A 72,089-nucleotide genomic window follows, 5' to 3' on the forward strand; every position below is an offset into this window, starting at 1 on the left:
GGAAATCATTCAAGAGCGTCGAAGAGGTGGTTAAGAGAACGAAGAACCTTTGACTCCAGGCACATCTTTTCGATTCCACCATTCTTCCTGCACTAACATATGCCTCAGAGACCTGGGCCCTACGCAAGCAGGATGAGAATGCTATTAGGGTATCCCAAGGAGGAATCGAAAGAGCTATGCTGGGAATATCACGTCTCTCTCAAGTTAGAGAAGAAATCCAGAGTTCTGACCTTCGTCAACAGTCAAAAATCAGGGATGCTGTCTCATTTGCCAAGGCATCAAAAATCAGATGGGCTGGTCATGTAATGTGATTCAGAGAGGACCTTTGGACTAGAGCTGTTACAGACTGGATTGCACGGGGCGTCAGAAGACCTCGTGGCCGCCCACCAACTAGATGGTCAGATTTCTTCATCAAATCTCTGAGTGAACGTTTTGAGGCTCTTTCTTTTCCTGGAGTGAGCAGGTATCATTGGGCTACACTAGCTCTCGACAGGGACAAATGGAGATGTTACTGGTGCCCTCTCAAGCAAATCGAAGATCAACGAGACTTCAAGTGATACAAGTGAAACAATTAACTGTTCTAGCCATAAAAATTATCAAAATCAACACTATATGCAAGGCATTTGCACAGCCAGCTGTTGTATGGCTCAAACCCTGAACTAGAAGGAAATGGTAGGAGAAAAAAAATTACTCTGAATGCTAGAAATAAATTTTGAAATTAAAGATGCTCTATAAATATAATAAAATTAAGAGGCCAACTCTGTGATATAAAATAGATCTTAAGAAATCGCAGGAAAAGTGATCTTTGTGTGAATCAGTGGACCACGAGGCCTACATCTCCCTGAGCCGTATTGTTAGGACTATGGTCTGACACCCAGAGCACTGTGTTGGTACGACAAATAAATAAATTTAAGGGCTAGAGAGATAGCACAGTGGGTAGGGCATTTGCCTTGCATGCAGCGGACTCGGTTTTGATTCCCAGCATCCCATATGTTCCCCTGAGCACCACCAGTAATGATTCCTGAGTGCAAAGCCAGGAGTAACCCCTGTGCATCATCAAGTGTGACACCCCACAAAAAATTGAATAACAAAAACCAATAAGAGCTATAAGTGGGAATAGGAGATAAAGTCACTGACACTATTATACAAAAAAAAACTCAAAAAAATACTAAATAAGTAATTGTTTTTTCTTAGAGGACTTGTTGACAAAAACTTCATCTGAAAAAGGTTGTTAGTTTACGGCCATGCGAAAATTTTTGAGAGAGATTAAAGAAATCAGAGATAATTTGTAAATTGTTTTTGATAGTAAAAATTTATTCACTTTCATCTAGTCATAAATATTTGTAAGTTACTTTTTATTTATATTTATGCATGTACATAGGTATGACAAATAGATATGGACTAGGCATGAAATAATTTACATAGACATAGTGCCTATCGATATATAGGGAGATTATTATTGATTTATAAAATAATTTGTATTTAGATGTTTTTACATTTTAGTCAGAGAAATTAGTCTATATGGAGAAGAGTGACTTGATCATTGCTGGTATAAAATGTAGACAGATTACAAAGGGACTAAGTACATAAGGCTTGATTTTGCCACATGTTTAACTACTATGCTCTAAATTACTCAAGAGCAGCACATTTTCTGTGTGTTTTTTGCTTATTATTAAGGAGGCACACCAGGAGTTGCCCCAGGCTTACTGCTTGATTTGTTTCTTAAGAATTACTCTCAGCTGTGCTCCTGGGACAACCCTGATCAGCTACATGCAAGGCAAATTCCTTAACCCCTGTGAAATCTTTGTGGCTCCAAGAACAGTAGTCGTTTGAGAAAGTTATTCAAGGCATTTTTCACTTGTTTGTTTCTCAGAGTATAAATAAATGGGTTTAACATGGGAGAGATGGAAGTAATGAATACTGACGCGACCTTATTAGTAGACATTTCATCTTTTGCCGAAGGTTTGATATAGATGAAGATACAGCTGCCATAAGTGATGGAAACCACAATCAAGTGGGAAGAACAGGTAGAAAATGCCTTTTTCTTTTGCTGAGCAGAGGGGAACCCAAGAATCGTGCGAATGATACTTCCATAGGACCAAACCACAAACATGAGAGTCACTAGTAGGATAAATGAACAGGAGAAAAGAACCATCTTCTCTAAGAATTCTGTATCAAAACATGAGATCCTCAGGAGAGGATTAACATCACAGGCAAAGTGGTCTATTTCAGAGTCACAGAATTCCAGTGTCAGTCCATAGCCTAGTGGTGGTATTAAGAGAAGCAGTGTAATTATCCAGCAGCCAGAGAGAAGCTTTTTGCAGACCAGGGGACTCATGATAGTCATGTAATGAAGGGGTTTGCAGATAGCTACATAACGATCATAGGACATAGTTGCCAGAAGAAAGAATTCTACTATAGCAAACAGGTCTGTGAAAAACAACTGAAATGCACAAGCGTTATAGGTAATGGTTCTATCTCCTGTTGCTATACTGTACAAGAATCTTGGGATACAGGCAGATGTGAATGAGATTTCTAAGAAGGAAAAGTTTTGCAGAAAATAGTACATGGCAGTTTTAAGGTGGGTATCCACAAAGGTGAGAAAGATGATGGTCAGGTTTCCAACAGCACTCAACATATAGTTGATAAGTAGAAATATGAAAAGTAGAATCTGCAGTGTCGGGTCATCTGTCAATCCCAGGAGGATGAATGTGGTTATTGCTGTGTGATTTCTCATTCCTGGCTTATGTCTTGATCTATGTGTAAAATAGAATGAGATAAGAGTAGGATAAAAAAAAGAATGGTACTTGCACTGGATTTAAGTTAGACATGTCAATTAATGTGTATATTCTTTGACTTGACTATTTTAAAAAATTTTTTATTAGTGAATCACTGTGAGGTACAGTTACAGACTAAAAAACTTTTGTGCTTGCATTTCAGTCATACAATGGTTGAGTCCCCATCCCTCCATCAGTGCCCATTTTCTACCAGGAATGATCCCAGCATCTCTTCCTCCACCCCCACACCATCCAGTTCTCCCTCCATCCCACCCGCCTCTGTGGCAGGGCATTCCCTTTTGCTCTCTCTCTCTCTCTCTCTCTCTCTCTCTCTCTCTCTCTCTCTCTCTCTCTCTCTCTCTCTCTCTCTCTCTCTCTCTCTCTCTCTCTCTCTCTCCTTTCAGGTGTTGTGGCTTGCAGTAGAGGTATTAAGCAGCCATCATGTTCAGTCTATAGTCTACTTTCAGCCCACATCTCCCATTCCTAATGGGCCCTCCTAGGACCCTTTATTTTGTGGTCCTTTCTCTATCTGAGCTGCCTTTTCTCCCAGCATGCAAGGCCGGCTTCTAAACTGTGGAGTAACCCTCCTGGTACTTATCTCTACTGTTTTTGAGTTTTATGTGCTTTGGGATAGTCACATGACATTCAATGAGTTTAAAACTTTAACTTTCAAAATTGTTAATCGAAATTTAATGAAGACATTCATTTGGGTGATAATAATGTAAATGGGCTGTAGTGATAGCACAGCAGGTAGGCCCTTTGCTACCCAGGTGGCCAACAGGGGTTCAATTCCTCAGTCCCTCTCAGAGAGACCAGCAAGTTACTGAGAGTATCCTGAGCTCTTGGCAGAGCCTGGCAAGCTTCATGGTATTCGATATGGCAAAAAGAGTAACAAGTCTCAAAATGGAGACGCTACTGGTGCTCACTTGAGCAAATCAATGACAAAGGGATGAAAGTGCTATAGTGCTAAGGTAAATAATTATCTGTAAATCTTTACATTTGCATATCTTATCAATAATTACTTTGGGGAAATTGGAGAGATATTCTAGTAGGAAAGGTTCTGCCTTTCCTATAACCAACTCATTGTTGCTCCACAGGGCCCCATGTGGTTCAATGGACCCTGCCTGTGGTGACCGGATGAATTTTAATGTTTTACCTGAAGAAATTTTTGTAGATGACCCATAAACTGACAGTGTTCAATACAAGATACTTATTGATGCTTATCATACAAAATAGAAATATATTTTCTACTACAAATAAGCTATACATACCATACCTTTATATATCATAATCATCTCTTTAGATATTTTCTACAGATCACTGGAATTTTATTTTAACTAACCCATCATTTCATTTCTTGTATATACAAAATAGAGTATGGAATATATGATGCAATGCAGGATAAAACACTGATTATGTGGACAACTGAATATATCATGCTCACTGTTTAATGATCCATTTTTTTTTGTCTTTAAGTAAAACATATTCAGTCTTAAATAAGTGAAGTGTCTTTTCTCTAAGGATTAACAGATGGTCAAATTTCAATGTAAAAAAGCCCAAATTCTCTTGTTTCTTATTTCCAGATTAGTACTCCACAGTCTATAATATAACCTCTAGACAAAACAAAGCAGTAAAGTAATGTTCTGAACAGAACCTCTTAAACCATCAGCTCCAGAAACCATGCTGACCCCTGGATTCCTAGAATGTTTCTAGGGGAGTATCCTATTGTTGTGTTAATAGGTGCTATCTTTATGGTAACAATGAAAGTTAGACACTTTATTTTAGCTTTCCTAAAATTTGACATTTTCCACTATGCTTCATGGTAGTTTATAATTTTTGCTTGCATCACATCCTCATTTAGTTTTATTTTTTGTTTCAATTTTGTTTTTTAATTTCCTTCTTCCTACTTACTTTCATTGTATTTATGACACATTGCCTCTGTTTTCCTTTATATGTTTTTCTTTGTGTTCTTAATAAACATTCACTACACAAAGGAGTTCAATTTTGTGTTTAATTTATGCTCATTCTAACTAATGAAATGTGAGCTCAGAAACTTCATATTTTACTTAAATTCTACATGCTCATTATGAAATACTGCTTTATTTATACCACTAATATTTCTTCTTTCATGCTTTTCTTAATATGCTAAAATGAAAAAACTAATGTCTGTTGCCCTACATTCCTTATAAAGAGAAGCTGCTGTTATCTCTATTAGTGCTGATTTGTTATCTCTAATTTCCATATGCGTATCTTTAACTTTAACTTGGATTTATACCAAAAGTGGTTCCATTTTTGTTCCTCAGACAATGCCTTAATCATTATAATGTGTATTCTAATGCCTTCATCTCCAATACTAGTCCCAGACCATGAGATTTACTTCCTCACTAAATAAAATAAAATATTTTCTAGACAAATACAAATTAATCTACCTGAAATGTGAAGAGTCTCACTTTAAAATAGTTTAAATTGCATATTGAAATAGTCCCTACCTCAGACTGTAAGAAGAAAATCTGGAAGTATTTACAGTCACTTGGAAATAGGAGAGTTCTTTCCGTTTGTATTCCTTGAGAAACTGGAGCACTTTTCCAAGACAGGCAGCACAACCTAGTTAATACCACATTAGAGAATTGAGAATCCTAAATTTTGTATTCAAATAATCTTATATTTCAGACGAGATTGGGCTCATTCAGGATGATATGGCTATAGACTATATTCATACTTCAAAAGAGAGATTATTGGTAACTTGATAGTGGATCTGATGTGGTAACATTATATAACTAAAACACAAACTAGGTATTTGTACTATTGTAATGCAATGTATCAGTATACATATACATGAATTCCAACTTATATTTCATTTATCAAATAAGTATATTCCTTTTCTTGTTGATTTTTGAAATTCTTGAACTTGAACTTGAAGATTTACAGATTTTATACCTGGGAAATTTGCTGGAAAGCTGCTAAAATAATATGCCTGAATAATGTGAAAAATCAGTACAAACTGTTGTGTGCTTATGTTGTGTGTATGTTTCATATAACTGATGGTGACATACATATGCATATTATACTCACTTTTTATTGATTCACTGTCTTGCTGTGGATAAAACACATTCATTTTTCTTTTAATAAGTCATTGACATTATATGGCTGGAACAATATTACAGTGGGTAGGGCGTTTGCCTTGCACGTGGCTGACCCAGGTTCAATTCTGAGCATCCCATATGATCCCCCCGAACACTGCCAGGAATAATTCCTGAGTGTGAAGCCAGGAGTAACCCCTGTGCAGCACCATGTGTGACCCAAAAAGCAAAAAAAAAAAAAAAAAAGAAATAAAAAAAACTGTCTTGACATTATTATCAACTCTATGTAATAGCAGATGGTATTATCTCACTGTATTATTGATATAACCTTCCATATCAATGCTTTTAATCAGTTCTAAATTTTAAAGACAGTTAAAAATTTGAACCTATGTAATTCAGAAAAAGTAACTTTATTTATAAGAAAAACAATTTAAAATATCAACATGAAAAGTTAATATTATCGACATGCAGTATATTTTAGTTAGAATAACAGTAAAAGCCACTCTCTTATTTGGAAAGGTTTTTATCTATATTGTCCTATATAAAATGACATTCTTTACAATAATTACATTAGCACTGCTGTTATGAGCAAACCTTAACAATAAGTGTATAAGCAAGATTCTTTTGTTTTAGTGTAAAAATTTCAACCTACTGAGTGGGTGAAAATATTCCAATAACGTGCTTTTGAAAACAGGCTTGTTTTAAAGATACCAATGAAATTCACAAAACTCAACAAGAAAACAGGTTTTAAATATATGGGGAAATAACTAAATAGACAAAGGAGACATAAAGGCATCTATCAGAAACATAAACTATAGTTTATTATGATTAGTGCTCAGGTAAAATTAAAGCAAAATAATAAAATATAAGCTCATACCTGTGAGAATGGCTGGTACGAAACTATCCAGAAAGAGATGTTTCAGCAGGGAGCTGAAAGGAACCTTCAAACACTATAGAAAGGAATATAAAATAATATAAAATTATTTTAAAATACAATATTACTTGGGATTCTGCGACAGGCTGTTTTCACCAGGGGAGCCCCAGAGGGGGGTGGGTGAGAGCCCTCCCTGCCCCAAGAGACCCAGCCCTGGCAGCTGACCTCCACTACTCAACCGCCACCTTGCTCCAGCCTGCTTTCCACATGCTCTGGCTGAGCCTCATGCATGAGTGAACACTTTCCAGCATGGCTGCAAAAGCCTGTCATCATAAGACACTCCTTACCCATTTTCCATAAAATCATAGAGGGAAATATATGTATATTTAGCATAATATATACATATACATTTATGTATATATACATACATGTGTATATACATATATATGCACAAAGTATATATATACATATATATACATACATATATATATACATATATATATATATATGTATGTGCGCCTCTCGGAGAGTCCAGCAAGGTACCTAGAATATCCCTCCTGCACTGCAGAGCCTGGCAAGCTTCCCGTGGTGTATCCGATATGCCAAAAACAGTAACAATAACAGGTCTCATTCCCCTGACCCTAAAAGACCCTCCAATTCTTGGGAAAGACAAATTAGGAGAGGCTGCCAAAACCTCAAGCCTGGGGTGAATGGAGACATTACTAGCACCCACTTGAGTAAATTGATGAACAAAGGATGACAGTGTTACAGTGAAAATAATACTCTATGTAAGGCAGTATAAGAAGTTTCAGGGTACAGGATACTAAAAATGGATCTATAATATAATACATTGTTTAGTAAAAATTATTAATAGAAGTGTAAAATTCCAAATTTTTATATATATAATGTAAAATCACATATGACGGTGAATAAGTAAAGTATATTTCTGAATGTAATCTATAATGATATGTGAAAAATTCAATAAATACAAAATTAACAAATGAGTATAAATGTAAAATATATTTGCATGAGCAAATGTGTTTCCTTTATTTAAAAAGTACTAAAAAAGTACTAAAGTAAAACATTTTTGAAGATAGTCAATAACAATTACTTTAATGAAATACATTTTAAAATTTTTTTCTCTTTTACAACAATTTCTATGAGTTTTTGTATATGAGATGGTTACAGCTTTCTATATATGACATGCTATCTTTTATATTTTGGTTTTGGGTGTCCAGGGGTTACTCCTGGCTTTGCACTCAGGAATCACTGCCTACATAATTGGAAGACGATATGGGATGCCAGGGGTATCAAACTCAGGTTGGCCACATGCAAGTCAAATGTCCTATCTGCTGTACTTTTGCTCCAGCCCTTCATGTCATTCTGAATGGTGATAAAATTCTCTACAAATTTTTTTATCAAAGAAGTTGGATTTGAATCTTCTCTGTTACGCAAAACAAACAAACAATCCCCCCCTCATGAATCTTGAAATTCATATAATTAGGGAAGTAAAAACCTATTTAGTGAAAATTATACTACATTTCTGAGGAAAATGGAGGACCAATGAAAATGGAAGCACACCCCTTGCTATGGGGTGGGAAGATCAGCATCATTCAAATGACCATCTTCTCGGAGTAATTGACAGATGCAACATGATCTGCATTAAAATTTTTATGTCACACTTTAATGACAGACAAACATATCTAAAATTCAACTGAAATCATAAAACTGCTAAGGTAGCCAAAATAATTCTGAAAAAAAGCATGGGAAGTGTTAAATTTCCAGACTTCCTTTTTAACTGAAAATCTGTGTAATCAAAGTCTTCTGATACTAGAACAAAGACAGACTCTCACAATCAATGAAATAATAGAAAGCCCTGACGTAAACGCCCAAATGTACAGATAGTTGATCTATAGAGAATTTGTGTGTGAGGTGCAGCAAAGAGAGCCTTTTGACAAATTGTGCTGGGGAATTTTATTAACCATAGGTAAATCAATGAAGTTAGACCCCTATTTTATGTTTTACACATGTCATACCAAGATGGAATAAAGCACTTGATCTACTTAAGCATACAACAAACCTGTATGTTTAAAATACATGTAGGAAAGCGTAAGCAGACTCTCCAACATTTTGACTCTCAGAGGAGTCTGTAATGATGCAATGTCATCGACAAAGTAAACAACAGTAGAAATAAATAAATGGGAGTATAGCAAACAAAAAAATCTTCTGCTCTCTACAAAAAATAGAGACCTAAATTAAGAAGACAGCCTGCTGATTCAGAGGAACTCTTTTCCTACCATTCATCAGACAAATGGCTGATTTCTAAAATACATAAAGCATTTTCAAAACTCAACAATAGCCAAAAACTCACAATGGAAATGAGATAAACACATTCCCATGAAATATGATCAATGGACAAAGAAAAATGTTCATCATGTAACTGACTGTCAGGGAAATGCAAATAAAAACAGTGAGATATCACCTAAATCCAGAAAATTTGGTATATATGAAAAGGAACAGAAATATTCAGTGTGTGTGGGATGTGTTGAAAAAGAAATGCTTAGTCACTGTTGGTGGGACTGTTCTGTACTACAAAACTGGAAAATAGTTTGGACACTTGTCAGAACATTACTAACAGAAAGCTAATCCACTCTTGGGAATCTATCCCAAAGCACAAAAACACTAATATGAAAAAATATACATCATTTATTGAACCAATATTTCCAGTAGCCAACATCAGGAAACAACAGTACTCAACACAAATGAGTACCATTCAGTAAACATGTGGTATAGATGCACAATGAAATATTTTCTTTGTGAGAAACATGCTTTGCAGATTGCTGTCACATAGATGGAATTGGAAGATGGTCATGCTAAGTAAGCGGAATAAAAAATGTAAAAGATAAGCTGGTGATTTTACTCATGCACAGAATACAAAGAAACAGAACAGAATTAGAAAATTCCCAATGTAAAATATTTCTGAAATATGTTTGTTAGATCCGTACATGGTTCCTTTATATTAGGTGTCAACTGGGATAGTATTTCCCAATTTTATATTGCTGATTTTACTATAGCTCTAGAATTTCAAACAAGTTGTGAAAATGTATGCCTGAACATTTTTTCAAGCGACAAATTTATTTCCCATGACAGATTCAGTATCTCTGGAAATATTAAAGTTGAATATGATAAAATCCCTATAGACCAAGATTGTTCACTTTTAAAAATCCCTTTCAAGAACACCAAGAAATAATTTTGGATTGATTTTCTTTTAAAATATACTGCAACTAGAGCCCTGTTTAACATTATTTAGAAGTGATGTCCAATCTCACAATTGCATTATAGAAAAGTATGATCAATTTATTTTCTTCTGTTTCATCAGTTTCACAAGTCAACAACAGCTGGGTTTTCAAATTTAAGAGGATTGATTACAACAATACACATAGAATGTCTTGGGATAAAGGTAGTAAAAAATCTCTTTGACTTTGTCTTCTAATTATTCTCTCTGATATTATCTCACCCTCATTGCTTTCAATGTGCTACTTGGAAATTTATGCTACTACATTTACACATTAAACAAAAACCCCTGTGACTGGTGTTTCATTTCCCATATTATTGACACAGCAGGTGAATTTTGGTGACTATAAATGTCCTGTGTTTGTTAGTAATTAAGTGATTAAGGACAAAGGCTGTGCAAATTTTAGTATGTGGCTTTAGGTTTCCCATTTCTTTCAAGCATTATTATGTAGTAAATGATAAGGGAAGATATTTCTAATAGTTAACAGAAAATCAAGTATATCATTTATCCATGCTAAGATAAAAAAATTAACTCTAATACTATCATTAGCTAACTCTACTATAGGTTCTGGATATTTACTCTAGATTACACCCATAAGAATTCCAAATGTGTGTTCTCTCAGTGACTAAATTTTTCTTTTTTTCAACCATCAAGTGAAGAACAGATGATAGTCATTATATTCTATCAGTAAAAGTGAATCTATAATTCATAACTAAGCATTAATGACAGGAGCACTTATTCCACCTCAATAGGAGAATAACCATCAGGTAATCTCAAAATCTTCAGGTTCCCTTGGAATTGAATATTCTGAAGAAAATGAGGAAATTATTAATCCCTCAGGCCTTTATTAGTGTCATTTGAACACAAAGTCACATCCTAGACTCAACATCCCTTATTTCTACTGTCAATCAGTAATAATGGATTTAATAATGTAAATTCATCTTACATATTTTCTTGTTAGTGTGTTTCTGTTAATTTTTACATTGAATTAAAATAGTAAATCCTAATTGTAATATTGTATTTATTTTGGATTTTAATTAAATGATAAGGTGATATAGTCAAATGAATTTTTGAAAGTTAGGTCATGAAACAGGTCATTTATAATTAAGAAATTAATCTGTTACACTGATTAACTCGATTTTGCTTGAAAGCATGCTTGAGAAATATATTTGAACATATTAATGTCACTAATAAAAAACAAATAAAAAGGAAATGCCTCAACTTTAATAATGCATGCAATTTATATACCTATAGAACTTCTCAGTTTATATTCCAATAGTCTAGATCAAAATAACAACAAACATTATGTTTTCTGGAGATATTTGACTTCTATTCCCATTTTTATAAATATGGCCAGGAGTTATTTTACTCAGATCGAGGAATAAGAATGTTAAATATAAATTAACTGGTATTACAAAATACAAGTATACTTACCTTAAGTGTGGAATTAATAAAGCCTTTAGCAAAGTACATGTCCTGATAATTCCAATATATTCATAAGTGCCCCTCCATGTTACAACACTGTTTTTTCATTAACGAGCTCTCATAATTTTCAGTTAGTACTATCATAAAAAATAACTTGAGTGATTGAGAAGAGCCTATTTCACTTTCAATCTAGGAAATAGTTTCTGATACCTCAATATTGAAACAGCATGTTTCTATAAAAATCTGGCAAGTTTAAGATGAGTTTTTTTAAAATACAGAAATTGATACAATCTGATAACTAAATAAAGATAGAATGTATGTGAGTATGTGTGTGTGTTTGTGTATGTGTGTGTGTGAATGTGTGTTGGGCTGGGGAAGGATGGAAGGAGGAGGACACAGCTGGCAGTTCTTAGGGTTGACTCCTAGCTCTGTGCTCAGAGATCAGTCCTGCCAAGGCTGGGCTGGAGATCCTAATCAGGTGGGGCACATACAAGATATTCCACTACCTGCTGTACTATCACTCTAGTCCAAAGACAGCATTTTAAAGAATGAAGATAAAGATTATTTTACCAGTCTCTTATGGTATGTAAGTCCCTCTGTGGATAACTGAATGGTCCTTTGAGACCAAACTTCACATTAATGAAATTAGCAGAACTAAAATTTGGTGAAGAATAACAAAGGTACTGCTGGGAACCATATCCTTGGGGACAAGAAATAATAAGTTTCCTAGATACCAAGAATTTAACTGTTGACAGTTGAAAAGCCATAATTCTGGAATCTTTTAAACACATACCAAAGTATAAACAAAGTATATCTCAATTTTAGTATAATAAATGCATACCGATGAGTGCTACCTAATGATATCATGAAGACAGAATGACCACTTTTCTTTTTGATAAATACATATGTGATGGTGTGGTAGAGATAATAAAGCAGGAAAGAGATTGCACTTTTTGTGGTTGACCTGGGCTTAGTCACCAGCATTGCCTGTGGGCCACATGAGTCCTACCAGGAGTAAACCCTGATCACGGAGCCAGGAGTAAGCCCTATGCACTATTAGGTCACTGTCATTGTCATCCCGTTGTTCATCGATTTGTTCGAGTGGGCACCAGCAATGTCTCTCACTGCGAGACTTATTGTTACTGTTTTTGGCATATCCAATACGCCACGGGTAGCTTGCCAGGCTCTGCTGTGCAGGCGCGGTACTCTCGATGGCTTGCCGGGCTCTCGGAGAGGGGCGGAGGAATTGAACATGGGTCAGCCACGTGAAAGGTGAACACCCTACCGCTGTGCTATCGCTCCAGCCCACACTATTAGGTAAGACTCTAAAATTATATATATGTGTGTGTGTGTGTGTGTGTGTGTTTATGTGTGTGTATAAATTACATACACACATATATGTATATATATATATATATTAGACCAAAAGCTTTCATGCCTGAGAGTTAGTACCACACTCAGATATTTATCTTGTACAGAGCAGATCAGTTTTATCCTGGATACCACATGAGGTTCCCAAGGCCCCATCAGGAGAAACTCCTTAGCATAGAGCCAAAATGATTCCCTGAGCACAGTCAGATGTGACTTAAAATAAAACAAAATCTAGAAGAAAACAACTTTCTGTATAATATAGTCTACACACTAATTAAAGGGACGCAATTATTTAGAGCAATTGGATAGATACATATTGAGAAAATTGCACAAATCTTAGAAAGAGTCAATAAAATTCCTATTTTTTTTTCTTTTTTAGGTTAAGAGCATTATTTATAAGTGCTGTGATTGGGTAACACTCAGTCATCCAGGACTAGATTAAATTCAAGGACTGGTAATTCAATGCAAAAACCTACGGATGCAGTACTGTTAGAACTCTGTGCTGTTAAGGATTTACCTATCATCCCCTGGTCCTTAAGAACTTCTTGGAAATACTGTGTGAATCTTGTGGTGCCTGTGATTCAATTAAGATCTGCAGCAGGCTCCTTAACATGGCATAATCTTGACAGGCATTATGCCTGTTTTCTTTTGTGCTTTAGTCATGGTTTCAGTAATGTATTTAGAACAACTTTTGATGGTGTTGAAATACAAATTTACTGAAGCTTCAATCCAACAAATTCCCTAAGACCCTCGAATAATATCCTGGTATCACTTCTTTTTAATTATTTTTGTTGATGTTGCGGCCGTGTGACATCTTTTAGCCTAATTCTCCCTGTGAGAGAACCTGGCAAACTACTGAGAGTTTCTTGACAACATGGGAGAGCCTTGCAAACTCCCCATGGTGTATCAATATGCAAAAACCAGTAACATTGATGGGTCTCATTCGCCTGATCCTGAAAGAGCCTCCAATGCGTCACCATTGGAAAGGACATGAAAAGAGAGGCTTCTAAAATCTCAGGGCTAGGTTGAATGGAGACGTTACTGAGACTGATCGAGAAATTCAACGATCAATGGGATGATGATGCTGCTCCTGCTCCTGCTACTGCTGATGATGATAATGATGATGATAATAATTATGAGTCACTGTTAGATAATTACAAAGCTTTTCAGGATTGAGTTTCAGCCATACAATGATTGAACACCCATCTCCCCAGCATGTGCATTGTCTACTACCAATGTTCCCAGTATCACTACCACCACTCCCATCCATCACACACCCTGTCTCTGTGGCAAGCACCTTCCTTTTTCACGTGCTCTGTACTTTCAGGCATTATAGTTTATAATTCAGATGCTGAAAGGCCATCATGTTTGGTCCTTTGTCTAATTGAAGTAGACATCTCCATCCCAAGTGATCCCTGCTACCATCATTGACTTAGTGGTCCTTTTTCTTGCCCAACTGCCTTCTTTCACCATGGAACCAACTTCCACCATGAGGCCAACTTCTACGCATGGAACAATCCTCCTAGCTCTTGTCTCAATTGGCCTTCAGTGTTAGTCTCATATTATGTTATGTCGTGTTCACAATGAGCACAGTCATTCTATGTCTTAACATGAATCTTTCAGACTCATTTCACTTAGCTGATACTCTCTATGTCCATCCAGTTAAAAGCAAATTTCATGACTTCATCTTTTCTAATAGCTGCATAGTATTCTATTGTGTATTTATTCCAAAGTTTCTGTAACCAATCATCTATTCTTAGAGACTTGGTTGTTTCCAGATACAGGCTATTGTGAACAGTGCTGTAAAACACATAAAAATGCATTGTCATTTTTACTGTGCTCTTTAGCATCTCCTGAATATATTTCCAGAAGTGATGTTCTTGGTCATATGGAAGCTGAATTTCTAATTTTTTGAGGAATACCTATATTATTTTCCAGAACGACTAGGCCAGCTGGCATTCCCACCAGCAATAAATGGCAAACCCTTTCTCCCTGCCTCTGCTCCAGCATTGGTTGTTCTTGTTCTTTTTGATGTGCCCCAGTGTCTATATGTAAGAAGATATCTCACTGTTGTTTTGATTTGTAGCTCCCTGTTAATTAGCAATGTAGAGAATTTTCTCATGTGCCTTTTGGTTATTTGTATTATTTTTGAAGAAGTTTCTGTTCATTTCTTCTCCCCATTTTTTTGATGGGGTTGGAGGATTTTCTTCTTGTAAAATTACATCAGTGTCTTGTATATCCTGGATATACATATTCTACTCAAGTACACATGGAACAGTTTCCAAGGTAGACTGTATACTTGCCAACAGAACATACCTCCATAAAATTAAGAGGACAGAAATTGCATCAAAAATCTTTTCAGATCATAAGGCACTGAATATAGACTTGAAACACACACAGAAACAGAAATTCAAATCAAACACCTGGAAATTAAAGAGATAACTACTGAAAAACCAGTGGTTTTTGAGATGAAATAAAAAGATTCCTGGAAACAAATGAGAATGAAGACCCTAGTTACCAGTACTTACTGGAACTGGCAAAAGCAGTGTTAAGAGGAAAGTTTATAGCTCTACAAACATTCTTCAGCAAGGAAGAGTGAGCCCACATAAGTCTCTTTTTTGTTTGTTTGTTTGTTTGCTTTTTTCCAAATAAGTCTCTTAATGCCACAGCTTAAGATCCTGGAATATGACCAACAAAAGAAGTCCAAATCATGCGGGAAGAAGAAAATAATAAAACTGAAAGAAGAAGTTAATGACATGGAAACCCAAAACACAATCTGAAGATCCATGAGACAGTGAGCTGGTTCATTGAGAAAATAAACAAGATCAATAATCTACTAGCAAAACTCACAAAGAAAGACAGAAAACCCTTAAAAAACAGAATCAGAAACAAAATGGGGGCCATGCCAACATAAATTACAGAGATTCAAGGGCGAGTCAGAGATTATGCTGAGAATCTTTATGACTCAAAGCAAGAGACCCTGACAAAAAGAATAAATTCCTGAACTCCTATAAGGTCGTAAGGCTGACTGGAGAAGTCTTGGAATACCTGAGCAGACCTATGATCATCAAGGAGATTGAAATAGTAATCAAAAGTCTCCCCAAAAAGAAAATTCCCGCTTTGAATGGCCCAAATGGATTCACTAATGAATTCTTCCAAATCTTTAAAGAGAACTTATTCTCAATCCTATTCAAACTTTTCCAAGAAATTGAAGAAACAGAAACACTTCCAAACAGTTTCTATGAAGCAAATATCACCCTCATACCCAAAGCAGACAGAGACACCACAGAAAAGAGAACATTCCAGATCGAAATCCCCAATGAACACAGAGGCAAATATCCTCAACAAAATGCTAGCAAGTAGAATTCAATGACTCATCAAAAAGATGAAACACGTGACCAAGTAAGATTCATTCCCGAGATGCAAGTATGGTTCAATACTCGCAAGTCAATAACATAATACACCATGTCAATAAAAGAAAAGATAAAACCATGTGATCATATCAAGAGATGAATAGAAAGTAATTGACAAGATCCAGCATCCATTATGATAAACTCTCAACAAAATGGGAATTGAAGGAACTTTCCTCAATATCTTCAAATGTATTTCCCACAAACCTACAGTATCATTATTCATAAGGGGGAAAAACTAAGATCAGGCACAAGACAAGGCTGACCATTTGTAGGATAGCTTTGCTTTTTCCTTTCTCCCTTGCCACAAGGAGCTTAGGTTTATTGGGTCACACCTATCAAAGTGCTCCCGAGTCACTCCATTCCTTTGTCTATCTGTAACCACTTCTCTATGCTCTCTTCCCCAACTAGACAATCAGCTTTTTCCCCTAATCAGACTTTGTTTATTTGTAAAGTCAGATCTTTCTAGGACACTGAACTTGTATTGTAAGCTAATATTGCCTTTCTACTCTCCTTATGTCTTTTGAACAGTTTACTTTAAAGCAATGTCCTTTTTTTTTAATGGACAAAGTAAGACAGTTAATATTATGCTTTTATAACTCAGGATTTAATTCACTTTGAATATTATTTCCTCCCTGCCATCTGCTTTCTAGACTTAAGCCTCAGTTGCCCTTAGTTCTTAGTACCCCAAGATAGGGTCCCGATGAGGGACTGAATGGATCGAGGGCAAGCTGTAAGCTACCCTGGCATCAAAATGGACCAGGACAAAGTGCCACAATTCTTAACTATAATTTAAGAACTTGGTCATGGACAAATGCTGTCATGATCCCAAAACAACAATGAGACTAGGGACCTGCTAGAGATAGGAAAGACTAATCTGGCCTGAGCACTGTAGTCTGAGATTGAGATGGCCCCAGGAATGCAATTCTAGAAGCTTAATGTATCTCTTATTGTGTTCATACAAAATGATTAATATTATGAATGCTTATATGTTAGTTGGACAAGGAGAGGGGAAATATACCCATGGGATTCTGCTCTTGGGTGGGTCATCCTGCTGAAAAAGAATCTGCCCTAGAAGATGAGGGAAAGAACTTTAACCCTATTTAGTGTTACCACACCCATGTGTAAGCCCCAAACCCTTATGCTTTGGGATTTAACTAGGCTGTAAAAGTGGGCTGAGGGGGATACAGATCCAGTTCCAAGTGAGAATGAAGGAGCATGGGGGAGGAAGAAGCAGGAGTAGAATCAGAGGAGAATGGAGATGGGAATGGAATAAACTGCAATTGAGACCAACCAGCCTGGCCTTCGTTTCTTCTTTTGCCTGCCCATTGCCATTGACCTCCCAGGGGTGGGGGAAGCTGAGTGAGACTACTGAATGTGGGCGGTTGGAGAGAGATAGAGCTCCGCTGCCCTTTTTTGTGTGATTACACACCAATTCTCAACACTTCTATTCAATATATAGTTCTGGAAGTATATGCCATAGCTGTTAGGCAAGAAAAAGATGTCAAGGGCATCCAGATAGAAAAGAAAGCAATCAAACTATCACTATTTGCAGATGACATGATGCTATACTTAAAAAATCCTAAAGACTCTATAAAAACAGGTTTGTACAGTAAAGTAGCAGATTACATAACAGTAAAAGTCTATGGCTTTTCTAGATACAAATAATGAAAGAGAAGTAACAGACTTTTTTTTTTTTAATACACTCTCACAATCCTGGCTCAGAAAACCAAGAGCTTTGGAATCAGATTAACTGAAAAGTTGAAGGATCTATGCAAAGAAAACTACAAAATACTACTTCAAGAAATAAAAAAGAGCACTAGGAAATGGAAACATATGCTCTGTTCATGGATTGGGAGGATTAACATTGTTGAAATGTCAATACTCCCCAAAACATCAATGCAATCCCTAAAGGGATACTGATGACATTATTCAAAGAAATAGGCAAAACACTCCTGAAACTCTTATGGAACATTAGACCTTATGTATAGGTAAAATAGTCTTTGGGTATAGGAAATAGGTGGCATCATCACCCTCCTGCTTTACAAAACAGTATTAATTAAAACAACATAGTATTGGAATAGAAACAGATCATAAGACCAATAGAGTTGGATATCTGACACAGTTCCTCAAGTATAAGATTACTTAATTTTTGATAAAGCAGTAATAAATGTGAAGTTTATAGGGCCAAAGTGATATTATAATGGATAGGGTGTTTGCCTTGCATGCGGCCAACCCGGGTTCATTTCCCAGCATCCTATATGGTCCCCTGAGCACCCTCAGGAGTAATTCCTTAGTGCAGTGCCAGGAGTAAGCCCTGAGCATCTCTGGGTGTGACCCAAAATAAAAACAAACAAACAAGCAAACAAATGAAAGAAATGTGCAGTGGAGGAAGAAATGCTTCTTCAACTAGTGGTGCTAAGAAAACTGGACAGTTACGTGCAAAAAATGAGCTCAGATATGTCTAATACCAACCACAAACTTCAGATCAAAATGGATAAGAGACCTCAATATCAGACCTGATTTCATAAGGTACATGGAAGAAAATATAGGCAGAACCCTCCATGTTGTGGAAGCTAACAGCATCTTTAAGGATAAAACCATTGACCTAGGAAGTGGAAACAAATAAATAAATGGGACTACATTAAACTAAGAAGCTTCTGTGCCTCAAAAGAAAGAGTGACCAATGGGGCCAGAGCAATAGCACAGTGGGTAGGGCGTTTGCCTTGCACGTGGCCGACCTGGGTTCAATCCCCAGCATCCCATATGGTCCCCCAAGCACTGCCAGGAGTAATTCCTGAGTGCAAAGCCAGGAGTAACCCCTGGGCATCGCTGGGTGTGACCCAAAAAGCAAAAAAAAAAAAAGAAAGAGTGACCAAAATACAGAGAGAGTCCACTTAATTTATGGTAGTTCGATACTTTTTCATATATGTAGACTAGTCTACTCATATTTGGACTTAGCAAATTGTCAGGATGAGATCTTGATGGATGTGAAATTTTATGGATTCAAATATAAAACTTCAAGTCAGAAATCTCTAAAAGTAATATTCATGTGTTTGAAGAATAAAAATGCATCCTAGTGTCCAAGATTAAATATAAAGAAACAAAGTTGTCACTTTTAACATGAATTATCTGTCAGAACCCTCCTCCGTCTTTTACTCAAAGCAGATTCCATAAAATTCAGGGCGTTTGCCTGCGCGCCACCGACCTGGAGAGCATGGCAAGCTACCGAGAGTATCTCATCCGCACGACAGAGCCTAGCAAGCTACCCGTGGCATAGTCGACATGCCAAAAGCAGTAATAGCAAGTCTCATGATGAAGATGTTACTGGTGCCCACTAGGGCAAATTGATGAGCAATGGGATGATAGTGATAGTGATATAAGTATATATTATAATGATAAATATGTGATGCTCTATTACGGGTACTTAAAACATTTAAGTCAATACAAATTAAAATGTTCTAAAATCTAACAATAGAAACTAATACAAAGCTTTTTAAATTTCATGTAACTGTAATTATCTTAATTAATGTAGGTAAACCTAAATTTATTGATTAAATTTAATATTAGTCAAATATTGAGAGTTACACCATTAGATGCACTGGAGAGGTTGCATGATATTTATTGCTTAAGGGGCATGACTTGTGTATGGTTGACAGTTTTTCTATCCCAGCACTGAGTATGTTTCCCCTGGCGCTGCTCGGAGTAATCTCTGAACACCGAGTCAGTCGTTATACCTCAGCATAGTTTTGGGTGGTGCAACTCCAGTCCTATGAAATCAACAAAACAAAACAATAATCCATAGTATAAGGCTTGAAATAAAGTGGGTAGAACACTGCAGTTGACCATGGGTAAATCCTTGACATCCCATCTAGTCACGTGGGCCATGTTAGCATTGATCCTCAGGTGAGCACAGTCAGAATTAGCCCTGAGCAAGCCACATATATTCAAAGACCAACAGATGTTTTAATCTGATGTTTTTAATGAGTTTATATTAACATTTTACATAAGTGACTTTGCTTAAAACCTCACAAATTCTTTATGTATAATATGACCATAATAGAAGTAAGAAATTTAGAGAAATATAAATTCAATAACTTTTTAAAGAAATGTGCAATAAGTAATTGAAGCTTGTGTCTAATTAATTTCCAAAATCTTTTGGTAATGTAATGTAAAGATCAAGATTTTGTTCATCACAAGTTCATTATATTTTTATTATCTTGAAGATAAAACTCCCAAAATATCATTAGTCATACATATTCTATTTGATTGTGTTACTTTTTAGGTTTTATTATTTGGGGGGCAGCACACACATTGTTGCTCAGGGGTAACTCCAGGCTCTGCACTCAGGAGTCACTCTTGGAAATACTTGGATTTATGTTGGGTCAGCCACTTGAAAGGTAAGTGTCAGACCCAATGTTTTCTGGGCCCCTAATAGGGTAGCTAATTTGATTTATCCTACTACATTGCATCACTTCTTGGCCTTTTGGCTAAGATCAAGTGTAGTATCCTACTACATTGGACTTTACCTACTGACAAAATATGACACAAATTTATTAGCGCATTTCTGAATATATCATAAAATTAGTTTTTTTCCACTCTTTCCTTGGCAGTCAGTTAAATAAATTAAAACATGATAAATTTAATGTCACATTATACTATTAAACTAATATTTATTTTTTAATAAATAAACAAATATTTCTCTGTGCATAACTGAATTTTGCTATTAGTGATAAATGTTAATAAATGTCCTGACAGTGGATTTTTGACAATACAATACTATGTTTACACATAACAGTTATCAGTTTGCTAGTAATACTATCAAAAATTTTGAAGCATGAAAGCCATGTTCTGCACTCTTTGAGCTAAATTTATGACCTCACATCAAGATTTTAAAAATTATTCCTGAGCCACACCCACCATTGTTAGAGCATATACCTTATTTGGTGTTCAAATGGGGTACTGGGAACAAATAAGAGCCTAATACCTCTACAGTTTCATCAAGGCTCAATATAGTAAATGTATATACATATATATGAATATATACAGATATACAATCTTTTTAGAAAAGACTTTATTAGAAGAAAGACTAAAAAAAGCAGACAATTTACCAAATTATGGGATGGGTCTTCAAAATAAGGATTCCCCTCATATTTATAATGACTTCACATCTTCTAGACATTATACACTAGACAGCAGTTATTACATATGTCTTAGACATAACACATTAGATATAAATTACATTGAATTCAAATATAATAAATGAATTTTTTAATTTTAAGTAAAATAACTTTGGATCATTTATGCCATTAACTATATTAATTTTCAGAAATTTTTTGGTGCTTTTTTATCATGCCTGGTATAATCCCTTTGGCATAGAATAAAGAAAATAACAAATGTAATAATTCCCCATAGAAAATATATAATTAGCAATATTTTTATCTCATTTGGAGAATATGATGACTCTTTGGTATGAAGGGCTCTTTTTCTTGCCTTTCTATTTCCAATTTAAATTTGGTAATAAGCATTATTGTTTTACACCAATAAAATATAAATGTTAGAAAATTAATATATTGGAGTTGAAGCTAGGTATTTTGTAGTTTTAACTAACATGACATACATTTTAAATAGCATGCCAATATATAATTATGTGTTGGAAAATTATAGAACCAAGAAATTAGAGATCAATAAAAGGGAATATGAGATGATCATTAACCACATCATCTTTTGAACATTAATATTTTATATTATTATTCAATTTATTATTAAAAAATAAATCTCACACAAGTGTAGTCTTACTACCCATTAAGCTAATACCCATCATCTTGTTTGATATCTTCTGGAACCAAATATAGATTCATCATAAAAATTAAGCTATGTGCCTTAGAATTCCACTATCTTGCACTATGTAAATCAAGGCAACTATTGAGAGAATAAAAGTCAACTGTGTGTACTATTTTATTTTTAGTTTGTATTTGAACGGCACTGAGTGGTGTACAAAGCTTACTCCTGAGTCTGCACTTGGGATCATGTCTGGTGGTACTCAGGGGAGTATACATGGTACTGAGGATTGAACTGGGGTTGTCAGTGGGCAAGGCATGAACATTACTTCCTGTTCTAGCTCTATAGCCTCTTTACTTTTTACTTTGTGATTAATCATCATAAAGTGTTTCATAGCATATATCTTAAAGGGCATAAAATTTGTTAAATATTCTAAATTCTGTGGCCCAATATTACACATTACATTTCACAGTCAGAATTTGAACAAACACTGAGTGCTGGACACTAGGGAAACATATTTGTTCTATGAATATCACTTAAAAATAAATGTTCAGAACTTTTTTGACATATTATAAAACTTCAGAAATGAGTTAGTCGGGGCCGGAGCGATAGTACAGCGGGTAGGGCGTTTGCCTTGCATGTGGCTGACCTGGGTTCGATCCCTGGCATCCCATATGGTCCCCCAAGCACCGCCAGGAGTAATTCCTGAGTGCAAAGCCAGGAGTAACCCCTGAGCATCGCTGGGTGTGACCCAAAAAGCAAAAAAAAAAAAAAAAAAAAAAAAGAAATGTGTTATTTCTTGAAGTAACTAAAGGAAAAATCCCAATAGCTGCTGAATGCAGGACAGAAGTTATAACTAGGGCTTTATTGTCATTCTTTAGTCAATAAATAATAAACTGTTCTAGTCATAAAAATTATGAAAATTATCACCCTGTTCAAGGCAGTTGCACTTCCAGCTGTCATATTGTTCAAACTTTGAACTAGAAGGAAATGTTAGGAGAAAAAAATTACTTATGGCTAGAAATAAATTTTGAAATTTAGGATGCTGTGAAAGTATAATAAAATTAAGAGGCAAACTCTATGATAAAAAGTAGATTTCAAGAGATCACAGAAGCAGTGATTAAGATATGGATCCCTTAACCAAGAGGCCTACATCTCCCTGAGCAGTATCATTAGCAGTACCATATGACACTCTGAGCACTGCTTCATTTGCACAAAAAAAATGAAATTAAGGGGCTGAAGCGATAGCACAGCAGGTAGGGCAAATGCTTTGCATGTGGCCAACCGAAGTTTGATTCCCAGCACCCTAAATGGTCCCCTGAGCACCGCCAGGAGTTTCCTGAGTGCAAAGTCAGGAGTAATTCTGTGCATCGCTGGGTGTGACGAAACAAAAAAAATTAAATTAAATAACAAAAACCAACAAGAGCTATAAATGGGGATATGAGATAAAGTCATTGACCACATTACACCAATAACCGCGACAAAAAAAAAACACTAAATCAGTAATTATTTCTGCTTAGAGAGCTTGTTGACACAAACTTTATCTGAAAAACGTACTTAGTTCACGCCATGTTAATAAAACTTTCCTAAAGCAAATATTTTTGATAGAGATTACAGAAATAATAGATTATTTCTAAATAATTTTAGATACTTAAATATCTTCATTTTTATGTAATTATAAACTTTTGTTAGTTACTTTTTATTTACTATCTATGCATATACATAGGTATGAAAATAGATATGGACTAGACATAAAATCATTAATGTAGACATACTGCCTATTAATATATGGGAAGATTATTATTGATTCATAAAATAATTTGAATTTAGATGTTTTTTCATTTAAGCAGAGAAGCTAGTCTATATGGAGAAGAGTGACTTGATCAGCATTAATATGAAATATAGACACATTATAAGGGACAAAATGCATGTTTAGCTACTATGCTCTGAATTGCTTGAGAGCAGTATATTTTCTGTGTGTTTTTTGCTTATTTTTAAGGAGGCACCCTAGGAGGTGCCCAAAGCTTACTGCTTGATTTGTTTTTCAGCTATCACCCTCAGCTGTGCTCCTGGGACAACCCTGATCAGCTACATGCAAGGAAAATTCCTTAACCCCTGTGAAATCGTTGTGGCCCCAAGAATAGTATATGTTTTAGAAAGTCATTCAAGGCATTTTTCACCTGTTTGTTTCTCAGAGTATAAATGAATGGGTTTAACATGGGAGAGATGGAAGTAGCTAATACTGATACTCCCTTATTACTAGTCATTTCATCTTTAGCAGAAGGTTTGATATAGATGAAGATACAGCTGCCATAAGTGATGGAAACCACTATCATGTGGGAGGAACAGGTGGAAAATGCCTTTTTCTTCTGCTGAGCAGAGGGAAACCCAAGAATCGTGCGAATGATACTTCCATAGGACCAAACCACAAACATTAGAGTCACTAGTAGGATAAATGAAGAGCAGAAAAGAAGCATCTTCTCTATGAATTCTGTATCGAAACAGCAGATCTTGAGGAGGGGATTGGCATCACAGACAAAGTGGTCTATTTCAGAATCACAGAATTCCAGTGTCAGTCCATAGCCCAGTGGTGGTATTATGAGCAACAGTGTAATTATCCAACAGCCAGAAATTAGTTTTTTGCAGACCAGGGGATTCATGATAGTCATGTAATGAAGGGGTTTGCAGATGGCTACATAACGATCATAGGACATAGTTGCCAGAAGGAAAAATTCTACTATAGCAAATAGGTCTGTGAAAAATAACTGAGATATACAAGCATTATAGGTAATGGTTCTATCTCCTGTTGCTATACTGTACAAGAATCTCGGGATACAGGCAGATGTGAATGAGATTTCTAAGAAGGAAAAGTTTTGCAGAAAATAGTACATGGCAGTTTTAAGGTGGGCATCCACAAAGGTGAGGATAATGATGGTTAGGTTTCCAACAGCACTCAACATGTAGGTGATAAGTAGAAATACGAAAAGTAGAATCTGCAGTTGTGGGTCATCTGTCAATCCCATGAGGATGAATGTAGTTATCGCTGTGTGATTTTGCATTACTAGCTTCTGAGTTCTCTTGATCTATGAGTAAAATGGAGAGATGAATGAATGGTAAAGAAACAACATTTCTTTTAATCTGCATTTGTGGGTCATCTGTCAATCCCACCAGGATAAATGTGGTTAATGGTGTGTGATTTCTCATTGAGTCCTATATATTGATCTATGTGTAAAATGAGAAGAGATAAGAGTAGGATAAAGAAAAGAACGGTACTTTTACTTGGATTTTTGTTCACTGTCACTGTATCACTGTCATCCCATAGCTCATTGATTTGCTTGAGTGGGCACCAGTAACATCTCCATTGTGAGACTTTTTGTTCCTGTTTTTGGCATATCGAATATGCCATGGGGAGCTTGCCAGGCTCTGCCGTGCAGGCGAGATAGTTTTGGTATTTTGCCAGGCTCTCCAATAGGGGCGGAGGAATCAAAGCCTATCTGTCCCAGGCAGGCAAATGCCCTACCCACTGTGCTATAGCTCCAACCCAGGATTTTTGTTAGAAATGTCAATTAATGTGTAATTCTTTGACTTGACTATTTTTGAGGGAGTTTTTTTTCGACTTTTTTTTTTTTTTGGTCACACCTGGCCATGCACAGGGGTTACTCCTGGTTCATGCACTCAGGAATTACTCCTGGCGGTGCTCTGGGGACCATATGGGAAACTTGGAATCGAATTTGCATTGGCCACATGAAGGCAAACCCCCTATCCACTGTGCTATCACTCCAGCCCCTATTTTTGAGCTTTATGTAGTTTGGGATAGTCTTATGACATTCAATGGATTTAAAACTTTAACTTTCAAAAATTTTTAATTAAAATTCAATGAAGACATATATTGGATGGTAATGATGTAATAATTTTGTGTATTTGTTTACATTCGTATATCTTATCAATAATTACTCTCAGAATTTGGAGAGATTTTCTAGAAGGTAAGATTCTGCCTTTCCCATAGCCAACTTATTGTTGCTCCATTCTGCCACATGCGGTTCTACAGGCCTTTCCCATGGTTATCAGCTGAATTATAATGTTTTACCTCAAGAAAGTTTTGTAGATTACTCATAAACTGACAGTGTTCAATAAAAGATATTTATTGACGCATATCACACAAAATAAAAATGTATTTTCTACTACAAGGAAGCTATACATACCATACCTTTATATACCATAAACATCTCCTTAGATATTTTCTGTAGGTAACTTTTATGATCATGCTGTGTTTTATTTTCACTAACCCAACATTTAATTTCTTATATACAAAATAGAGTGTATAGAATTTATGATAATGTGCAGGATAAAACACTATGTGGACAACTGAATATATATGCTCACTGTTCATTTTATTTTTGTCAAAGTAAAGCATATTCAGTCTTCTCTTTAATTTACCCTAGGGATTTACAGATGTTCTAATTTCAATTTTAAAAACCCAGTTTCCTTTTTTCTAATTTCCAGATTAGTCCTCCACTGTCTATGACATAGCTTCTAGAAAAACCAAAGTAGCAAAATAATATTTAAAGTGAGACCCCTTGGTTTTAATTTAAACCATCAGCCCCACAAGTCATGCTGAGTCCTGGATTCCTAGACTGTTGCTAGGGGAGTGTCCTATTGTTGTGTTTAGTAGTTGCTATCTTTATCATTAAAATGAAGTTAGGCACTTTATTTTAGCTTTCCCTTAAATTTGACATTTTCCACCATATTTCATGATAGTTTATATTTTTTGCTTGCATCGTATGCTCATTTATTTAATTTTTTATTTTCAGTCTTTTGTTTTATTTTTGTTTCTAAATTTTCTTCTCCCTATTTATTTTCATTCACTACACACAGGAGTTCAATTTGGTGTCTAATTCATGGTCGTTCTAACTAATGAAATGTGGGCTCAGAAACTTTACATTTATTTAAATTCTACTGGTATATTATTAAATACTGCTTCATTTACACCACTAATATTTCCTGTTTCATGCATTTCTTAGTATGCTAAAATGAAAAAATCAATATCTGTTGCTCTACATTCCTGATAGAGACAAAGCAATAGTGCTGCTTTGTTATCTCTAACTTCCATATTTATATCTTTAATATGACTACCAGAATCTTATTGAAAACTTGGAAAGAGAACTTTTACTTGGAGTTGTACTAAAATTTGTTCTGTTTTTGTTGCTCAGAAAATGTCATTAATCATTATAACCTGTATTCTAATGCTTTTGTCCCCAAAGCTAGTCCCAGACCATGAGATTTTCTCCCTCACTAAATAAATAAAATAATTTCTATAGAAATACAAATTAACTTACCTGAAATGTGAAGAGTTTCACTTTAAAATAGTTTAAATTGCATATTGAAATAATCCCTACCTCAGATTGTAAGAAGAAAATTGGCAGGGTTTACAGTCACTTGAAAACAGGAGAGTTAATTTCTTTTGTATTCCTTGGGAAACTGGAGCAGTTTTCCAAACAGGCAGCACAATCTAGTTAATAACACATTAGAGAATAGAAAATCATAAATTATGCTCAAATAATCTCATACTACAAACAATATTGGGCAAGTTTTGGGTGGTATGGCCATAGACTAACTTCATACTTCAGAAGAGAGGTATTAGTAACTTGGTGGTGGATGTGATGTGATACATTATATTATCAAAACACAAACTAAGTATTTGTACTCTTGTAATGCAGATACATTAATTCCAGCCTATATTTCACTTATTAAATAAATAAGACATTTATTTAATAAATGATTTTTATTTGCTGTAAAGCTGCTAAAATAAGATGCCTGAGTAATGTTAAAGATCAGTACAAACTGTTGTATGATTGACTCACCTCTTAAATTATATATGTAAGTTTTATATAACTGAAGGCGATATATTATGTATATGTATATTATGCTCACTTTTTATTGATTCACTCTCTTGCTGTGGATAAAACATATTTAGTTTTCTTTTAATAAGTCATTGGAATTATGGGGCTGGAGCAATGGAGTCACCCTTGTGTATCGTGGGTGTGACCCAAAAGCAAAAAAAAATTAATTAACATAATTATATACTCTATGTAATAGCAGATGGTATTATCTCACTATATTATCAATATAACTTACCATATCAATGCTTTTCATTAATTCTAAATTTTAAATGCAATTAGAAATTGAAATATGCACCTATATAATTCTGATAAATAATAACTTTATTTAAAAGAAAAATAAGTAAAATAGCAACATGAAAAATTAATATATCGACATGCAGTATATCTTTTATTTTACAGAACAGTAAGGCAACTTACTTATTTGTTTTTTTTTTTTTTTTTTTTTTTTGCTTTTTGGGTCACACCCAGCGATGCTCAGGGGTTACTCCTGGCTTTGCACTCAGGAATTACTCCTGGCGGTGCTTGGGGGACCATATGGGATGCCGGGGATCGAACCCGGGTCGGCCGCGTGCAAGGCAAACGCCCTACCCGCTGTGCTATCGCTCCGGCCCAACTTACTTATTTGGAAAACATTTTTATTTATATTGTACTAAATAAAATGACATACTTTACAATAATTAGATTAGCATTGCTGTAATAAGCAAACACTAACAATAAGTGTATAATCAAATTCTCTTGTATTACGGAAAAACTTTTTGACAATCTACTGAATGGGAGAAAATATTCCAATAATGTGCTTTTGAAAATAGGCTTGTTTTAAGGATAAGTAAGAAATTTACAAAACTAAACAAGAAATAGACTATCAGTATAGGGGGAAATAAGTGAATAGACAAAGGAGACATAAAGGTATCTATCAGAAACTTAAACTTTGGCCCATTATGATTACTTAAAAGCTAAAAACAAACCAAAAGTAATAAAATATAAGCTCACACCTGTGAGAATGGCTAGGATTAATCTAAGCATAAAAAGAAGTTTCAGCAGATAGGGGAAAGGCAACTTCAAACACTACAGAAAGGAATATAAAATAACATAAGATTATTTTAAATCACAATAATGTAAGGCAGTATACGAAGTTTCAGGGTACAGTGTACTAAAAAAAGATTTACAATATTAAACATTAATTAAGAATTATTAAAAGAAGAGCAAAATTATAATTCCAAAGTTCTTTTCATATATAATGTAAAATAACATATGATTGTATATAAGTAAAGTATATTTCTGAATGTAATTTATAAAGATATATGGAAAATTCAATAAATACAAAAAATGAGTTTAAATGTAACAAAGTTTTGCATATACAAAACTGTTTCCTATATTTCAAAAGCAGCAAAGTAAAACATTGTTGAAGGTAGTCAATAACAATTAATGAAATACGTTTTAAAATTTCTTTCTCTTTCACAACAATTTCTATGAGTTTTTTTAAATGAAATTTAAGTATATTATTTCTATATAAATAATATACTATCTTTGTTTATATTGGTTTTGGGTGTTCAGGGGTTATTTCTGGCTTTGCTCTCAGAATTCACTGCCAACATAATTGGGAGACCTTATGGGATGCCAAGGGTATCAAACCAAGGTTGGCCACATGCAAGACAATTGTCCCATCTGCTGTACTATGGCTTCAGCCCCTCATGTCATTTCTGAATGGTGATAAACTTCTTTACCATTTTGGATCTAAGAAGTTGGATCCAAATCTTCTCTGTCATGCAAAACAAATAAAACACCCTCAAATATCTAGGAATCCATATAATTAGGAAAGTAAAAACCTACCTAGTGAAAATTAAAATTCACTTCTGAAGGAAACAGATGACCAATGAAAATGGAAGCACACCCCCTGCTATAGAGTGGGAATATCAAGATCATTCAAATGACCATCTTCTCCAAGTAATTGACAGATGCAACATGATCTGCATTAAAATTTTTATGGCATATTTTAATGCCATAGAAAAACATATCTAAAATTCAACTGAAATTATAAAACTAATAGAATAGTCAAAATAATTCTGAAAAAAAAGGGTGTGGGAATTGTTAAATGTTCAGACTTCATTTTTAACTGAAAATCTGTGTAATCAAAGACTCCTGATGCTAGTACAAAGACAGACTCTCAAAATCAATGAAATGAATAGAAATCCCTGATGTAAACACTCAAATGTAGAAACAGTTGATTTATAGTTAATTCATGTATGAAGTGCAGCAAAGAGAGACTCTTCGCCAAATTGTGCTAGGAAATTTTGTTAGCCATAGGTAAATCAATGAATTTAGACCTCCATCTTATGTTTTACAAATGTCATACCAAGATGGAATAAAGCACTTGATTTACGTAAGTATACAACAAATCTCTATATTTAAAATAAATGTAGGAAAGCTAAGCACACTCGCCAACATTTTGACTCTCAGAGGAGTCTTTAATGATGCAATGCCATCGACAAAGTAAATAACAGTAGAAATAAATGGGAGTATAGGAAACAAAATATTTTCTGCACTGTACAAGAAATAGAGACCTCATTAAGAAGACATCCTGCTGACTCAGAGGAACTCTTTTCCTACCATTCAACAGACAAAAGGCTTTTTTCTAAGACACATAAAGTACTTTCAAAGCTCAACAAAAACCAAAAACTCACAATGGAAAGTGGATAAACACATTCCCTCAAAACATGATCAATGGACAAAGAAAAATGTTCCTCATATAACTGACTGTCAGGGAAATGCAAATAAAAAGAGATATCACCAAAATCCAGAAAAAATTGGTATATATTACAAGAAACAGAAATACTAAGCATGTGTGGGATGTGTTGTAAAAAAAATTCTTAATCGTTGTTAGTGCGACTGTTCTGTACTACACACTGGAAAACAGTTTGGAGACCTGTCAGAACATTACCAACAGACAGCTGTTCCACTCCAGGGAATCTATCCCAAGAACACAAAGACATTAATCTGAAAAGAAATATATCATTTATTGAACCAATATTTCCAGTAGCCAACATCAGGAAACAACACTACTCAACATACATGAGTACCATTCGGTAAACAAAATGTGGTAAAAATACACAACGGAATATTTTCCTGCTGTGACAAAACTGTCTGCAGATTGCTGTCACTTGGATAGAATTGGAGGATGGCCATGCAAAGTGAGCTGAATGAAAAAACTTAAAAGATAAGCAGATGATTTTACTCATGCACAGATGCAATGAAGCACAGTATAGGATTAGAAAACTCCCAATGTAAATAATTTCTGAAATGTGATTCCTAGAACCATATTGGTTCCTGTTGATACCTTTATATCAGGTGTCAACTGGGATACTTTTTCCCAATATTATATTGGTGATTTTACTATAGCTCTAGAATTTCAAACAATGTTGTTAAATTTTATGCTTGACAATTTTTCCAGCAGTAAATTTATTCCCGAGAGTATCCTGCCTGCACCGCAGAGCCTGGCAGCCTACCCATGGCGTATTCAATATACCACAAACAGTAACAATTCTCACAATGGAGATGTTACTGGTGCCTGCTTGAGCAAATCGAAGAACAACGGACAACAGTGCTACAGTGCTGTTTATTTCCAATGACACATTAAGTATCTCTGGAAATATTAAAGATGAATTTGATAAATTCCCTATAGACCAAGAGTGTTCACTTTTAAAAATTCCTTTCAAGAACACCAAGAAATAAATTTGGATTGATTTTCTTATGAAATAGATTGCAATTAGAACCCTAGTTTAACGTTAATTAGAAATGATGTCCAATATCACAATTGCATTATTAAAAAAGGTACAATGAATTTATTTTCTGCAGCTTCTGTAATTGGCTCTTTCATCAGTTTTACCTGTCAGTAACAGCTGGTTTTTCTAATTTAAGAGAATTGATTACAACAATACACACAGAATGTCTTGGAATAAAGGTAGTAAAAAAATCTCTTTGACTTTGACTTGTAATTATTTTCTCTGATATTATACTTCTCACCCTCATTACTTTCAATTTGCTACCAGAAATTTATGCTACTACATATGCAAATCAAACAAAAGTCCATGTGACTGCATGTTCCATTTCCTGTATTATTTACATAGTAGGTGAATTTTTGTGACTATAAATGTCCCGTGTTGGTAGTTAAGTAACTATGGACAAAGGCTGTTCAATTTTTACCATGAGGTATTAGGTTTCTGATTTCTTCTAAGCATTATTATATAGTAAATGACAAGGGAAGATATTTCTAATAGTCAACAGAATATCAAGTATATATTTATCCATGCTAAGATAAAAAATATATTTAACTCTAAGACTATTATTAGCTAACTCTACTATAGTTTCTGGATATTGACTCTAGATTACATCAACAAGATTTCCAAATGTGTGTCCAATAATTGCCTAAATTATTCCTTTTGTTCCTCATCAGTTGAATAACAGATGATAGTCAATATATTTTATCCATAAGAGCAAATCTATAATTCACAAGTAAGCATTAATGATAGGAGCACTTGTTTCATCTCAATAGAAGAATAACTATCTGGTAATCTCAAAATCTTCAGGTTTCCTGGAATTGAATGTTCTGAAACAAATGAGGAAATTATTAATCTCTCAGGTCCTTAAGAGTGTAATTGGAACACAAAGTCATATCCTAGACTGAACATCTCTTATCTCTGTTGACAATCAGGAATAATGGATTTGATAATGTAAATTAGTTATATATTTTCCTGTTAGTGGGCTTCTGTTAATTTTTACCTTTAATTAATATAGTAAATCCTAATTATAATAATGTATTTATTTTGGATTCTAATGAGATGTAAAAGTAATATAGTTATATAAATTGTTGAAAGTTACATCATGAAACAGGTCATTTTTAGTTAAGAAATTAATCTCATGTTACTCTGACTTGGATTCACTTGAAAATATGTTTGAGAAATATTTTTGAACATATTAATGTTGCTAACAAAGAAAAAATTAACAATAAATGTCTCAACTTTAATAATGCATGCAATTAATATACCTATGGATACTTCTCAGTTTATATTCCAATAGATTAGAACAAAATAACAGCAAACATTATATTTTCTGGAGATATCTGACTTTTATTACCATTTTTAAAAATATAGCCAGTTATTTTACTCATATCGAAGAATAAGGATATTAAATACAGATGAACTGATATCATGAAATACAACTATACTTACCCTAAGGTGGAATTAATATGGTTTTTTGCAAAGCACGTGTCCTGATAATTCCAATATATTCATAAGTGCCCCTCCATGTTACTACACTATTTTTAAATTAAAGAGCTCTCATAATTTTCAGTTAATACTGCCTGCCACAAACAATCATCTTGAAGAGCCAATTTCACTTTCAATCTTAGAAATAATTTCTGATACCTCAATACTGAAATAGAATGTTTCTTTAAAAGTCTGGCAAGTTTAAGAGGATTTTTAAAAGATACAGAAATTGATACAATCTGATAACTCTAAGCAAAGATAAAACGTATGCTCGTGAGTATGAGTGTGTGTGTGTGTGTGTGTGTGTGTGTGTGTGTTGGGATGGGTGGGAAAGGACAGAAGTGGGAGGACACAGCTGGCAGTTCTCAGGGTTTACTCCTAGTTCTGTGCTCAGAGATCAGTCCTGCCCAGGCTTGGCTGGATATACTAATCAGGTGGGGCACATACATGGTCTTCACCTGACCTGCTGTACTGTCACTCTAGTCCAAAGACGGCTTTTTAAAGATTAAAGATAAATGTTATATTGCCAGTCACTTATGGTATGCAAGTCCCTCTGTGGATAACTAAATGGCCCTTTGTGACCCAACTTCACATTAATTAAACTAACAGAACAATAAGTTTCCTAGATACCAAGAATTTAGCTGTTGACAGAAGGAAAGCCATAATTCTGTTGGAATCTTTTAAACACAAATACCAATGTGTAAACTGAATATAATTCAATTTTAGTATAATAAATGCTTAGATATGAGTGCTAGCCTATGTGATCAGGAAGACAGAATTACCAATTTTCTTGTTAATAAATATATATTTGATGGTGTGGTAGAGATAGTAGAGCAGGCAAAGAGACTGCATTTTTTGTGGTTGACCTGGGCTTAATCACCAGCACCGCTTGTGGGTCATGTGAGTCTTACCAGGAGTAAACCCTGAAATAGAGCACTATGCAACATTAGGTAAAACTCTAAAATGAACTATATATATGTATATATATAGTGTTATATTAGAATAAAAATTTTCATGTCTGAGAGATAGTATGATGGGTCAGATAGTTATGTTGTACACAACAGATCAGTTTTATCCTGGATACCACATGTCGTTTTCAAGACCCCATCAGGAGTGACTACTTAACTTAGAGCCAAGATGATGCCCTGAGAACAGTCAATTGTGACTCAAAACAAAACAAAATCTAGAAGAAAACAACTGTCTGTGTAGTGTAGTCTACACTCTAATAAAAGGGATGCAATTATCTAGAGCAATTCAATCGTTACATATTGAGAATATTGCACAAGTCTTAGGGAAGAGTTAATAAAATGTCTCTATATATTTTTTTTCTTTTTTGGGTTAAGCATTGTTTATATGTACTGTGATTGGGTAAAACTCAGTTATCAGGGACTAGATTAAATACAAGGGCCAGTAATTCAATGCAAAAACCTGAGGATGCAGTCCTGTTAGAACTCTGTGGTATCAAGGATTATGTAGCATCCCCTGGTCCTTAAGAGCTTCTTGGATTCCAATTGGAAATACTCTGTGAATCTTGTGGTGCCTGAGATTCAGTTAGGATCTGTGGCATACTCCTTAATATGGCACCAACTCGACAGGCATCATGCCTGGTTTTTATTGTGCTTTAGACATGGTTTCTGTAATTTGTTTTGAACAACTTCTGATGATTTTGAAATACAAACTTACTGAAAACTTCAAACAAAAAAATTCCCTAAGGCCCTCAAACACTATCCTTGTATCACTTCTTTTAAATGTTTTTTATTGTGATACTGTGAGATAGTTACAAACCTTTTCATGATTGAGTTTCAGCCATACAATGATTGAACACCCATCCCTCCAGCAGTGTGCATTTTCTACCACCAATGTTCCCAGTATCCCTACTACCACCTCCATCCATCCCACAACCTGCCTCTGTGGCAGGAACCTTCCTTTTTTACATGGTCTCTAATTTGTGGCATTATGGTTTACAATTCAGATGCTGAGAGGCCATCATTTTTATTCCTTTGTCTATTTGAAGCACACATCTCCATCCTGAGTGATTCCTTCTACCATCATTGACTTAGTGGTCCCTTTTCTTGCCCAAATGCTTTCTTTCACCGTGGAGCCAACTTCCACCATGATGCCAACTTCCACCTATGGAACAATCTTCCTAGCCCCTGTCTCAGTTGTCCTTCGATGTTACTCTCATATTATGTTATTTCTTGTTTCACAAATGAGTGCAGTCATTCTATGTGTTAACATGAGTCTTTCAGACTCATTTCACTTAGGGTGATACTCTCTATGCCCATCCACTTAAAAGAAAATTTCATAACTTCATCTTTTCTAACTGCTTCATAGTTTTCCATTGAGCATTTATTGCAAAGTGTCTTTAACCAGTCATCTGTTCTTGGGGACTTGGTTGTTTCTAGATTCTGGCTATTGTGAACAGTGTTGTAATACACATACAAATGCAGATGTCATTTTTACAGTGCTCTTTAGCATCCCCTGGACATATTTCCAGAAGTGGTGTTCTTGGTCATATGGAAACTAAATTTCTAATTTTTTGAGGAATACCTATATTGTTTTCCAGAAAGACTAGGCCAGCTGTCTTTCCCACAGTAATTAATGACAGCCCCTTTCTTCCACCTCTGCTCTAGCATTGGTTGCTCTTGTTCTTTTTGATGTGTCCCAGTGTCTGTAGGTAAGAAGATATCTCACTGTTGTCATGATTTGCAGCAACCTGATAATTAGCATTGTAAAGCATTTTTTTAGGCTCTGTTTGTTATTTGTATTTTTTTTTTGAGGAAGTTTCCGTTCATTTCTTCTCCCCATTTTTGATGGGTTGGAGGATTTTTTTCTTGTCAAGTTCTGCCAGTGTCTTGTATATCCTGGATATACACATTTTTTTCAAGTGTGTTGGAACATTCTCCAAGATAGACGACATAGTGGGCCACAGAACATGCCTCCATAAAATTAAGTGGACAGAAATTGCATCAAAAATCTTTTCAGATCATAAGGCACTAAAAATAGAGGTGAATCAGACACAGAAACAGAAATTCAAATCAAACACCTGCAAATTTAAGAGTTAACATCTAAAAGACCTGTGGTTTTTGAGAGGAAATCAGAAGATTCCTGGAAACAAATGAGAATGAAGACCCTAGTTGCCAGAACTTAAGGGAAATGGCAAAAGCAATGTTAAGAGGGAAAGTTTATAGCTCTACAAACATTCTTCAGGAAGGAATTAAAGAAATCACAAAGAATTAAAAAAGAATTAAAAAAACTAGAAACTAATGGAAAAGCTTTTTCAATTATAGTATTTATATTGGGTCATCTGGGATGACCCACCTTACCGGAGCCAGATAAATACTGTCGGGGTCCTGGCCAGTCAACCCTGGCACACTGGAGTATTAGCCCCTAAGTCACCGGACTTACTCCCTATGGGAGCGGGAGTGGGAAGGGGGAGAAGCCTCTGCCCTGGTCGTCTGCTCACCGTGAGATTCCTACTGCCGAGAAAGAAGCCGACCGAGAAGGTCACCAAGCAGAGCGGGGAAGCCTGGTGGTCAAGCAGACTCCGTTTATTGATTCTTACACAGGGGATTTTATGCACACAATCTAGGGTGGGGGGCATTCCACGCATGTATCACATTTACCCCTTGGAGCTCAGTACAGATGCCAGTTAATGATTTGTATTCCCCAATCTCAGGACCATGTTAACTAGCTCAGGTAAATGTTAACTGTCACACCCCTCATCCCCTTGTCTCCTTAACCAGAGTGCCTGTGTGTGGAATGCTGGAGTGTATGGAATGCAGAGCCCCTGGGCCCCTGTAAACAGGGCCGATTCTTGCTTTCAAGGGCAGGGGGTTTAGTCAAAGTCTCAGGCCGGCTACTGAGACCCCAACAAAATCAGACCTCCACTATCCACTACCCAGCCACTGCCATGCTCTAGACACTTTCTGAACTGCACGGACGAACCTCACGAATGAGTGAAGCCACAGAACCAGGTAAAGCAGAACTTTGTGACCTTGTGCTCCAGGCTCAATGGGACAGGGAAACTCCTAAAATCTCTGGCGCCTTGCCCCAGGGATCAAACCCAGATGATGCACCCTACCAGAGCCAGATAAATTCCTCACCAGCAGACCTCCACTACTTCTACTACCCCCCCCACCACGCTCCAGGACGCTTTCATGCGCAGCACAGCATAGGACACTTAATACCCATTTTTCATAATTTTCGCACCATACTTGGTGGGCTTCAAATATGATCTGAACCATGGAAACAGCAGTAAGGGTGATTAGAGGCCTCCCTAAAAGCCTCCATCACTGTTGGGGAGCCTGGCAAGCTACAGAGAGTACCCCGCCAACATGGCAGAGACTGGCAAGCTACATGTGGCATATTCAATATGCCGACAACAGTAACAATAATGGGCCTCATTTGCCTGACACCAAAAGATCCCCCAATACAGCAGCGTTAAGAAGGATGAGCAAGGAGAGGCTGATAAAGTCTCAGGGATGAACTAGACTGCCAAAACGAAGAAAGACTAAAATGACCATCTTTACTTTCAATGCACGTATGCTGGCATCAGAAGCATCCATCGAGGACCTGATGGTGCAAGTGCAGATCAAGTGTGACATCATTGGTCTGACTGAAACAAGAAGGCATCAATCACATCACGCCATTTTCTACACTGAAGAAGAACTGTTCCTTGGAACATGCGACAACAGAGGCATTGGTCGTGTTGGTGTCCTTGTTAACATAAACTTGGCCATGAGCATTGATTCATCAGAATGCCTAACAACCTGGATCAGATGATTACGCTTGAATAGATGTGGCTCACTGCCAGCAGTTTCTATCTTCATTGTCTACGCACCAACATCCAACTACAATCAAGAAGAAATTGAGAAGTTCTACATGGAGCTGGAGAAGTTCTATAAAGAAGACCACACCTTCTACAAGATCATTGTTGGTGATTTTAATACCAAGATAGGACCGAGAAGGTCACCTGAAGAACTCCACATTGGGTCACATGGGCTAGAATGGAACGAACAGGGTGAGACACTGCCTGAGTTCATCATGTCGACCAAGATCATCCATGATAACTCACAGTTTCAGAAGACCGAATCTAAATGTTGGACATGGTAATCTCCTGGTGGACAGTTCCAAAATGAAATTGACCACATCACATTCAATCGAAGGTTTTGCCTGACTGATGTTGTTGTACCAAATTCCACTGTCTCCTTCATGCAAAATTCTACTTCACAGAGCGGGGAGAAAGGACTGCAAAGTTTAAGTTTAAGAAAAGAACTCTCAGAATGACCAACAACTGGAAGATCTGTAGCACTCTTGTGGCAACATGGGAAGATGCCGTCATTGACAACATTGACGAGGAATACTATTGACTAGTTTAGCACCTTCATGATTGCGCAAAAAATGCCGAGACTGGGAAAGCCACAATCAGACACCTGTCTTCGGAAACTCTCGAGTTCATTCACCAACGTGGTTTGGCAAGAGACTCAGACAACTACATGCTAACACCCAAGCTTGCAAAACTGTGCAGAGAATCGATAAAGGAAGACCTCAAAGAGAGAAAGAGAGAAAGAGCAGCAGTGTTGGCCGATGTGGCAGAAGCTGCGAAAAGTATTCGCAATGCTCGCCTGTCCTTTATCAACTACAAGACCAAGATGAGTGCCTTCCGACATCCTGATGGATCTATCACATCTTCCAGATGGCAATGGAGAGGATTATTCACAATTTCTACTCGGATCTCTTCAACAGCCAAGTCTACCTGCCCACATACTAAATTCTACAGGATGGATATGTCGTTCCCAAAGTTCTCCCTTCCGAAATTTGATATTTCATCTGTAAAGACGCGTACAATACAGCACCCTGTCCAGACAAGGTCAGACCCCAACACCTGAAGAATCTGCCACCAGTACTCATCAATACACTGGCTCGGCTCTTCACACACTATCTGTCTGAATGCAAGGTTCCGTCCCAATGGAAAACCAGCAGGACTGTTCTCTTGTACAAGAAGGGAGACATCCAGGACATTGGCAACTATCACCTAATCTGCCTGTTGTCTGTCGTGTACAAGTTGTTCACTCGAGTCATCCTGAATAGAAAAGGCAGAACACTAGAGGAAGGACAATCATGCGAGCAAGCTGGGTTCTAAAAAGAATTCAGCATGATCGACCTTATCCAGTGACCCAGCTCATTGAAGTTTCGCGAGAGTTCAAGATGCCACTCTGTCTAATGTTCATCGACTTACAGAAGGCCTTCGATTCTGTTGAGACTGAAGCGGTCATCAAAGCCCTAGCCAAACAGGGCATTCAAACTCAGTACATCAGGATCCTTCGTGCTGAATCCCCTTTGGAACCCGGCTTGCTCGCATGGTTGTCCTTGGTCTAGTGTTCTGCCTATTCTATTCAGGATAACATGAGTGAACAACTTGTAGACGACAGACAACAGGCAGATTAAAAATTTGCACTTTTTGGATCCTGAGATCTCCTAACCCATTTTAGCACCCAGAGCAGCTTCTTGCAGCCATGCATTTTGACTGTGAACTGAGCTACAACCTCGTGCCGCCCGGGGATGGATTTTCCCTCTCTGCCCTGTTTTTCTGATCCAAAATGGTGGCGGCGGCAGCATCCACGTGGCAAGAGCCACCCTCTAAGACCCCTCAACCTGGAGGTAGGACTTTCTTTAGTGACATAGCCTGTAGGTGGTCCTGGGAGGGGGAGACATTACCAGCACGCCTTCCGCCCAGATATGATCCGGAGCTGCGGCGCGAAAACAGACCCTCTACTCCTAAAGGCTTTGACCCTGAGGTCTCCTAATCCATTTTGGCACCCAGAGCGGCTTCTTGTAGTCATGCATTTTGATCGTGAACTGAGCTAAAATATTAGAAACCCAAAACCGCACGGCCACTCTTGCAGCCACACGGACTCAGAGCTCAGAGTCTTCACTCTCAGCAAAGAGCAATTATTAGATGATGCCTTTTCAGCAGGCCTGATTATTGGGGAAAATTTCCAAACAATAATAGTGAGTTCTGTATTGAAATATGGAATGTACTCAAAGTATAGAGAGAATAAAGGGAATATCATTAGCTACTTAGGTGGAGGTTGGGGTGGGAGGGAGGTGTATTGGGGTTCTTGGTGGTGGAATATATGCACTGGTGAAGGGATGGGGGTTTAATCAGTATGTGACTATGACTTAAACCTGAAAGCTTTGTAATTTTTTTTAACGGTGATTCAATAAAATAAAAACAAAAAAATTTGCACTTTTCTATATATAATATGCTTTCTTTTTTTATTTTGGTTTTGTGTGTTCAGGGGTTACTCCTGGCTTTTCACTTAGGAATAACTGCCTATATTATTGGGAGACCATATGGGATGCCAGGGGTATCAAACCCAGGTTGACCACATGCAAGGCAACTGTCATATCTGCTGTACTTATGCTCCAGCCCTTCATGTCATTCTGAATGGTGATAAACTTCTTTACAAATTTGTATCCAAGAAGTTGGATCTGAGTCTCTCTGTTATACAAAACAAACAGACAAAGCCCCCTCAATTATCTAGAAAGTCATATAATTAGGTGTAAGAAAACACGCAACCCGGAGATTCTTCTGGCACCGATTTATTCAGAGACCTTCTTATGCAAAACGGGAAAGAAGAGGAATGAGGGACGAACGAGGAGGAATCCCATACCTAGCTAGGCAGCTTCCCTCCTTTTTACCCCTTGCTGCCTCCCTACGCCTAAGTGTCTGCAGCTGATAGGTTAGTTACAGCTTATGGGCGTGGCAAGACATCCTGTTTCCTTATTAGGAGTTGTTTTCGAAGCACACAGGTGTTGATTACAAAGAACGCTACAAAGCATGGTCCCGTGGAGGCTCTCCACAATTAGGGAAGTTAAAACCTATTTAGTGAAAATTATAGTACATTTCTGAGAGAAAAGGAGGACCAATTAAATGGAAGCACACCCCTTGCTATGGAGTGGGAATATCAACATCATTCAAATGACCATCTTCTCTGAGTAATTCACAGATGCAACATGATCTGCATTAAAAATTTTATGTCACACTTCTAAAATTTAACTAAAATCATAAAACTACTAAGGTAGCCAAAATAATTTTGAAAAAAATTATGGGAATTGTTCAATTTTCAGACTCACTTTTTAACTGAAAGTCTGTGTAATCAAAGTCTCCTGATACTAGAACAAAGACAGACTCTCACAATCAATGAAATAAATAGAAAGCCCTGATGTAAATTCTCAAACGTACAAATAGTTGATTTATAGGAAATTTGTGTGTGAGGTGCAGCAAAGAGAGCCTTTTGACAAATTGTGCTGGGGAATTTTGTTAGCCATAGGTAAATCAATGACGTTAGACTCCTATTTTATGTTTTACACATGTCATACCAAGATGGAATAAAGCACTTGATCTACTTAAGCATACAACAAACCTGTATGTTTAAAATACATGTAGGAAAGCGTAAGCAGACTCTCTCTTCAAGATTTTGACTCTCAGAGGAGTCTTTAATGATGCAATGTCATCGACAAAGTAAACAACAGTAGAAATAAATAAATGGGAGCATAGCAAACAAAAAATCTTCTGCTCTCTACAATAAATAGACATAAATTAAGAAGACAGCCTGCTGATTCAGAGGAAATCTTTTCATACCATTCATCAGACAAATAGCTGATTTCTAAGATACATACAGCACTTTCAAAATTCAACAATAGCCAAAAACTCACAATGGAAATGAGACAAACACATTCCCTGGAAACATGATCAATGGACAAATAAAAATGTTCATCATGTAACTGACTTTCAGGGAAATGCAAATAAAAACTGAGATATCACCTAAATGCAGAAAATTTGGTATACATGAAAAGGAACAGAAATACTAAGTGTATATGGAATGTGTTGAAAAAGAAATGTGTAATCACTATTGGTGGGACTGTTCTGTACAACAAAACTGGAAAACAGCTTGGGGACTTGTCAGAACATTACCAGCAGAAAGCTATTCCACTCCTGGGAATCTGTTCCAAAGCACAAAAACACGAATATGAAAAGAAATATATCATTTATTGAATGAATATTTCCAGTCGCCAACATCAGGAAACAACAATACTCAACACAAATGATTACCATTCAGTAAACAAAATGTGGTATAGATGCACAGTGAAATGTTTTAACATGGCATGATCTCGACAGGCAGCATGCCTGGTTTTTATTGTGCTTTTGTCATGTTTTCAGAGAGAGATCCAGAATCGGGAGAGAAGCAGAGAGAGAATGAAAAACTGATCGAGCAACCAGTTTGGCCTTCTTCCTTCCATCGCCTGCCCTTGACCGACAGCACGCACAGCGGTTCCAGAGCAGCGAACGCAGGCGGTGAGACAGAGCTGCCCTGAGAGCTCATGAGTGCACACGCCCCTTGGCGTGCATTAGTTTTTTACAACCTAGGACCATCAAGGAAATTGAAATAGTAATCAAAATTCTCCCCAAAAAACAAAAGTCCTGGCCCAGATGGGTTTACTAATGAATTCTTCCAAATCTTTAAAGAGAATTTACTCTCAATCCTGTTCAAGCTTTTCCAAGAAATTGAAGAAACAGAAACTCTCAACAAAATGGGAATTGAAGAAACTTTCCTCAATATTGTCAAGTCATCTACCACAAACCCACAGCAAGCATTATTCATAATGGGGAAAACCTAAGTCAGGGACAAGACAAGGCTACCCATTTGTAGGATAACATTGCTTTGTCCTTTCTTCCTTGCCACAAGGAGCTTAAATTTATCAAGTCACACCCATCAAAGAGCCCCAGAGTCACTCCATTCCTTTGTCTATCTGTAACCAGTTTTTTAAGCTCTTTTCCCCAACCAGTTAATCAGTTTTTTTCCCCTAATCAGACTCTGTTAATTTATAAGGTCAGATCTTTCTAGGACACTGAACTTGTATTGCAAGTTAATATTGTCTTTCTCCTCTCCTATATCTTTTGAAAAGTTTACTTTAAAGCAATGTATCAACAAAGGAAGTATGGACAAAGGAAATAATGTATAGACAAAGGAAGACAGTGAATAACTTGGGATTTAATTGGCTTTGAAAATTATTTCCTCCCGGGCATCTGCTTTCTCAACTTAAGCCTCAGTTGCCCTTAGTTCCTAGCACCCCCAAAGCATGGTCCAGACGAGGGACTGCATGGATCCAGGGCAAGCTGTGAGCTACTCTGGCATCAAAATGGCCAGGCCAAAGTGCCACGATTCTTTCTGGCAGGCTACCCGTGGTGTATTTGATATGCCAAAAACAGTAACAATAAGTCTTTTTCAATCAGACGTTACTTGTGTCCACATGAGCAAATCAATGAGCAGCGGGATGACAGTGACAGTGACAGTATAATGCTTGAAATAAAGTGGGTTGACCATGGGTAAATCCTTGCCATCCTATTTAGTCACGTGGGCCCTGTTAGCACTGATCCTCAGGTGAGCATAGAATCAGGATTAGCCCTGAGCAAGCAACATATATTCAAAGACCAACAGTGTTTTAATCTGATGTTTTTAATAAGTTCATATTAACATTTTACATAAGTGATTTTGCTTAAAACCTCATGAATACTTAATATATGTATGATATGATCATAACTTCTAGAAGGAATTTAGAGAAATATAATTTCAATAAATTTTGGAAGAAATGTACAAAAAGTAATTGAAATTTATGTCTACTTAATTTCCAAAATCTTTTGGTAATGTAAAGATCAAGATTTTGTTAATCACAATTTCATTATATTTTTATTAACTTGAAGATCACTTGTGTCACCTGTAGTCCTGTTGATCTTTGATTTTCTCGAGCGGGCGCCAGTGACATCTCCATTTGTCCCTGTCTCGAGCTAGTGTAGCCCAATGATACCTGCTTGCTCCAGGAACAGAAAGAGCCTCAAATCGTTCATTCAGAGAACTTGCAGATACAACTCACAAAATATCATTAGCCATACATATTCTATTTGATTATGTTACATTTTAGGTTTTATTATTTTTGGGGGGGACACACATATTGTTGCTCAGTGGTAACTCCGGGCTCTGCACTCAGAAATCACTCTTGGAAATACCTGGATCTATGTTGGGTCAGCCACTTGAAAGGTAAGTGTCCGACCCAATGTTTTCTGGGCCCCTAATAGGGTAGCTATTTTGATTTACCCTACTACATTAGACTTTACTACTGACAAAATATGACACCAAATTTATTAGCACATTTCTGAATATATAATAAAATTAGTCTTATTCCACTCTTTCCGTGGTGGTTAGTTAAATAAATTAAAGCATGATAAATTTAATGTCATATTATATTATTAAACTAATATTTATTTTTAATAAAAAACCAAACATTTCACTGTGCATAATTGAATTTTGCTCTTAGTGATAAATATTAATAAATATCCTGGCAGTGTATTTTTTTAAAATCTATTTATTTTTAACTAGTGAATCACCGTGAGGGTACAGCTACAGATTTATACACTTTTGTGCTTATGTTTCCCTCATACAAAGTTCAGGAACCCATCCCTTCAAGAGTGCCCATTCTCCACCACCAGTAAACCCAGCATCCCTCCCACCGTCCCCAATCCCATCTCCCCCCACCCCACTCTGCCACTGTGGCAGGGCATTCCCTTCTGTTCTCTCTATTTAGCTGTTGTGATTTGCAATAAAGGTGTTGAGTGGCCACTGTGCTCAGTCTCTAGCCCTCATTCACCCCGCAACTCCCTTCCCCCACATGGCCTTAGACTATATTATAGTTGGTGATCCCTTCTCTGAGTTGCCCTTTCCCCAGAATGTGAGGCCAGACTCCAAGCCATGGAGTCAACCTCCTGGTACTTATTTCTACAATTCTTGGGTGTTAGTCTCCCACTCTGTTATTCTATATACCATAGATGAGTGCAATCTTTCTATGTTCTTTTGGATTATGATCTTTCTCTTTCTGACTCATTTCACTCAGCATGAAACTTTTCATGCCGATCCACTTAAATACAAAATTTATGACCTCCTTTTTTCTAGCAGCTGCATAGTATTCCATTGTATAGATGTACCAAAGTTTCCTCAACCAGTCATCCGTTCTAGGGCATTCAGGTTTTTTCCAGATTCTGGCTATTATAAACAGTGCTGCAATGAACATACATGTGCAGATGTCGTTTCGCTTATACTTTTTTGCCTCTCTGGGATATATTCCCAGCAGTGGTATTGCTGGGTAAAATGGGAGCTCAATATCTAATTTTTTGAGAATCATCCATATTGTTTTCCAGAAGGGCTGAACCAGTTGGCATTCCCAATAGCAGTGTAGGAGGGTCCCTTTCTCCCCACATCCTCTCCAACAGCAGTTGCTTTTGTTCTTTTGGATGTGTGCTAGTCTCTGTGGTGTGAGGTGGTATCTCGTGGTTGTTTTGATCTGCATATCTCTGATGATTAGTGATATAGAGCACTTTTTCATGTGCCTTTTGGTCATTCATATTTCTACCTTGGTAAAGTTTCTGTTCATTTCTTCGCCCCATTTTTTGATGGGGTTGGATGTTTTCTTCTTGTAGAGTTCAACCAGTGCTTTATATACCATTGATATCAACCCCTTATCTGATGGGTATTGTGTAAATATCCTTTCCCATTCTGTGGATAGTCTTTGTATTCGGGTCACTGTGTCTTTTGCGGTGCAGAAGCTTTTTACTTTAATGTAGTCCCATTTGTTGATCTCTGTTTTTACTAGATTGCTTAGTTCTTTGTCACTTTTGAAGATACCTTTATCTTCAATATCGTGGAGGGTTTTGCAGACCTTGTCTTCAATGCACCTTATGGTTTGTGGTCTGATGTTGAGGTCTTTAATCCATTTTGATCTGACTTTTGTGCATGGTGACAGGTCAAGTTCTAAACCCATTTTTTTGCATGTGGTTGTCCAGTTGTGCCAGTACCATTTGTTAAAGAGGCTTTCCTTGCTCCACTTCACATCTCTTGCTCCCTTATCAAAGAATAGATGATCATACATTTGGGGTTGTGTGTAGGGATATTCCACCCTGTTCCATTGGTCTACGGCTCTGCCTTAGTTCCAGTACCATGCTGTTTTAATTGTTACCGCTTTGTAGTAGAGTTTAAGGTTGGGGAGGGTGATGCCTCCCATCGTCTTTTTCCCAAGAATTGTTTTAGCTATCCTTGGACGTTTGTTGTTCCATATGAATTTTAGGATTGCTTGATCCATTTCTTTGAAGAATGTCATGGGTATCTTTATAGGGATCGAGTTGAATCTGTATAATGCTTTGGTGAGTATTGCCATTTTGACAACATTGATTCTCCCTATCCACGAGCAGGGTATATGTTTCCATTTCCTCATGTCCTCTTTGATTTCATGGGGTAGCGTTTTGTAGTTTTCTTTGTAGAGGTCTTTTACTTCCTTTGTTAAGCTGATTCCAAGGTACTTGATTTTCTGGGGCACGATTGTGAATGGGATTGCTTTTTTCATGTCCCTTTCCTCTGCCTCCTTGTTTGCATATATGAAGGCCATGGATTTTTGGGTATTGATTTTGTAGCCTGCAACTTTACTGTATAAGTCTATTGTTTCTAAGAGTTTCTTAGTAGAGGCTTTAGGCTTCTCTAGATATAGCATCATATCATCTGCAAATAGTGAGAGTTTGATTTCTTCCTTTCCTATCTGGATGCACTTAATCTCTTTTTCTTGTCTAATAGCTATCGCAAGTACTTCCAGTACTATATTGAAGAGGAGTGGTGAGAGTGGGCATCCTTGTCTTGTGCCTGATCTCAGAGGAAAGGCCCTTAGTTTTTCCCCGTTGAGGATAATGCTTGCCGTAGGCTTGTGATAGATGGCTTTGACTATCTTGAGGAAAATTCCTCCAAACCCCATTTTGGCGAGGGTTTTCATCATGAAAGGATGTTGGATCTTGTCAAAATGCTTTCTCTGCATCTATTGATATGATCATATGGTTTTTATCTTTACTTTTGTTGATATGCTGGATTATGTGGATTGATTTCCGAATGTTAAACCATCCTTGCATCCCCGGGATGAATCCCACTTCGTCGTGATGTATGATCTTTTTGATGAGTTGTTGGATCCTATTTGCTAGTATTTTGTTGAGGATCTTCGCATCGGTGTTCATCAGGGATATTGGTCTGTAATTTTCTTTCTTAGTGGTGTCTTTGTTTGCTTTTGGTATTAGGGAGATGTGTGCTTCATAGAAACTGTTTGGGAGAGTTCCTGTTTTTTCAATTTCCTGGAAAAGTTTGAGGAAAACAGGCAACAGGTCTTCTTTAAATGTTTGGAAGAATTCGCCAGTGAAACCATCTGGGCCTGGGCTTTTGTTTTTGGGGAGGTTTTTGATTACCGTTTCAATTTCCTTAACATTGATGGGTCTATTCAGGTATTCCAAGTCTTCTTTCTTCAGTCTTGGGAGATTGTAGGAATTTAGGAATCCATGCATTTCTTTTAGGTTCTCCTTTTTTGTGGCGTGTAGACCTTCAAAGTAGTCTCTAATGATCTTTTGAATCTCATTGGTTTCTGTTATGATGTCCCCCTTTTCATTTCTGATTCGATTTATTAGAGTTCTCTCTCTTTCTTTCTTTGTGAGTCTTGCTAGCGGTTTATCAATCTTATTTATTTTCTCAAAGAACCAGCTCTTTGTTTCATTGATCTTTCGGATTGTTTTTTTTTTGGTTTCGATGTCATTAATTTCTGCTCTAATTTTTATTATTTCTTTCCTTCGGTCTGATTTGGGTTCTTTTTTCTGGTCCTTTTCTAAGGTCTTGAGTCGTAAAGTCAAGCTATCTATGTGGGCCCTTTCTTCCTTCCTGAGGAATGCTTGGAGAGCTATAAATTTTCCCCTTAACACGGCTTTAGCTGCGTCCCATAGGTTTTGGTAGCTCGTGTCTTCATTCTCATTTGTTTCTAAGTATTCTTTGATTTCTTCCTTGATTTCCTTCCTGACCCACTCATTGTTCAACATTGAATTGTTTAATTTCCAGGTGTTTGATTTGATTTTCCGTATTTGTGAGTGGTTAGCTTCTATTGTTAGTGCATCGTGGTCTGAAAAGATGGTTGATACAATTTCTATTTTTCCGATTCTATTGAGGTATGTTCTGGGGCCCAGTACATGGTCTATTTTAGAAAAAGTTCCGTGTGCACTGGAAAAGAATGTGTATTCTTTCTTTTTGGGGTGTAAAGCCTATTAGGCCTCTCTCTTCAATCTCCTCTTTCAGACTCAGTGTTTCCTTGTTGAGTTTTGTTCTTGTCGATCTGTCTAGAGGCGATAAGACCGTATTGAAGTCTCCAACTACTATTGTGCTGTTAGTGATGTCCTCTTTGAAGTCTGTTAGGAGTTGTTTTAAATATTTAGCCGGTCATTCATTAGGAACATATACGTTTAAGAGTATGATTTCTTCCTGTTGTACATATCCCTTGATATACAGAAAATGACCTTCGCTGTCCCTTTTGATCTTTTTCATCCTGAAATCTATGTTGTTGGATACCAGGATGGGCACTCCAGCTTTTTTAAGGGGGTTGTTTGCTTGAAGGATTGTTTTCCATCCTTTGACTTTGAGTCTATGTTTACTCTGTTTGTTCAGGTGTGTTTCTTGCAGGCAACAGAATGTTGGGTTTAATTTCCGAATCCATTTAGCCACTCTGTGTCTCTTGATAGGTGCATTTAGGCCATTGACATTGAGAGAGATTATTGTGATGGGGTTTTGTGTCATCTTTCTGTGGGATTTGTTGTTCTTATGGGGCTCCTCCTTGTCTTACAGTAGCCCCTTTAGACCTTCTTTCAAGATTGGTTTTGAGTCTATGAAGTTCCTGAGCTGTTGTTTATCCGAGAAATAGTGTATGGTTCCTCCGAGTTTGAGTGAGAGTTTAGCCGGATAAAGTACTCTTGGTGAAGCATTCATTTTGTTGAGTTTTTTCACTATGTCCCACCATTGTCTTCGGGCTTGGAGGGTTTCCTCTGACAGTTCGGCTGTAAATCTGAGGGGTGCTCCTTTGTATGTGATTTCCTTCTTTGACCTTGCTGCTTGCAGAATTGTGTCTCTACCCATAGCATCCGTCATTCTGACTATGATATGCCTTGGAGTCTTTTTATTTGGGTATCTTTTTGCTGGTACTCTTCGGACTCCTTGTATCTGGATGCCTGTCTTCTCCAGTTCTGGAAATTTTTTAGCAATGATGTCTTTGACTGTGTTTTTTTCATTGGGTTTACTTCCCTGTGGTTCTGGTACTCCAATGATTCTTATGTTGTTCCTCTTGAAGTCATCCCCCAGGGCTCTGATTTGCTCTATAGCCATTTTGAGTTCTTTGTCCATGATTTGTTGTTGTCTATAAGCTTTCTCCAGCTCATCTTCCAGGTCGCTGATTCTGTCTTCGGCTGTAGTCATTCTACTGTTGAGGGCATCTAGTGAGATTTTTAATTCATCTACTGATTCCTTTATTTGTGTAACTTCCGTTCGTAGGTTTGAAATTTCTGCTCTCATTTCTTCCTGTATTTTCTTGGTAGACCGTTGCAGTGCTTCATTCATCTCCTCCCTTAATTTGTTGGATGTCTGTTCCATGTTTGCTTGGAGTAGGTCGACTCTTCTCCAGATTTCCTCTCTGAATTGTTTATCTGAGAGGTCGTAGATGTAAGTAGCCCCTGTTGATGTTTTTGGTGTCTTTTCTTCTCCCTCTCTTCGCAGAGGGGATTTTCGCTGCTTTTTCATATTGTTACAGAAGTATAGAGTTGGAACTTTGTAGTTATTTATTCCTGTTCCTTCTTGTGGAAAGAAGGGGCTCTGATTGTGCTAAACTTCCCTTATTCACTGACAACTTTTATAGTGTCAAACTAAGCTAATGGATATTTTGCATAAGTGTTTGAGATCGCATAAGTGAATTTTCAAAGAAATACACAGTACCGATTGAGGTGAGGTAATAAAGAATATCTGCGTCTGCGGCCATGTTAGCGTTGGCCGCTCCGCCATCGGCCACGCCCATTTTGAGACCACGCCCACTAAGACACAGGCCACGCTCCCAGTGTCTTCCTGTTAGGGGGGGGGCGGGAGGGCGTGGCCGAGGGATGGTCTTGGTACCTGATGGACAGGAGGGCGCAGTTACAGAGCCAGTTCGGGAGACGGGGTGTGCGGGGCGCACCAGGGGTGGCTTCCTGGCAGTGTATTTTTGACAATACAATACTATGTTTGCACATAAGAGTTATCAGTTTGCTAGTAATACTATCAAAAAATTTGAAGCATGAAAGCCATATTCTACACTCTTTGAGCTAAACTTATGAACTCATATCAACTTTTTAAAAATTACTCCTGAGCCAAACCCACCATTGATAGAGTATACATTTTATTCGGTGTTCATATGGGGTGCTGAGAACTAATAAGAGCCTAGTACCTGTACAGTTTTCATCAAGGCTCAATATAGTAAATGTATATATGTATATATGTATAATGAATATATAGAGATATACAATATTTTTAGAAAGGACTTTATTAGAAGAAAGGCAAAGGAAAACAGACAATTTATCAAATTATGGGATGGGTCTTCAAAATAAGGATTCCCCTCACAAATTTATAATGACTTCACATTTCCTAGACATTACACATTAGATAGCAGTTATTACATATGTCTTAGACATAACACAGTAAATATAAATTACATTGAATTCAAATATAATAAATAAATTTGTTTTATTTTAAGTAAAATAACTTTGGATCATTTATGCCATTAACTCTATTTATTTTCAGAAATTTTTCTTTTGTGCTTTTTTTTTATCATGCCTGGTATGATCCCTTGGGCACAGAATCAAGAAAATGACAAAAGTAATAATTCCCCATAGAAAATATAAAATTAGCAATTTGTTATCTCATTTGGAGAATATGATGATGCTTTGGTGTGAAGGGCTCTTCTTCTTGCCTTTCTATTTCCAATTTAAATTTTGTAATAAGCATTATTATTTTATACCAACAAAAGTATAAATGTTAGAAACTTAATATATTGGTGTTGAAGCCAGGTATTTTGCAGTTTTAACTGCATAAACTAACATGGCATACATTTTAAGTAGCATGCCAATATATAATTATGTGTTGGAAAATTAAAGAACCAAGAAATTAGAGATCAATAAAAGGGAATATGAGATGATCATTAACCACATCATTTTTTACCATTAATATTTTATATATTATTATTCAATTTATTATTAAAAAATAAGTCTCACACAAGTGTAGTCTTACTACCCATTAAACTAATACCCATCATCTTGTTTGATATCTTCTGGAACCAAATACAGATTCATCATTAAAATTAAGCTATGTACCTTAGAATTCCACTATATTGCACTATGTAAATCAAGGCAACTATTGAGAGAATAAAAGCCAACTGTGTGTACTATTTTACTTTTTGTTTGTATTTGAACTGCACTGAATGGTGTACAAAGCTACTCCTGACTCTGCACTTGGGATCATGTCTGGTGGTACTCAGGGGAGTATATATGGTATGGAGGATTGAACTGGGGTTGTCTGTGGGCAAGGCATGAACATTACTTCCTGTTCTAGCTCTATAGCCTCTTTACTTTTTACTTTGTGATTAATCATTATAAAGTGTTTCATAGCATATATCTTAAAGGGCATAAAATTTTTTAAATATTCTAAATTCTGTGGCCCAATATTACACACTTCATTTCACAATCAGAATTTGAACAAACATTGAGTGAGTGCTGGACACTAGGGAGACATATTTGTACTATGAATATCACTTAAAAATAAATGTTCAAAACTTTTTTGACTTACTATATAACTTCAGAAATGTGTTACTTCTTGAAGTGACTAAGGAAAAATATCCCAATAACTGCTGAGTGGAGGACAGAAGTTGTAATTAGGCCTTTATTGTCATTTTTTAGTCAATAAGCAATAAACTGTTCTAGACATAAAAATTATCAAAATTATCACCATGTGCAAGGCAGTTGCACTTCCAGCTGTCATATTGTTCAAACCTTGAACTAGAAGGAAATGTTAGGAGAAAACAAATTACTCTTATGGCTAAAAATAAATTTTGAAATTAACAATACCATACAAGTATAATAAAATTAAGAGGCAAACTCTATGATATAAAGTAGATTTCAAGAGATAACAGAAAAAGTGATTAAGGTATGGATCCCTGAACCAAGAGGCCATCTCACTGAGCTGTAGGATAACATGGGGTTTGTCCTTTTAGCCTCCCCTTAGGGAACATAGTTTACCTTAAAGCAATGTCCTTTCTGTATGGACACAAAAAGATAATATTGTGCTTGTAACTTGGGAGTTGATTGACTCCAATAATTTTTACTCCTGCGCATCTGCTTTCTTAACTCAGTTGTCCTCAGTTTCTAGCACCCCAAAAGCAGCGTCCTGACGAGGGACAGGATTGATCCAGGGCAAGCGGTGAGTTATGTGCTACCCTGGCATCGAGATGGGCCAGGCCAAAGCGCCACAATACTCAACTATATGTTGAGGGCATGATCATGGACAATGCTGTCATGATCCAAAGGTAACAACGAGACTAGGACCCTGCTGGGGTTAGGAAGATTAACCTAGCCTGAGGACTGTACAGTGAGATGTCCTCGGGAAGAACCAAACTTTATATCTCTTACTGTGCTCATACAGAATGACATTGCTAGAAATATTAGAAATATTAGAAGTAGATTTACTGTAACTATTTAAGCAGATTACTAGCTCACACCCTGACATTCCCTTGAGTGGATCTCCTTAGATGAGATTTCCCTAGGTGAGATTTTGTTAATCTCCTCAAGAAATGGTCTTAGCCTTCTTTGTTTATTTGCTGATGTTAAACCCACCTTTGTACCATCGCCCTATGTAATTTGCTATATAAACTAAGACTGTGGGGCAGTGGGGGCGAGACTCAGAAGAAGCAAAGAGAACGAAATAAACTGATCGAGCAACCAGTTTGGCCTTCTTCCTTCCGTCGCCTTCCCTCGACCGACAGCACCCACAGCGGTTCTGGAGCACCAGAAGCGGGCGGTGAGACAGAGCCGCCCGGAGAGCCTGAGTACACTCACCCCTCGGCGAGCCTTAGTTTTTCACACTGAGCAGTATCATTAGGAGTACCATCTGACACTCTGAACAGTGCTTCAGTTGACAAAAAAATGAAATTAAGGGGCTGAAGCGATAGCACAGCAGTTACGGCACTTGCCTTGCATGTGGCTGACCGAAGTTTAATTCCCAACATCCCATATGGTCCCCTGAGCACTGCTAGAAGTGATTCCTGAGTGCAAAGCCGTGAGTAATCCTGTGCATCGCCAGATGTGACCCCAAAAAGAAAATAAATAAGAAATTAAACAACAAAAACTAACAAGAGTGATAAATGGGGACATGAGAAAAAGTCATTGACCAAAACCCCCGACAAAAAAAACCACTAAATCAGTAATTAATTCTTCTTAGAGAACTTGTTGACACAAACTTTATCTGAAAAGGTAGTTAGTTCATGGCCATGTTAATAGAACATTCCTAAAGCAACATTTTTGATGGACATTACAGAAATAAGAGATTATTTCTAAATAATTTTTGATAGTTAAAATATTTTCCACTTTCATGTAATTATAACCATTTGTTACTTTTCATGTACTGTTTATGCATATACATAGGTATGAAAATAGATATGGACTAGACATAAAATCATTTATGTAGACATACTGCCTATCAACATATAGGAAAATTAATATTGATTTATAAAATAATTTGCATTTAGATTTTTTTTAAATTTCATCAGAGAAGCTAGTCTGTGGTGAGTGGGCCTTCAGCATATAGCTTGCAGTCAAATATTCGCATACACAGGTTGAGAAAGCCATTTTACAAGAAACAGAAGACTGGAACATTTTTACAAGAGCAAGAGGATTAGCCAACAGGAACACATAGATCAGCCTTCTGGATACTTACTGTTATCTCCATAGTTGCTCTGGGTGTGGGTGCCATTAGTTACTTCTACTTTTACCTTAAGGCCGTGACACAAGTAGATTGAAACCTAAGCATACATAAGCTCTGTGGAGTTACAATAAAGTACTTTTTTGTTTTTGCTCACCTCTGTGTGTGTGTGTGTGTGTGTTTGCCTCCTCCTCCCTATCACTCTCGCACCCTCTCCTCGTGAACCCTGTTATCCAGTTCCGCAGGACAAGACAGTAATCTATATGGAGAAGAGTGACTTGATCACCATTGGTATGAAATATAGACAGATTACAAGGGACAAAATACATGTTTAACTAATATGCTCTTAATTGTTTGAGAGCAGTACATTTTCTGTGTGTTTTTTGCTTATTTTTAAGGAGGCACCCTAGGAGGTGCCCAAGGCTTACTGCTTGAATTGTTTTTCAGGAATCACTCTCAGCTGTGCTCCTGGGACAACCCTGATCAACTACATGCAAGGCAAGTTCCTTAACCCCTGTGAAACATTTGTGGCCCCAAGCATAGTAGTGGCTTTAGAAAGTCATTCAAGGCATTTTTCACTTGTTTGTTTCTCAGAGTATAAATAAATGGGTTTAGCATGGGGGAGATGGAAGTAGTTAACACAAATACTCCCTTATTAATATCCATTTCATCTTTAGCAGAAGGTTTGATATAGATGAAGATACAGCTGCCATAAGTGATGGAAACCACAATCATGTGGGAAGAACAGGTAGAAAATGCCTTTTTCTTCTGCTGAGCAGAGGGGAACCCAAGAATCGTGCGAATGATACTTCCATAGGACCAAATCACAAACATGAGAGTCACTAGTAGAACAAATGAAGAGCAGAAAAGAAGCATCTTCTCTATGAATTCTGTATCAAAACAGCAGATCTTCAGGAGAGGATTAGCATCACAGACAAAGTGGTCTATTTTAGAGTCACAGAATTCCAGTGTCAGTCCATAGCCAAGTGGTGGTATTATGAGCAATAGTGTAATTATCCAACAGCCAGAAATTAGCTTTTTGCAGACCATGGGATTCATGATAGTCATGTAATGAAGGGGTTTGCAGATGGCTACATAACGATCATAGGACATAGTTGCCAGAATGAAAAATTCTACTATAGCAAACAGGTCTGTGAAAAATAACTGAGACATACAAGCGTTATAAGTAATGGTTCTGTCTCCTGTTGCTAAACTGTACAAGAATCTCGGGATACAGGCAGATGTGAATGAGATTTCTAAGAAGGAAAAGTTTTGCAGAAAATAGTACATGGCAGTTTTAAGGTGGGCATCCACAAAGGTGAGGATAATGATGGCTAGGTTTCCAATAGCACTCAACATGTAGGTGATAAGTAGAAATATAAAAAGTATAATCTGCAGTTGTGGGTTATCTGTCAATCCCAGGAGGATGAATGTGGTTATCCCTGTGTGATTTTGCATTACTAGTTTCTGAGTCCTCTTGATCTGTGTGTAAAATGGAAAGTTGAATGAATGGTAAAGAAACAACATTTCTTTCACATCTATTTTGTTTAGAAATGTCAACTAATTAGTATATTATTTGACCCCTATTCCAAATCCTGTGTACTTTGGGATAATGTAATGGTATTTAATTCATTTGAGAACTTAGTTTTTCCAATGATAAGTAAAACTTAAATGAGGATATTTCACATGTAATCAGGTGTAATATATGGGTAAATGTGCACCTTTGCATATATGATGAGATTTCTTTTAATGAGCGGGAGAGATAGTACTTCAGGTAAGCTTTTACCTTGCATATTTTTGACCCAGGTTATATCCCCAATACTTCATGTGGTCCCCTGGGTTTTGCCAGGAGTAATCCCTTAGACATTGCTAAATGTATGCCCAGTCTAACTGGCTACATATGGTCCAAAGCAAACAATAAGTAAATGAACAAATAAAATAAAAGATGAAGAAAAGAACAAAGAAAAAATTTCTTTAAAACTTGGAATGGGGAATATTTGTGCAAACCTGTTAAATTTCCAGAATTTTAGCTTTGAACATAGGAATCCTTTCAGACTCTTCTTTGGGGATTATATCTGGTGCTGGGGATTGAAACTGGGTCACAGTAAGAAAAGTAATTTAAACCTTGTATATCTTTCTGGACCCATAGTTGAGAGTTTAAAAGTAATATCCAGACACTGACATGAATACCATTGTGATTCATTTTCTAATATATCATAAGAATAGATTGTTTTAATTCTTAAAACAAATATTATTAAATAAAGTCATTTCTACACAATATCTATGGTTTGTTTGGAACATTTTTAGAAAAAATCAACAACAATCCAATCCAAGGTATATGGGATATTTTTCATCATTATCAAAATTGATTTACCTTCTTATTTACTCTTTACAATAGACTTATTCACAGTATATAATAGTTCATAATTATAATGACTTAAAGAACATTAAAAAATATCTTTTCCTCCTATAAATGAAATTCTAGCTTTTATTTTTTTATATATCTGAAGATATTTTTGTGGATAATTTATAACTCCTGTAATATTTATCATATTTTTATTCCATATCTTTAAGCAATTAAAATATTTTGAGTACAATTAATATATATGCTACACATTCATATGCCATAATCGTCTCTTTAGATATTTTCCTTGGGCCACTGCAATGATAATTTTTTGCCTTATTTTCACTAACATATAATTTTATTTTGCTTATGTAAAATAGAGATTGAAATATATGATGCAAAAAATATTTGAATTAAAAAAAAGTGCCTGCCATAGGGGGAGAGGAAGAGGGGCAGTGGGAGGGTAACTGGAGACATTGGTGGTAGGAAAGGTGCACTGGTGAAGAGAGGGGTACTGAGATATTTAATGAAAAAAAAATAGAATATATGATGCATGCATAATATACTGATTTCCTGACTCACAATTAAAAGTTAACAGGACTGAACATCATGTTCATTTTTTTTATTGATTCAGTCTCTGACCTGGATAAAGCATTTTCATTATTTTCTTAAATAAAGTTATTAATATTATCATTAAGTACCTATTAGCCATGGTCTAATTTTAAATAAGATAAATCCAAAATTTTCTACAGCTTCTAATTTCCAGAGTAGTTCTATAGTTTTATGACAACTTCTTGATAAACTAAAGCAGTAGAAAGATTCATTGGGTGAGAACTCTTGGTTCCAATTTGAACCATCAGGCCCACAAGTCAAACTGACCACTACAGTGCTTGATTGTTAGGCTTCCAGAGTGCTTCCAGTGAAGTCCCCTCACTGTCACTGTCACTATCATCTTGTTGTTCATCAATTTGCTCGAGTAGGCACCAGTAATGTCTTCATTCGTCCCAGCCCTGAGACTTTAACAGCCTCTCCTTACTTGTTTTTCCCAATGATTGAAGGCTATTTCAAGGTCAGGGGAATGAGACCTGTTATTGTTATTGTATTTGTCATGTCAAATACACCATGGGGAGCTTGCTAGGCTCTTCTGAAAGTCCTGTATAATTCTAACTTTTAGCTTGTTGATACCTTTATGGTTAAAATGACCGTTAGTCACTTTATTTTATCTTTCCCTTGAAGTTGACATTGTCTTCTACATTTACAAACACTCTAGACCTTTCACTTCCATTATATCCTCATTCTTAAGCGTTTTCTGTTTCTGATTTTTCCTTCATGGATTTTCTTTTTCCTACATATTTTATAACATTTACATTTGTCAGACTTGACTCTAATCTTTCGTTTCCTATCATTCTATGTGTTCTTAATTAACACTCACTATACACTGAGTTCAGTTTTGTGTTTAAGATTTAATGTTTCTAATATAAGACCACCTCCTTATTTTACTTACAGCTTCATACCATTATGAGATAATGTCTCCCTTAGACCACTATTGTTTCTTATCTCATTCTGTGTTTACTAAACTCAAATGAAAAGTCAACATTTATTTCTCCATATTCCAAATTCAAAGCTATAATCTTCTTGTTAACTCCTGTTTCCACAAATGTATTTTATTATATGTATATATGTGTGTATATATGTGTATATATGTATTCCTATTCAAAACTGAGCATAAGACCTTTAACTTGAAGTTTCCCCAAGAATAGCACTATTTTTTTCCCTGGCAACATATATTCAACATATATATAATGTAACATATATTCTTTTTTTGGAGTTGTCACACCTGGCGATGCTCAGGGGTTACTCCTGACTCTGCACTCAGGAATTACCCCTGGTAGTGCTCAGGGGAGCATGTGGGATGCTGGTAATCGAACCCAGGTCAGCCACATTCAAGGCAAACACCCTACCCGCTGTGTTATTGCTCCAGCCCCCTAACATATATTCTAATGCCTTTGTCTCCAATGTTTGTTGCAGACCATGAGATTTTCCTCATCAACAAATAAAATCAAATACTTTTCACAGAACTGTGGATTAGTTTAACCGGAATCTGAAATTTCACTCTAAATATTTTATATTGTGTAATAACATATTCCCTACCTGCAGCACAAAGGAAAAAGTATTTCAAAGTTTACAGTCACATGAAAATAGAGGGAGAATTTATTCAGTTTGCAGGCTATAGGGACCATTAATCACTTTCCCATTGTGAAAGCAGCACATATTTTATATCACACTAAGAAAAATAGTACCCCAGGTTATATAGTCAAATAAATTAATATTTTATAGGAGGGATATTGGTGGATGTGATATTTTAATATTGCACCATAAAAGGAATAATAATTAATACTCCTATTATGCAGTGTATCAGGACAGATTCAATAGGTAGATAAGAATATGTTTAAAGCAAGTATTCCTAGACAACTTGATTTAAACAACACTTGAACATGAGTTTTATATTTCATGTAAAAATTTTATATCTGGGAGATTTTTTTGAGATCTGCTAAGACAACATGACTAAATGCTGTGGGAAAAAACCGTAGAAACTTTCATAGGCTTGATTCTTTCCTCATTTTACTTTTACTTTCATATACCTGAAAGGCACATTGTACTATTATCTAAAAGGTTATAGAAATGTCTTCCTTTAGTTGTACATTATAAATACAGTTCACAATTTGTACCTCCATAGTTCTGATTAAACAAGAAAAAAATTTATTCTTAAGAAAAATTTTTTTTAAATTCTCAACAAGGAAAAAGCGCCAGTTCTGTACATGTGTTTTGTCTTTCAGCATTGCAAACAAGTATCTGCAGATTATTTGAAATCTATCATCAATCATTTTCTTTGTTTTTGTTTTTTGTGTCACACTCAGCAGTGCTTAGGTCATAGTCCTGAGTCTGTGTTCAGAGATCAGTCCCTGTGGTGTTTGGGGAACGATATGTGGTGATGGGAATTAAATGTCGGTGAGCCATGTGCAAAGCAAGTACCCTGCTTGCTGTTCTATTTCTTTATTTCTCCTGCCCATATTCTTGATGACTTCAAAGGTTAGAAGAATTTATTTAGAGATTTGTAGAATGTATTTAGAGAGATTTGTCGGCTAATCACTCTTTGTGGATCTTATAAACCTCAAAGACCACTTTAGGATGGCATTAATCTGTCTCATCTTTTCATTTGTAACACGTGGTTTTGAAATTTTAACATTTTACTACGGTTTTGTGCAACTCTCATACTTGGAAAGGGATTATGTTATGTAGTTTTAGGAGCAAACCTTAACAATATATAAATAAGCAAGACATTTTACATGTATTAGAATAAAAGGTTTTTGACATTCTACTGAATGAGAGAAAGTGTTACAGGTAACATACATTTGACAATCTGATTGTTTCATAGATACCTAATAAATACTCAGAACTAAATAAGAATACTGGCTGTGAAAACATGGGGAGAAAGAACAGAACAGCAAAGGAGACACAGATGACTGTTAAGCATATAAAAACACAGTTCATTATAACTAGTTATCAGGGTAACAGAAATAAAAACATTGATAAAATATTAGCTCAAACCTGTGACAATGTCTAGCATGAAACTAACCAGACACAGGTTTTCTGCTCTGTGTAGAAAGGAAACTTCAAATTCTGTAAGAAGGAATACAAACAGTATTGAATCTCCTTGAAAGGCATTAGAAAATATCTGAACAAACTAAAAATAGATCAACCATTTTATACAGTAGTTTATTAACTAAAAATGGCATGAAATTATATTTTGAAAATTTTTATATTTGTTATGCAAAATTATGTGTTTTATGTAAATAAAATGTTTCTCAATGAAGTTCATAGTTATAAAATACAAATAAAATATATAATTATAAAATTATATTAATAAGTGTAGATGTAAAATAACAAGGTACATTAATAAAAATGTTTTTATATGAAAAAATTAAAGTAAAATATTTTAAAAGTCTATTAAAATATTCCAGGACTGGAGCGATAGCACAGTGGGTAGGGCATGCAGCTGACCCAGGTTCTAGTCCTCCATCCCTCTTGGAGAGCCGGGCAAGCTACCCAGAATATCCCACCCAAATGGCAGAGCCTGGAAAGCTACCCATGGTGTATTCACTATGCCAAAAACAGTAGTAATAAGTCCCACAATGGAGATGTTACTGGTGTCCACTCGAGCAAATCGATGAAGAATGGGACAACAGTAATACAGTGAATTTACTGTAACAGTTCATTTAGGAATATTTTTATTGATTGCTAGAATTTTTTGTGTACAATATTATGTCATTTGGGAATAGCTATAGATTAGTTTCTCTACAAATTTTCATTCTTGTAATTTCTCTATGTTGTCTAATTGCATTGATTAAGATTTTTAGTATGCTACTGAGTAACAATAGTGAATGTGGACATTTTGATTTGTTTCTGATATAAAATGATGCTTAAGGATGATGTTATCTCTGAGATTTTTGTATATTGTCTTTGTTATACTGATATGTTTCTATGCCATTTGGTTAAGGATTTTTATCATGAATGGGTATTTAATCTGGTCAGACAAATAAAAAACCCTCACATGTCTAGCAGTCAGTCTAACAAAAAAGTTGAAAAACATTGTAAGTGTAAACTGTAATTGATTTCTGAAAGAAATGGAACAACAAAAGGAAATGAAACAGACTTTGCAGTACACCTAAAGAATTAGCATCATTCAATTAACCATCTTCATCAAAGAAATTTCAAGAAGCAATGTGATCCCCATTAAAATTTCCAAAGTATTATGTAATAACATAGACAAGAACTTCTAAAATTCAAATAGAATAATAAAACTCCCACGATAGCAAAAATCATTCTGAGAAAAGTAGATACAAGAATTATTTTCTCAGACTTTCAACTTAACTACAAAGCTTTATATATCAAATTCTGATATTAAAAAGAGATAGACTCTTAGCTCACTGAATTGATCAAACTGCTCAGATATATAACCTCTAATGTCTAAACAGCCAATTTACAACAAGTTAGTGCCTGAAGTGGGAAAAAGAGAATCACTTTAATAAATAGTGCTGAGAAATCTAGTTAGTCATGTGAAAAAAAAAGAGAAATTTAGAACTTTTTCTCATTCCATCCAAAAAGGTCAACTCAAAATGGATTAAAAGAACTTAATAACAAATTTATATCTATAAAATAATTTAGGAAAACACAGAAGGACTCTTCCAGACTTTCATCTGAGAGGAACTTTCACTGGTAAAACAACAATGGAAAATAAAATAAAAGAGGAAATAAATGAGAGTTTAGAAAAACTATAAAAACTTTTACATTGTGTTAGCAAAAAAGCCTAAATTCAAAAGAAACCTTACTGATTCAAATAAAATATTTTGCACCATCCACTAGACAAAGGATTCATTTCTAAAATCCTCAAAGCACTTTCAAAGCTCAATGATAACAAGAAACCCTATAACAATGGAAAAGGAGATAAACAGGTATTTCTTCCCTGAGATATAAAGATGGTCAACAGATACAAGGGAAAATTTTCCTCATCACTCATTATAAATGAAGTGAAAATAAAAACAATGAAATCTCACCTCAATTCAGTGAGAACTTTTTATATGAAAAAATCCAGAAATAAAAATTGCAGGCAGCACATGCTGAAAATGAAATGCTCATTCACTATCCCAGAGACTGTTGTATGCTTCCCTTTGGGAAATAGTTTGGAGACTTTTCAAAACAGGACCAAAAATAAAGTTTCCTCATGATCCACCAGTTCTACTTCTGAGCATCTATATTGAGAATACAAAAACATTAATCTGAAAGGATACATCCCCACATTCACACGGAAATACTGATACTACCCAATTTCTGGAAACAGCATAATACTCAACAAAAGATGAGAGGGTAAAAAGAGTATGATTTACATACACAATATGATACTATTCCACTGCGAGAAAACATCAAATTTTGCAGCTTGTTTTAACGTGGATGGAACTGTCTGCATGGGAGAGCCTGGTAAGCTCCCCATGGCATATTCATAGGCCAAAACCAGTAACAATGATGAGTCTCATTCCCCTGGCCCTGAAAGAGCCTCCAATGTGGCACTGTTGGGAAGGATGAGTAAAGAGAGGCTCCTAAAATCTCAGGGCTAGGATGAGTGGAGACGTTACTGAGACCATTCGAGAAATTCAAAAACAGAGTGATGATGATGATGATGTTGATGAATTGAAAAATGCCATGCTACATGAAATAAGTCAAACATATATGGTAAATATAAAATGATTTTGCTAATACACAAAATTCAAAGGAACAAAGAATGGGATTATTCTTTCCACTATCTGGGATTATCCCCAGAGCAGGCAAACCCTGAACATTATCAACAGAAATAGGAATCAGGAGATTATAAGAGGAAAAGTAGCAGGTAAGGACTATAGGCTATAGTGGGAGAATGCTCAATCATTGCTGGAGTGGTGGGTTTAGTCTACACCCAGCAGAATTCTAAATGATTACAATATTTTGATGACAAAAGAAATGCAATAAATAGGCATTTGCTAAAAAATACCATGACATATTAACAGCAATGAATGCATTATCAAAACAATAAGAATGTTTTCAAGGGTTAAATATAAAATACCATGCCATTTGCTGCTGAGTCGATGGATCTGAGAGCATCATGCTCACTAAAGTTATCCTGAGGGAGAGAGATGGAAATTAGACTGATCTCTCTCATATTCAGGATGTAAATAAAGATTAGGGCAGTAGCAAATGCCCCAAATCACTAGGAACAAAGACTAAGGAACTGATTGTAGGAAACATGATGGCAAGGCTGTAGGTTGGGGGTGGAAGAGTCTGTGATAGGGAATGGGAGGAAAGGGAAGAGTAGAGTACAATGGTTGAGTTAAGTGCTCAGTCTGAGAAGCATGGAAGGGCTGATAGGTGGACAAGCATTATCCATGAATCCAGTCACATAACTGTCAACCCTAGTGCCAAAATGTATATATATGCAAAGTGCCTTTAAAAAAGGAAGCAGATGAGTTGATGAAGAAGCAGGATGGAGAATGGGAGGGAAATGAGACATTTGTGGAGGACTAGGAAAACTTTTTTCTTCATAAAATTAGATTAAAGGCTTTTGACAATCTCATAGAATTTACCTTTTCTTAAGTAGGTTGGAAAATAGTTTATTCATCTATTCTCCAGTGTATTTTTGCCAAATGAACCTATTAAAGAAATCCCTGGAAAAAAATTCCTTTCCTAGAGTATCAGGCCTAAATGAGTTCTCATCTTATACTCATTAATCACCACTATTTATATTCAAAGAGCTTTTGTCTGTTTGTTTGTTATTTGGTTTTTTATTACACCTGTCTGTGCTCAGTACTTACTCCTGGTTCTTCATTCAGAGACCACTTGTTGTGGTAGGGACCAAACCCATTACATACTGTACTCTATCTCTGGCACCTTTTCAAAGTTTTATAGTAGGTACCAATTGGGATAGATTTCCCAATATTTTATTGATAGATTTTTATTATAGATCAGAATTTTCAACCTTGTAAATTTTATGTTTGAACGCTTTTATTCCAATGGCATGTTCAGTGTCCTGAAAAGTCTCTAGAAGTATTCAGAATGAATTTAGTCAAAGCCCTACAGATGAAAAATGATATTTTTGTAAAACAGCTTTTAATGACACTTAGGAATAATTTTTGTAGTTGATTCTATTATAAATATATAATGCATTTGAACTCTACTTTTCACATTATCTAGACATGATATCAAATCTCAACATTGTTTTCTTAATAATAAGAAGATGTACGATCAGTTTCTTTTCTGTAGTTTCTGAATTGAACGCCCGGGTTCACTTTTGTCAGTTTCAAATGTAGGAGTATTGTTCACAATAATGCATACAGAATGTCTTGACATAAAACAAATTAATTTGTTTTTTGTTTGTTCATTGTTTGGGGGCCACACCTGGCAGTTCTTAGGGCTGACTCCTGACTACCTTGGTTCTGAGCTCAGGGATCACTCTAGGCAGGGCTTGGGGGATCAAATTCAGGCCAGTCATTTGCAAGGCAAGTGCCCAACTCTCTGTGCTATTGCTCTGGCTCCATGAGTTAAAATCTTAACCCCTACTTATTCTCTCCCATATTTTGTCCTTATTACTTGCTATTTGCTTTACTCTGAAATTTATGCTGTTATGTTTTCACATTGGGCTGGAGCGATAGCGCAGTGGTTGGGCTTTTGCCTTTCACGCAGCCAACCTGTGTTAGATAACTCTGCCCCTCTTGGAGAGCCCGACAAGCTACTGAGGATATGGAGCCCACACAGCAGAGCCTGAAAACTTACCCGTGCAAATTGGATATGCCAAAAACAGTAACAATAAGTCTCTCAATGAGAGACATTACTGGTGCCCACTTGAACAAATCGATGAGCAACGGGATGACAGTGACAGTGACAGTTGAGTAATTAAGGCCAAAAGCTGAACTATTTTCAGTATGAAAAATTAGATCTCCACATTTCTTCTCAATGTGGAATTCTACATTTCTTCTATGTAATTAATGACACAGGAAGATATTTCCATTAGTTAACAAAAACTTCAAGTATATAATTATCCCCCCTGGTAAAATGGAAAGAAATTCAGCACTAAGAATATTATTAACTATTAGATATTTACTCTGGATTATACCTGTAACAATTCTAAATTTGTTTTTTCTCAATGCCAAGAGTATTCAGGTTTTATTGTTTTTCCTATCAAGTGAATAATAGATGACATTCATGATATTCTACGAATTAAAATAAGTCTATAAAATGTAAACTAGCATTAATGATAGGAGCAGTAAATTCATTTCAATAGGAGAATAACCATTGGTTATCTCAAAATCTTCAGTCTCTTGAAATTGAACTTTCTAAAATAAATGTGGGGGCTGGAGCGATAGCACAGTGGTTGGGCATTTGCCTTTCACCTGGGCGACCTGAGTTTGATTCCTCCTCCCCTCTCGGAGAGCCCGGCAAGCTACCGAGAGTATAAAAGCCCTCACGCAGAGCCTGGCAAGCTATCCGTGCATATTGGATATGCCAAAAACAGTAACAATAAGTCTCTCAATGAGAGATGTTACTGGTGCCCACTCGAACAAATTGATGAGCAACGGGATAACAGTGACAGTGACAAAACAAATGAGAAAATTCTTCATCTCTTAGGACTTTAAAAGTGTTATTTGAACACAAAACCATGTCCTAGGTTCAACATAGCTGATCCACTTCATATTCCATGCTTATAATTGGTGATAGGAAGACTGAATTTTAATAAAGTAAATTAATCTATGCATATTTTCTTTTAAATGTATTCCCATTGATACTTCCATTTAATTAAACCAATAAAACCAATTATAACAATGTTGTTATATTGGATTCTAATTAGGTGATAATAGGTGTGCCTTGGTATAAATAAATATTTGAAAATTACATGATGAAGAATTTTACTTCAAAATATGCAGAAAGGTATTTTATTTAATGACTAATTTGAATTTATTTGAAAACATTCTTAACCTTGTCATCTAATGAGGCTAGTAAAGTAAAAGTAAACAGAAAATAGATCAACTTTCATAATACATGTAATAAAAATTTCCATTAAATCTGATTACTTTATATTTAAATTGTCTGGAACAAAATAACAAAGATTATAATCTTTTCTGAAAAATCTGGCTTGGTATAGCTCTTTTAAAAAAGGTATAAATTATTTATCTCAAACTAAAAAACTAGAATGTAAAAAAATGTAAGTGAATATTACAAAGTATAAGTATACTTACCAATTGAAAGGAAGTTAGTAAAGCCTCAGTTGAACACAAAATCACGACAGTTCTAAAATATTTCTAACTGTACTTCCATGTTCCCACACCATTTATGTTATATTAATGTGTTCTCAGAATTTTCAGTTCCTCTTGCCATAAACTGTCATTCTTAAAGAACCAAATCCACTTTCTATATAGAAACGCATTGTAAAAAGGTTTATTTAAAAGTCTGACAAGAGTAAGATGCCTTTTAAAGGATACAGAAACATACACCATCTAACTGCTCTAAGCAAAAAAAAAAGGTAGAATGGCAAAGAATATATCTGGATTAATGTTATATCTCCTCAGTGTCTTGTGATATATATATATATATATATATATGTCTCTCTGTGGAAAAATTAGTTGCCCTTTGTGAATAAAATTCACACATGACTAATGAAACTAACAGAATGGAGTACTGGCAAAGTCTTACACATGGGTGTCAGGTGGGAACTATGTCTTTGGGGACAAGAAATAATAACTCTCCTAAGTATATAGTAAAGGCTTAACAGTTTTCTTTTGACAACCCCTACTTAGGGAATCATTTAAACTGATATACCAAAGAGTAAACAGAATGTATTCTGATTTTAGTTCACAAAAGTATATGTATATCCAGAAGTACTACCCAATGTTATCATGAAACATCACTGTCACTGTCACTGTCATCCTGTTGTTCATCGATTTGCTCGAGCGGGCACCAGTAACATCTCCATTGTAAGACTCATTGTTACTGTTTTTGGCATGTCAAATATGCCATGGGGAGCTTGCCAGGCTCTGCTATGCAGGTGAGATACTCTCGGTAGCTTGCCGGGCTCTCCAAGAGGGATGGAGGAATCGAACCCTGGCCACCTGCGTGCAAGGCAAATGCCCTATCCACTGTGCTATTGCTCCAGCCCATCATGAAACATAGTTACAATTTTCCATGTAAATAACTACAAATTTGATGGGACATAAGAGATAGTATAGCAGATAAGGAGATTGTCTTTTTGATGACTGACCTGAATTCAATGCCTGACACCAGACTCTTGGCACTACATGAAGTCTCCAGGCATTGTTAGGATTGATGGCTGAGCACAGAGCCAGAAGTAAATGGTGAGCATATTCAAGTATAACCCAAACAGAACAAAGTCAAAAGAAAAAAAGACTTTCTATGTAGTTTAGTCTACACTGTAATAAAAGGGAGAAAATCATTTAGAATAATTGGATAAATATATTATTTGAAAATTAGCACGGATATTAAGAATAAGTCAGCAAAATGCCATACTTTTTTACCCCACATTATTTAACATCATGATTTACAAAGTTGTTCATGATGATTTGTGACAGGCATTCAATATTCCAACTCCAATCCCACCACTTCTGTCATCTTCCCTCCATCACTGTCTCCATTTTCTCAACCATCCTTCAAGTTTGCCGTGTAGAAGGCCAACAATAATTTGTTTTAGATTGCTTGTTATTAGTCATTAAATGGTTAATGGAATTGTATGAATACTTCAAGAAAAGAAAATTTGCGAAAATTGTTGTGTCTCACCATGGGGACAGTAAGTCCTTGTCAGAGGGTGTACTAAGATGTTTTGTTAGTTAAGCCTGTCTTAATGGCTTTGTTCTTCAAGCTTACTTGACTTCTACTTTATATTCCATTCAATCTGGTGTGTCCCTACTTGGATGTGAGTATTGTAGAGTTTGAATATGTCATGTGGTCACATTTACAGCTGCATGCTCCATAGAATCAAGAATATTTAACTGGGCACTCTGGCCTGAAGCATGGCAGCAGTTTTTGGGGTTGAGTGTGGTTGTTAGGGTTTTGATAGTGCAGAAACTTGAACTCCCAACCACCCTCCCTGAGAGCGCCCCAGAGATCTCAGCAAAGACTGTGAATTTGATGAATTGTTGTGGCTTGTTGATTTGTTTCGAGGTTTAGTTATGAGTGTCTGATACAGTGCCAGAGATGAGATACATGATGGTGGTAATGGTGGTGAGATTTGTGTGTGGCTGCAAGGGTTTCTGGAGTACCTGCATTTTTTTTTCAGTGTGAGACATTATATGTGGTGTTTAAGGGGTTTGGATGATACTTGGACAACCAGGTCCAAATTTGATACAAGGATCATAGATTGTGAGGGTCTGAGTATGTAATGCTTCTTGGTCCATGCAGTGACAAGGCAGCACTCAAGGATCTCCAGGAAATAACTGTGAACCAGCATCTGTTGCATACAAAGCGTGCTCCTTAATACTTAATATCTCTTCACTCCCCATTTCTTTTTAATTGTACTTTTATCATAGTTTCAGTAATGTGTTAACAATACTTTTAACATATTTGGATGATGTACAACTCACTGGATATTCATACCAACAAAGTGCCTGAGACTAGCGAATACTGTCCCTGTGTCACTTCTGTTTTTCTTCTTATTCCAGTCCTTCTAGTGTCTTTATCCATGGTTTGCTAAGCTCAAGACTGAAGTGAAAGTCCAAGAGTTATTTATTATACGTCTTCATCTCACTAAATTACCTAACAGAATACCTTTAGGGTACCATTCACGTCATAGGGGAAAACAAGATTTCAACTTTTTGTTATAGGTGTGTAATATTCCACCTAATATATACGCTCCTCATTTATTCATTCATCTGTATTTATTCATTCATATAAACATTTAGTTTGTATTAACATTCTGATCTCAGTTTTATTTGAATTTTATATAGGTGTACATTTATATTTTCAAATTAATGTTTTTTTGTTTGTTTTTTTTCACTTTTTTTAATGAATAACCGTGAGGTACAGTTACAAATTTACAAACATTCGTGCTTGCGTTTCAATCATACAATGATCCAATACCCATTCCTGCACCATTGCCCATATCCACCACCAACGTTCCCAGTATCCCTCCCACCACCCCCACCCCATCCTCCTCTCCCCGCCTCTGTGTCAGGCACATTCACTTATATTTTCTCTCTCTCCTTTTGGGTGTTATGGTTTGCGATGCAGGTATTAAGTGTCCATCATATTCAGTCTATAGTTTACTTTCAGCACGCATCTCCCATCTCAACAGAGCCTTCCAAGCATCCTTTACTTGGTGGGCCCTTCTCTATCTGATATGCTTTTTCCCCCAACATGTGAAGCCGGCTTCCCAGCCGTGGAGCAATCTTCCTGATCCTTATCTCTACTATCCTATAGTCTTCCATTATGTTACTTTATGTGGGGGGCCAGGACCCTGGGAAAAGGAGAACTTAGCCATTTCCCCAGACAGGGAGTGCCCACCAAGATATTGTATTATGAAACAGACATCCCGTACCAAGGGCAAAACCGACAAAGATTACAGGCATATCATGTTCCAGCCTGCTGATCCCCCTTACACAAATGCCCCGCGACTGCCCCGCATGATCCACCCTGGCCCCCTTGCAAAAGCCTTGCCCCTCAGCCTATATATTCTGTATACTTTCCTTCAATAAACGAGACCTTGACAACAGTTCTTTGCTTGGTCTCCCTCTTCTTTCTCGCCCTGCTATTTCAGGTAGTGCCTCTTCAGACCCTGGAATAACTTGGTCCCACGGGATGGAACAACTTTATATTCCACAAATGAGTGCAGTCCTCCTATGTCTTTCCCTCTCTTTCTGACTCATTTCACTTAGCATGATACTCTCCATGTCAATGGACTTATATGCAAATATCATGACTTCATCTTTTCTAACAGCTGCATAGTATTCCATTTTGTTGATGTATCAAAACATTTATTCATTTCTTCTAGGTTGTTTTGTGGCATACAGACTTTCAAAGAATCCTCTGATGATGTTTTGAATTTCTTTGGTTTCTGTTGTGATATCCCTCTTTTCATTTCTGATTTGCTTTATTAGGATTCTCTCTTTCTCTTTCTCTGTGAGTGTTGCTAGAGGTTTATAAATCTTGTTTATTTTCTCAAAGAACGAGCTCTTGGTTTCATTGGTCTTTCTGATTGTGTTTTGAGTTTCCATGTCATTAATTTCTGCTCTAAGTTTTATTATTTCTTTCCTTCTGCCTGGTTTGTGCTCCTTTTGTTGGTCCTTTTCTTAGATCTTGAGCTGTAATGTAAAATTTTCTATGTGGGCCCTTTCTTCTTTCCTGAAAAATGCTTTCAGAGCTATAAATTTTCTCCTTAACATGGCTTTAGCTGCATCCCACAGGTTCTGGTAGTTCGTGTCTTCATTTTCATTTGTTTCCAGGTATTTTTTAATTTTTTTCTTATTTTCCTTCCTGACCCATTCGTTGTTGAATATTGAGATGTTTAATTTCTAGGTGTTTGATTTGATTCTTTGCATCTGTGCGTGATTATCATTTATCTTCAGTGCATTGTGGTCTAAAACGATAGTTGTTAAGATGTCTATCTCCCTGATATTCAAGGTATGTTTTGTGGTACAGCTCATGGTCTATTCTGTAAAATGTTCCATGTACACTGGAAAAGAATGTATATTCTTTTTGAGGGAGAGGGGTGTGGCATTAATCCTCTATATAGATCTATTAGCCCTCTCTCTTCTATTTTTTATTTCAAAGCCAGTGTTTCAGTGCTGAGTTTTTATCTTGTTGATCTATCCAGAGGTTATAAGGTGGTGTTAGTCTCCAACTACTATTATGTTGCGAGTAATGTCCTCCTTAAAATCTGTTAGTAGTTGTTTTAAGTACTTAGCTGGTCCCTCATTTGGTGTGTATACATTTAGGAGTGTAATTTCTTTCTTCTGTACATAACCCTTGATTAATATAAAATGGCCTACACTGTCTCTTCTAATCTTTCTCAACCTGAAATCTATGTTGTTGGATACTAGTAAGGCCATCCCAGCTTTCTTGAGGGAGTTTTTACTTGCAGGACTGTTTTCCATCCTTTGACTTTGAGTCTGTGTTTTCTGTGACTGTCCAGATGTGTTTCTTGTAGGGAGTAGAATGTGGGTCCAGTTTCTGAATCTATTTTGCTACTCTGGATCTCTTCATTGGGGCATTTAGACCATTGACATTGAGAGAAATTATGTCATGGTGATATGTGCCATCTTTCTCTAGGGGTTCGTTGTGCTTGTAGGTTTTTTTTTGTCTTATAGTAGTCCTTTTATTCCTTCTTTTATGTTTGGTTTTGAGTCTATGAAGTTCCTGAGATGTTGTTTATCCATAGAATAGTGTATCGTTCTGTCAAGTTTGAGTGAGAGTTTAGCCGAATAAAGTATTCTTGGTGAGGCATTCATTTCATTGAGTTTTTTCACTGTATCCACCATTGTCTTTGGGCTTGGAGGGTTTCTTCTGATAGGTCTGCTGTAAGTCTAAGGGGTGATGCTTTGTATGTGATTTCCTTCTTTGACCTCGATGCTTGCAGTATTGTGTCTCTATCTGTGGCATCCATCATTTTGACTATGATATGTCTTGGAGTCTTTTTATTAGGGTCTCTTTTAGCTGGCACACTTAGGACTTTTTGGATCTGGATGCCTGCATTCTCCAGCTCTGGGAACTTCTCAGCAATGATATCTTTAAATGTGGTTTTTTCATTGGGGTTGCCTCCCTGTCCTCCTACTACTCCGATGATTCTAATGTTGTTCTTCTTGGATTTATCCCCTAGGTCTCTGAGGTCCTAGAGCTATTTTGAGGTCTTTTGCCATTGTTTGTTTTTGCCTGTAAGCTTCTTGCAGCTCATATTCAAGCTCACTGATTCTGTTTTTGGCTGTAGCCATTCTACTGTTGAGGCACCTATCGATTTTTTTATTTCATCTACCAAATCCTTTATTCATGAAATTCCTGTTTGTAGATTCTAATTTGTGTTCTCATTTCTTCCTGTATTTTCTTAGCTGTCCATTCCACTGTTTCTTTCATGTCCTCCTTTAATTTACTGGATGCCT

General features: G+C 36.3%; 3 protein-coding genes and 1 pseudogene across 3 annotated transcripts; 1 reads left to right on the top strand and 3 right to left on the bottom strand.

Moving 5' to 3' along the window:
- Positions 1-1,786: 1,786 nt before the first annotated feature.
- On the bottom strand, positions 1,787-2,737 carry LOC101558739 (olfactory receptor 6C68-like). The gene has a single exon (XM_004601882.2). It carries the CDS (start codon positions 2,735-2,737, stop codon positions 1,787-1,789), a length of 951 nt encoding a protein of 316 aa, XP_004601939.2.
- A 17,965-nt stretch (positions 2,738-20,702) lies between these two features.
- On the top strand, positions 20,703-20,859 carry LOC129402693 (U2 spliceosomal RNA; annotated as a pseudogene).
- Positions 20,860-23,923: 3,064 nt separating this feature from the next.
- Positions 23,924-25,072, bottom strand: LOC101558473 (olfactory receptor 6C2-like). The gene is made up of 2 exons (XM_055124570.1): positions 24,157-25,072; positions 23,924-23,979 (listed from the first exon to the last, which is right to left on the bottom strand). Exons 1-2 carry the CDS (start codon positions 25,070-25,072, stop codon positions 23,924-23,926), a joined length of 972 nt encoding a protein of 323 aa, XP_054980545.1.
- A 29,302-nt stretch (positions 25,073-54,374) lies between these two features.
- Positions 54,375-55,523, bottom strand: LOC101558207 (olfactory receptor 6C2-like). Its single transcript, XM_004601880.3, has 2 exons — positions 54,608-55,523; positions 54,375-54,430 (listed from the first exon to the last, which is right to left on the bottom strand). The coding sequence occupies exons 1-2, from the start codon at positions 55,521-55,523 to the stop codon at positions 54,375-54,377; spliced, it is 972 nt and encodes a 323-aa protein (XP_004601937.2).
- Positions 55,524-72,089: the final 16,566 nt, after the last annotated feature.

Source organism: Sorex araneus, chromosome 2 (genome assembly GCF_027595985.1).
Source record: "Sorex araneus isolate mSorAra2 chromosome 2, mSorAra2.pri, whole genome shotgun sequence".
Lineage (NCBI taxonomy): Eukaryota > Metazoa > Chordata > Mammalia > Eulipotyphla > Soricidae > Sorex > Sorex araneus.

What these genes read in the sequence shown, in the direction of transcription:
- LOC101558473 (XM_055124570.1), bottom strand. Translation starts at nt 25,072, where the DNA reads ATGCAAAATCACACAGCGATAACTACATTCATCCTCATGGGATTGACA. An exon ending in TGACTTTCTAAAACATATAC is followed by an intron (nt 23,980 to 24,156) that starts TATTCTTGGGGC and finishes CACAGAAAATAT; the next exon opens with ACTGCTCTCAAGCAATTCAG.
- LOC101558739 (XM_004601882.2), bottom strand. Translation starts at nt 2,737, where the DNA reads ATGAGAAATCACACAGCAATAACCACATTCATCCTCCTGGGATTGACA.
- LOC101558207 (XM_004601880.3), bottom strand. Translation starts at nt 55,523, where the DNA reads ATGCAAAATCACACAGGGATAACCACATTCATCCTCCTGGGATTGACA. An exon ending in TGACTTTCTAAAGCCACTAC is followed by an intron (nt 54,431 to 54,607) that starts TATGCTTGGGGC and finishes CACAGAAAATGT; the next exon opens with ACTGCTCTCAAACAATTAAG.